Source organism: Capra hircus, chromosome 3, assembly GCF_001704415.2.
Source record: "Capra hircus breed San Clemente chromosome 3, ASM170441v1, whole genome shotgun sequence".
In the NCBI taxonomy this organism is placed as follows: Eukaryota; Metazoa; Chordata; class Mammalia; order Artiodactyla; family Bovidae; genus Capra; species Capra hircus.
Window position 1 is genome coordinate 96,776,496 of NC_030810.1, and position 71,734 is coordinate 96,848,229.

The 71,734-nt window shown below is 44.9% G+C and overlaps 2 protein-coding genes across 9 annotated transcripts in view; both read left to right on the forward strand.

Annotated features, from left to right (window-relative positions):
* HAO2 (hydroxyacid oxidase 2) lies at positions 15,991-52,099 on the forward strand. Of its 6 annotated transcripts, XM_013962497.2 has the most exons (10): positions 15,995-16,106; positions 28,007-28,089; positions 28,558-28,588; positions 29,401-29,539; positions 31,510-31,661; positions 33,513-33,796; positions 35,229-35,438; positions 40,004-40,162; positions 40,734-40,803; positions 44,563-45,917. In XM_013962497.2, the coding sequence occupies exons 4-10, from the start codon at positions 29,409-29,411 to the stop codon at positions 44,616-44,618; spliced, it is 1,062 nt and encodes a 353-aa protein (XP_013817951.1). In that variant the 5' UTR covers positions 15,995-16,106; positions 28,007-28,089; positions 28,558-28,588; positions 29,401-29,408; the 3' UTR covers positions 44,619-45,917. The 6 variants fall into 6 exon arrangements, 4 of the variants coding, with proteins under 4 accessions (XP_005677843.1, XP_013817951.1, XP_013817950.1 ...); XM_013962496.2 differs by lacking the exon at positions 28,558-28,588; XR_001295454.2 differs by lacking the exons at positions 28,007-28,089; positions 28,558-28,588 and adding an exon at positions 52,048-52,099 and having other exon boundaries at positions 15,996-16,106; positions 44,563-44,682.
* 3BHSD (3beta-hydroxysteroid dehydrogenase/isomerase) overlaps positions 62,564-71,734 on the forward strand; it is a 9,932-nt gene continuing 761 nt past the window's right edge. The window contains exons 1-4 of one of the 3 annotated variants that reach the window (XM_013962473.2): positions 62,564-62,675; positions 62,812-63,032; positions 67,694-67,858; positions 71,264-71,734. The exon at positions 71,264-71,734 is cut by the window's right edge and continues 761 nt beyond it. In XM_013962473.2, the coding sequence (XP_013817927.1) occupies positions 62,888-63,032; positions 67,694-67,858; positions 71,264-71,734 (781 nt within the window). In that variant the 5' untranslated portion in view covers positions 62,564-62,675; positions 62,812-62,887. Of the gene's footprint in view, positions 62,676-62,811; positions 63,033-65,050; positions 67,859-71,263 lie in introns of those variants that run through there. The other 2 variants (NM_001285716.1, XM_013962472.2) reach the window with 2 other exon arrangements.

Here is a 71,734-nt window from a genome sequence, read left to right on the forward strand (position 1 = left end):
AGTAACAGAAAATCACTCAAGTAGATCTAACCTAATGGACAGCTTGTTTTCTTCCCATAACAGGAAGTTAGAATGTCTCAGGACTGAGGAATGGCACAGCTCGAGGACATCGGCAATGTCCCAAGGTCTCTCTGTCTCTGTCCTCTGCCAGCCTCAGCATGTTGGCTCACAACCTGGGTTGACCCTCCTCAAGGTGACAGGCATGCTATTACTCACAGACACATGACCCTCCTCAAGGTGACAAGCATGCACAGAAACTGTACATGACACACACAGACATGGCAGCCTCCAGTGGCAACCCTGAAAAAATGAGGAAACCTTTATCGAAAGCTCCCAGAGCAAACACTCCCTCCCCATCCTTGACAGAAACAGGTCTATATGCCCGCTTCCAAACTAAGTACTGGCTTAGAGAATGGACTTCCCATGATTAGACTACTCAGGTTTTACCCTTGAGCTGGAAATTGGATGGAGTTTTTCTGGGGACACTGCTACATGAAAGAGGGTCTACACCTGGGAAAAAATCAGATTCTACTAGCAAGAAAGAAGTTGGGAGTGGGGGAGGTGTGAGGATCAATTTGATGTGTGCAGCCTACAGTGTCTGATAAAATAACACATGATAGTGATGCCTATTGAATTTCATCCCACCTTAGCTTGACTTGTTTCATCAGTTCTGGGAACAGAGTGGTGAGGGGATAGGACTCAGGTCAGATAGACTCTGATGATGAAACGGAAGGGAACGTGAGGAAGTTGGGAGCATGAGGCAGTGCCCTGCTGCCTACAGCGCAGTATGACGTCTAACAAGGGGTGAACAAGAAGCCAGTCCAGAAGACCCACCACATAGCAAGCATCATATTAGGTTCCCACACTCATCATCCTATTTAATTCTCATCAAAGTCCTTCATAAAATACAAACTATAGCTCTCCTATTACAGATAAATTAATCAAGGCTCAGAGAACTTGGGTAACTTGTCATGGGTTCCTTGGCTTGTGACTAGCAGAGAGAGTATTCTGTTGGCTGCTGGTTATGGTTGTAACATTCCCACAAGGCTCAAGTCTCCAAGGGATTTATAAGGACAGAGCCCCAGGTGAGCAAATACCTTGTTATGATCTGAGGCTTTGGAACCCACATCTCTGTGAAGTTTCCTGGTGAGGTAGACCATGTGTGAGCCCCAAAGGCTTGTTCGTGCTTCTAGCCTAAGGCTTAGGAGAAAAGCAGCCCAGGTGAGCCCCTTTGTCCAGAGCAAGCGCTTCTCAAATGTTTCTACTGAGGTATGTCCAATGGCAGAGAAAGGGGACACAGGTTAGGGCTATAATCGCAAGAGATCTGTGCTGATACAGAGCAGGCTTCTGCAAGTCAGCAAGGCTGGGGAAGATCCTGGAAAGCTCGCCTCCACCTCACCGCTAACTGGCCTATGACTTCATGGGGCAAAGAGCGAGAGCAGCCTCCTCAGCCAGACTCAACTTCAGAAAAGGAGAAAATGCAGAACAGAAGCAATATTAGAAAGAAGAGATTTTCGTGAACAAGCTAAAAGAGTAAGCCACGGCACAAGAGATCACCTTGGAAAACTGGGCCTACTGGAGCAAGATCTAGTGGGGCGTGAGCTTCTGGAAGTGGTTCAGTCTTCACCAGTGACTAGAAGAAAGGAGAAGTTGTCAGTATGAGAATGAATGGAGACCAGAGGGAGACCAGGGGAGACTCGACAGCCAGCGGCCTGCAGGGCTGAGCCTCCAGAGACTGAGTTCTGGGGCTCCCGCTAGGCCTTCCTCCACGTTGTCTTCCCTCTCCTCCTCAAAGTCTATCTGACCTGGAGTCTGTCCAGGTTGCTCAGCTCTGGCCAGGAGGGCCCTCAGTCTGCATGTGACCATTCAAATAGGCCCACCCACACCCCAGCCTCACTACCTAGCCCTGGTAGAGGTGGGTGGATTCCAGAAAAGCAAAGAATTGCTCAAAACTCTGAGTGGAAATGTCTACCCGTTGGTTTTAGTTGCAGTAAGATGGGCTCCTTGTGACTGACTGCCTGCCTCCAGGAGCCTTCCCAAGTTACAGGTGGAAAATAAGCCAGAGTGAGGGACTGTCTGAGCCTAGAGCAAAACAACTTGAAATGCACAAAATACAGAAAACTTTTGAAGTGGGGAAGAGAGAACATGCCACTCTACCTAATTGGGTTCCCCATCCCTGGGTCGGGAAGATCCCCTGGAGAAGGAAATGGCAATCCACTCCAGTATTCTTGCCTGGAAAATCCCACGGATGGAGGAGCCTGGTTGGCTACTGTCCATGGGGTCGCAAAGAGTCAGACACGACTGAGCGACTTCACTATCTATCCATCTATCTATCTATCTATCTATCTATCTATCTATCTATCTATGGGGAGATAGGACAAGCAGCAGATGTGGCTGAGAATTCTGCCCACCATCCAGGCCACCTTTCTCCTCTATGCTGCCACTTTTGATCCTCCTGGGATGGCTGCTTCACTGGCATGGATGAAGCCAGAGGGGAATGTGGTCGTCTTAGCCAGCAGTGAAAGGGACCCTCTCCATATCAGCAACCTCTCTGGAGGAATGGGTTGACAAGCTGGATGCCACAAGTAAACAGATACTAAGAAAGACAAATATCATATGATATCATTTATACATGGAATCTAAAATAATGGTATGAATGAACTTATTTACAACACAGAAATAGCATCACTGATGTAGAAAACAAACTTACCCACCCAGGGCAGGGGTGGTGGGGAGAGTGTGAGGCAGGGATAAATGGAGAGATTGGAGATGACATATACACATTACTATATATATTATAAGGGCTTCCCCGGTGGCTCAGCGGTAAAGAATCCACCTGCAATGTAGGAGACCCAGGAGGCGCAGGTTCAGTCCCTAGATCAGGAAGCTGGAAGAGGGCATGGCTACTCACTCTGGTATTCTTGCCTGGGGAATCCCACGGACAGAGGAAACTGGCGGGCTTCAGTCCATAGGGCTGCAGAGTTGGACACGACTGAAGCTACTGAGCATGCACACACGTATATAACTATAAAATAGATAACTGACTGGATCTACTATGTAGTGCAGGGAACTCTATCCAATACCCTGTAATGACCTGTATGCACAAAGAATCTAAAAAGAATGGATAGATGTATATGTATAACTGACTCACATTGCTGTATGGCAGAAACTAATACAACATTTTATTGGGTTGGCCAAAAAATTCATAAGAACTTATGGAAAAACGTGAACAAACTTTTTGGCCAACCCAATAAATCAACTATACTTCAATAAAAAATTAAAAACTAACAAACAGATACGATAAAGCCAGATACTTTCCTCTCGCTAAGCTCTGCATGAGGAGATTGTCTGCATGATTTGAAACAAGCTAGAAATCTTTTTCTCCAAACAAGATGTACTTGATATTGAGGATGTTTTGGACCAGAATTCTGGGTGGAAGGTAAGACACTGGGGAGAGGAAGGCTGAGGAGTAGCAAACGGGCCCAGCAAGACCCCTCCTCATGAGAAATGACACAGCCGGAGAACCAGAACTGGACAGCACTTTGCAGGGTTATGGGGTCAGGAGGAAGGTCAAATGGAGAAAGAGTTAGAGCCCAAAAGTCCAGGGAGCATGGTGGAGGCTTGTTTGGGGGGTTGGGGGGGAGAGATGAATGGGTGCTATTGACCTGCTATAAAAATTTTAGTAAAATGACCCACTTCAGAAAAGGCTAAGTATAGTTGGATTCTTGTGGAAATATGGATCTGATATGAGGTACTTAGAGGAGAATCAAGAGGGTCAGGAAGAGAAAACAGTAAGAACACAAGGGTAAGAAGCAAGGATTCCTATGGAGAAGTCAGGCTTACTCAGTCCTGGAATTGAGGTGTGAGTATATTTTACTTAAATCTCCGAAGGGCCTGTGTGTGCTAAGTTGCTTCAGTCGTGTCTGACTTTTTGTGACTCTATGGACTGAAACCTGCCAGGCTCCTCTGTCCATGGAATTTTCCAGGCAAGAATACTGGAGTGGGTTGCCGTGCCCTTCTCCAGGAGATCTTCCAGACCCAGGGATCGAACCCTCATCTCTTACATCTCCTGCATTGGCAAGTGGGTTCTTTACCACTAGCGCCTCCCCAAAGGGCATGGAGGCCCAAGGGACACGTGGGCTATCTGCGTATAATAATGCCGAACTGGCAGGACTGCTGGGAGCGCCAAACCAGCTCTCTCTCACTCATTCACTCACTCATTCATCAGTGACCCTCAGCACTTCCTGGGTGCTCACTACGTGTCGCACTCTGTTCAAAGCCCTTGACATCCCTTCCTCCCTGCATCCTGATGAGACAGATGGCTGTTGTCGTTTTCCCCAGTGGACAGACACCTCCGAGAGGTGGAAGGACTCACCGGTGTCACATACCTAGCGGGCTCTGAATCCAGACCAGTCCTCATTCGCTTTTAACCACTAGGCCTCTGTGCGTCTGACACAGGTCAGTCATTAGAGATGCAAACAAGAAAAATACAGACATGGGGTTTGCCCTAAGGCTCTCATAGGCTGATAAGAGCAAAATGTAGGAAGCTTCTGGACACAGTATCCCTTTACCAACATCAGGGATTATCTCTCTTTAAAACAGATGTGCTATCCACATAGTTGCCAGAGATGATACTCAAAATATTTGATAGATATTATGATGCAAGCCCCAGCCAATCAGAACTGAAGCCAAATCTTTGGTCTAGCCTCACCAGGATGACACCAATGACAGCCCACCACTGTCACAGTCTGAGACAGCTAGTCTGAAATGAAACGCTTCCTCCTCAGGCTGGAAGGGGCGTCCCTGGAGAAGAACAAGGAATGCATATTTCCAGATACAGCTTATGTCTGGTGGTGGCATAAGGGGTAAGGGGATGGTTAGGTTGAGGGGAAGCAAGGAGATTTTTAAGGGAATAGGAAAACTGTTAGGAACCCGGAAGCAAAACCAGCTTGCCAAAAGGAAATTCACAAAAACCTATTATTGGCTGAAAGCAAATTAACCAAAAATTCAGCTTTATAAAATCATCCAGAGAAGACATAGGTTTCCTTTGAGAGGGCTGTCATTCATTTTCAATTCTGTTCAGCAAAATCTAAGAGCTAGATAGATCTCAGCACAGACAGAGCCTTATCCTAGGCTCCTGGACCAGGGCAGAATACACAGCACTGTTTTCCAGGGGTTGGAAAAATCACAGGTTCACTCTTGGCCGCCTTGAGCTCCAGCCCCCCTGGCTTCTGAGCTGGTACTCTTGAGACTTTGGATGAACGGCAGTGATGACATATTTAATGAAAGGTAAATATTTATGGTCAGTCTCCAGCAGATGTTCTCTGTGGGTGGGTGGGTCAGTGGGTGAGTGAGTGGGTCAGCGAGGGCATCAGCACAGGAGCTGGGATCTTATCCATGGTTATGCCTTGGATCTCACCCGATACACTGCTGTGTGCCTAAACTTGACCCTTTTGTTCTGACACCAGAGCAGGTAGGAAACCACGCGCTCAAGATACCATCAGCAACCTTCCAACTCCAGGAGGACTGCTGTATGTTTGGAGCTGGAGCAACTCCCTTGTGCTGTTTTGAAAATTCCCAGGTCTTCCCTGATGACTCAGTGGGTAAAGAATCCATCTGCAATTCAGGAGACACAGGAGATGTGGGTTCGATCCCTGGGTCAGGAAGATCTCCTGGAGAAGGAAACGGCAATCTACTCCAGTATTCTTGCCTGGAAAATCCCAAGGACAGAGGAGTCTGGCAGGCTACAGTCCATAGGGGTCACAAAACTTGAACATGACTTAGCGACTAAACCATAACCATCACCATCAGGGAGGCCCAGCACAGCCAGGCAGTCTCCTGGGACATTGCTGGCATCTAGTGGAAAGACAGAGGAGCAGATGGCACACAGATATAGCACTCACAGACAAAGGAGGGTCCCAAGGAGACCCCACACTCTACTGCAGGTTTACATTCAACAGCCCGTGCTCTAACAAGAGTGGTACTAGCAAAAAGAGGAGCAAGAAATGGAAAGATGCCGCTCCAATTCACCCACAAGAATCATTCTCAGCACCATCGGCCGCAACACTCTCTTTGTACTATGTATACTTAGCTTTTGTCCCCTTTGTGTCATGCTGTGCTAAGATGCTTCAGTCATGTCCGACTCTTTGCCACCCTATGGACTGTAGCCCACCAGGCTCCTACATCCATGGGATTCTCCAAACAAGAATTATGGAGTGGGTTGCCATGCCCTCTTCCAGGGTATCTTCCCAACCCAGGGATCAAGCCTGCGTCTCTTACATCTCTTGCATTGGCATGCAGGTTCTTTACCACTAGCACCATCTGGGAAGCCTTTTGTCCCCTCTACCACTCTAAAATTAAATTCACTGACAATAAAATCAGTTATGCACATTATTATGAAAATTAATGTAATTTCATAACTATTAATATAGTACAAAGGTGAACATATAGTAGCATATGGTTTTTAAAAAATGTGTTTCAATATGTAGATATTCACACATGAACAAATCAGGACAGGTAATTGGGTCACATGTTTGCACTTACACAAAATGATTAAGTGTGAGTTTAAGAAAAGTATAACTGTCAGAAGCCATTCTATACACGAAGTGCAGGAAACTAAAAGGGGAGAAATATGGGTAGGGGCTATAATAAATCCTTTTATTTGAATAAATAATAACAGACCACCCGAGTTATTAGTACATGATAGGAGAAAAGAGGAAATGACTTTACTGAAAGAGGAAAGATGTGTTTTACATTTGGGTCAATGAGGAATAAAAACAAGAAAAACAGTTGAAATTTGGGTTGCAAAACACCCCTCAGGCAGTGTTGCTGTCGCTGTGTGAGCTTTATCAGCAGGACATGGTGCCTAGTTCAACAACGGTTGGTTGGCAAGTAAGTAAATCTGCCATTTGATTGAGAAAACTGCCATCTGGTTGATGTATAACTCAAGTAGTCTGCTTAATATTGAGATTCTCATTACCAGTAGGTGCTTTATGTACATTACTTAATTCTTATAACTGTGCAAGGAATTCATTTGGGCTTCCCTGGCGGTTCAGACAGTAAAGAATCTACCTGCAATCGAGACCCAGGTTCAGTCCCTGGGTCAGGAAGGTCCACTGGAGGAGGGAATGGCACTCCAGCATCCCTGCCTGGAGAAGCCCATGGACAGAGAAGCCTGGTGGGCTATAGTCCATGGGGTCACACACAGTTGGACACAACTGGGCTACTAACACACGCACAAAGCATTCATTTATGATCTTCACCTAACAGGGGTGAAACCCCAGATTTGGGGAATTAAATAAGTAACACAGTCAAACTTTTGGTAGAATGTGGCAGAGCCAGCATTTGAATGCAGCTGCGTCTGATTTGAATCTCATACCCACCCTAGCAGGTAGGTGGATAGAAATAGGAATTGTTTCCACTTTGCTTTTCAGGGACCTGAAGCTGAGAGCAGTGACGTGACTTGCTAAATGTCCTGCTGCTGGAGTGCAATGTCCTTGTCCTGGCTGCAAATCTGTGTCTTCTCTAACTTTTCCATCATATCCTGGGATATTTATCCTATCTTGTTTAGGAATCTCAGAAATCAGCTGCAATCTTAAGCAAATTAAACTCTACTGGCAGGATATAAGCATGGTAATTCATCAGCTGTTTCATAATGGAGACCAGAAATGTAAATGTCACTTTGGCATTTAGTTAAGATCTGTGCTCAGTATGGGAACAATTAGCTAACAGACTGCAAATAAATTCTCTGATTACTTAGGCCTGGGATAGTGACTTGTTACAAAGCCACTCTTGGAGATGAGGGTGATCTGGCTTGAACATCTGTCACCAAATTGATAGCTGGGTTTGATCCTGCATGGTGGGCTGAGCTATAGTGCCATCCCCCTTCACCAGTCCTCAAGCATCCTTCCTAAGTTTGCACGCCGGGTCTAAGGTCCCAAGGAATGGAAAATCTTTTTCCTATCAAGGATACTCAAGAATGAGGCATTTCATGGGGACACACCACTCTCTGAAATCTATAAGAACCAATGTTAAGGTTCTTTGACCTGTTTCTCTAAGTAGCGACTATGAGATAATACAATGAAACCTCGGTGGTAACCAAATTCTCCTACTGTGAGAATGGTGGGAGTACTCTGACGGTTGGGAGTGTGAGATGGCACAATCATTTCAAAGCTCTGGAGCACTTTTCTTACAAAGTTAAAAATGTACTCACTCTGTTACTCAGCAACTTTACTCCTGGGCATCTATCCAAGAGAAAAGAAAACACATTCACAAAAAGAACTGTAAAAGAAATGTCACAGAAATTATGAAATGCTTCCCCAAGCTTCATAATAAACTTTCATAATAACCCCCAAACTGGGAGCAACTTGAATGCCTACCAACAGGTGAATGGAGAAACATATTTGTGTTATATTAATATAATAGAGCAATGATGTTGCTGTTGTTCAGTCACTAAGTCACGTCCGACTCTTCGCAACCCCATGGACTGCAGCACACCAGGCCTCCCTGTCCCTCACTATATCCCAGAGTTTGCCCAAGTTCATGTCCACTGATCCAGTGATGCTACCCAACCATCTCACCCTCTTCCACAGAGCAATACTGAACAGTTAAAAAAAAGAAATAAACTACTTATACCAGTAACAACAGAAATGTATCTCTACAGCATTTGTTGAGTAAAAGGACCTATCCATACATAAATAACCATCTAATTAACTCCAATAATGTAAATTCTAGGACAGGCAGAACTAAGTTATAGTGATAGGAATCAGAACAGTGATCTCTGCTGTGGGTGGGAAGCCACTGACCGGAAAGAAGCAAGGATATTTTCTGTGGTGATGAAAATGTTCAGTATCTTGACACTGGCAGTGGTTATACCAGTTATGCCAAAATTCATCAGACTGTACACTTAAAATGAGTTTGTTTTATTGTATAAAAATTACATTCTAATTTTAAAAATGAAACCTAAGATTGTTTCAGCTACTGGGGGAACATAACTGTTCTGTTTCTATTTCTGCCTTCTCTTCCACTTTGTTTTCCATGCCTTAGGCCTTAAACCATCAAGAATCTTACAGTCAATCCTTAGTGAAAATAACTGGGAGTGGGGGCTGGGACAGTGGGGTCAATTGTAGTCTAGTAGTTAAATGATAGTCAACCCACGGTTCTAGAAATTAGATTCAGCAGCTTATAGATCTTTTTGTTTGTTTGTTTGTTTGACTCAGCTGGGTCTTGGTTATGATATGCAGGATCTAGTTCCCTGACCAGGGATCCAACCTGGGTTTCCTGCATTGGGAGTGCAGAGTCTTAACCATTGCCGCACCATCTGGGAAGTCCCCAGATTTTTTTTTTATTAGAGTATAGTTGATTTATAATCTTGTGTTAGTTTCAGGTGTTAGTTTCAACAGAGTGATTTATATATATATCTGAATATATATATTTCAATATATATATTGGAATATGACTTCCATATATACATACCTAGGGCTTCCCTGGTAGCTCAGTGGTAGAGAATTTGCCTGCAGTGCAGGAGACGTGGGTTTGATCCCTGAGTTGGGAAGATCCCCTGGGGGAGAGCATGGCAACTCACTCCAGCACTCTTGCCTGAAGAATTCCATGGACAGAGGAGCCTGGTGGGCTACAGTCCATAGGGTTGCACAGAGTCTGACCCGACTGAAGTGACTAAGAGGCAGCAACAGCAGCACACACACACACATATATAATATCCTTTTGTATTATGTATGATATCCTTTTTCAGATTCTTTTCCCTTATAGGTTATTACAAAATATTGAGTATACTGCTATACAGTAGGTCTTTATTGGTTATCTATTTTATGTACATTAGTCGCTCAGTCATGTCCGACTCTTCGTGACTGTATGGACTGTAGCCCACCAGGTTCCTCTCTCTATGGGATTCTCCAGGCAAGAATACTGGAGTAGGTTGCCATGCCCTCCCCCAGGGGATCTTCCTGACCCAGGGACTGAACCTGGGTCTCCCACATTGCAGGCAAATTCATTATCATCTAAGCCACCATTTTATATACAGCAGTGTGTATGTGTTAATCCCAAGCTCCTAATTTATCCCTCCCCCAACTTTCCCCTTTGGTAATCAATCGCAAGTTTGTTTCTCATGTCTGGGAGTCTTCTTCTCTTTTGTAAATAAGTTTGTTTGTATCATTTTTTTAGACTCCACACTTACCTGATATCATATGACATTTGTCTTTTTCTTATTTACTTCACTTAGTATGATAATCTCTAGTTGCCTCCATGTTGCTGCAAATGGTCTTTTTTATGGCTGAGTAATATTCCCCTGTATGTACGTACCCCATCTTCTTTATCAATTCACAGATCAAATATTACTGAAGCACATTAAATGCTTGCTGTCACCTCCCTGCAAAATATAAGAATAGCTAGGCAGCCTGTTCATGCAACTTGAATATGCCTGTCCTGAATACGCCTTGTTTAAGGAATGAGCCCTGAGCACACGCAGGAAACTTTCAGGGAAGGAGACCATGCAAAATCAGTGTATGAAGAGGGAAGGAGAAGGCAGATTCTAGCATCTGCTTTCAGAGACTCTAAGGCCTCCTCTTATCCGTAGTGACAGCACAGGCTAGTTAGCCCACTGAGGCCTGGTGCAGCTCATTCAACAACCACAGGACTGGGTTCCAATGGGAGTCAGTGGTGGTGTTTGTGGGCAAGGGGCTGGGGTTGATCAGAATCTAAGGACTTTAATAAAGCTACCACCTCACGAAGCTGATTGTCCCTACATGACCCAGCGTGTTTATGTGGAGTTTGGCCCTAGATCTGCTGAGGGCATTGCATGTTCAGGAATGTGAACATCAGTCAACAGTCCACAAAACCAAAGTTATCCTGACCTTTGCATTAAACGGGCTGTGCTCTTCCAGTAAGACAGATGATCAAAAGGAGAGAGGAGAGAGAGGCTGGGTAGAAATGTAAAGGAAGATGCTGACAGCATCTATGCTTGCTTCTTCATCTATTCTCTAATTCTACAACAAATACTCATCACATGTCAGGCTCTAGTGGGCTGAGTTTCAAGAATGAATACAACAGGGTTCCTGGCCTCAGGGAACTCCAAATCCTGCAAAGCCATGATGGACCAATTGGAATACCATGTGACATGTTTCACATACACTCACTCACTCACACACATGCACACACAGTGCCAGCTCTGCCTGACAGCACTGGGGAGGGCTTCATGGTTGGGAAGACACATCAACTGGACCATAAGGACAAGGAGGAGTGATAAGAATATTCCAGGAACCATTCATGTGAATGTGCAATTATCTGAAAAACATTTTTTAAGTTTAATTTTAAAAACTAAAAAAAAAAAAAAGAAATATTTGAGGAAGAAGGAATGGCAAGTACAGGCAGAGACATGGAAACATCATGTTTCAGTTGCAAGCAGGGACAAGAGTCAGCCAGCGAGCCTCATAGGCCCTCGCTGAGTCTTCCAGAGTCCCTGATCTCTAGGAGTCCTTCATTAACTGGCCCACTGGCTCTGGGTTCAGCAGGTCTGGGGCCTCAGCTGAACACCCTAGCTCTGTCCCCATAGGAGCAGGACTTGTAGGCTCAACTTCAGACCCACAGACTGGGATTGAGAGCAGGAAATAGAGTCAAATTTATGTGAAAGCGCCAGATGAACATCTGTTAGTTTAGGCCCCCACTTTGTTGGTCACCCCAGCCAGAAGCAACCTCTTCCTCCTCTGGTCTCCCATAGGCTTCTCTGAAATATGAATTAATAGCATAATAGTTAACAGTGAGGGGATTCCCTAGTGGCTCAGACAGTAAAAAATCTGCCTGCAATGTGGGCAACCAGGCTTCAATCCCTGGGTCAGGAAGATCCCCCCGAAGGAGGGCATGGCAACCCACTCCAGTATTCTTGCCTGGAGAATTCCATGGACAGAGGAGCTTGGCGGGCTACAATCCATGGGGTCGCAAAGAGTCGGACAAGACTAAGCGACTAACACTTTGTCACTTTGTCTAACAGTATAGACTCTGGAGCCAGACTTTCTGGCTTTGAATCCCAGCTCTGTGCTTGCCAGCTGTGTGATCTGGAACAAGTTACTTTTCTGCTGTGTGCTTCAGTTTCCTTATCTGTAAAATGGGGATAAAGTTGATCCCTATGAATTAATACATGCAAAGCCGTTAGAACACTGCCTGGCACATTGTAAATGTCCTTTAAGTGTTATTGATTATTGTTAAGGATAACACAACCATTTATTGAGCACAATGTGAGGACTTTTACACACCTCATCATGGGGCAGCTGTGAGACACCCTGATGTCTGAGCAAGACCAAGTCACAAATGAGGTGTCTTTAGGGAGGAAACCACTGCTTCCTCTCCTGTACCAACTGTCCCTCCCTGTCACCTAACTCATAAATAAACTGTGTTTGATCCTGGATCAGCATAAGCCTTCTGAAGGATACAAATCATCTCCAAGATGCCAGTGGCTCTCATGTCAATGGGCTGTTGATGGCGGCTCCCTCATTGTCTCCCATGGGGATAGCCATGCCTGTGACCCCAGACACCCAGCAGAATCTGAGATCCTGAACTCTTGTCTGCACCCAGCACCCAAATTTCTCCATGATCTTGGGAAGCTTTATAATCCCAGCTCTTGCTGCCTAGCTCACCTCCACATTCAGAAGCCATCTCTACTTCCTATCAGACCTGTTCTATGTAGCAAACTTAGCAAATGGAGAAAGAATTTTCCTTCCTCCTTCAGACCCTGTAAAACAAGGACAGACAATGCAGCCCTGTGACAAAAGTCACTGGCATATAACCATATCCCCCCCAAAAAGCCCTTTTTCAGGCTGTGTCCCCATCCTTTCCTGTGACTCACTGCACAGTTGCCCCCACCCAGGGGAACAACCACACTGCTGGCCTCTTAGCCTCTGAGAGGTTCAGTAGCTGCAGAAAGATCAAACTGCCCCTCGTTTGACCCCATCCACAACTGGTTGGCTTCAGGCTTCAATAATTCAAGGTTAATATTAACTTGCCTGCAGCTCCTCAGGGTCAGGCATGTGGTGGGCTTGAGCCCAGACCTCAAAGTTCCAGGTTCATCTGATTTCTGTACTCAGCTTAAGCAAGACAGATGGCTGTGTGGCACAGCTGGGACCACGAGGGCCCAGATGCCCCTCATCATAGGGGATTGTGGGGTGCCTTTATGCTCGCAGAACTATGTTTGTTCTCTGAGAGCTGGGCCATGACTGCTCAAGAATAACCTATCATTTCTCTTCACCCAAATTAAGCAGGCACATTCCCAGGTGGTGCTAGTGGTAAAGAACCCGCCTGCCAGTGAAGGAGACATAAAAGACATGGGTTCAGTCCCTGGGTCAGGCAGATCCCCTGGAGAAGGAAATGGCAACCCACTCCAGTATTCTTGCCTGGAGAATCCCATGGACAGATGAACCTCGGGGGCTACAGCCCATAGGGTTGCACAGAGTCGGACACGACTGAAGTGACTTAGCACATACACACACATTGTTTAATAGGTACCCCGTGCGTGCGTGCATGCTAGGTCGCTTTCTAGTCATGTCCAACTCTTAGTGACCCTATGGACTGTAGCCCGCCAGACTCTTCTGTCCATAGGATTCTCCAGACAAGAATACTGGAGTGGGCTGCCATGACCTCCGCCAGGGGATCTTCCCCATCCAGGGATCAAATTCACTTCTCCTCTCTCTCCGGCATTGGCAAACAGGTTCTTTATCACAAGCGCCAGCTGGGGAGCCCCAGGGCCACCTGAAAAACAGCATCTCTTTACAGCCTTTTCCTGAAACATGCTCCAAACCCACCGGTGCTGTCCTGTCCAACCCAGTGTCAAATCCAACGTTGAACCCATCATGAACACAGTCTCTGGAATTCGAGAGATGCTACAGACCACCTCAAACAGCTCTGCTTGTGTCCCTCTGTGCCCCTGTGGGGATTAATTCACTTAGGCTACAGCAGTGAAGGCTGATACTAAAGAAGAGAAAATGTTCCTTAGCTCAGTGACCAGATTTGAAAGATCCCCAGGACTTCACATTAGATTCAAACTTGAGAACCTATGAAGTTGATTCAAACTATGAATCTAGCTATAAGAGCTATAGAACCTCCACTGTTCTACCGACTACCCGAACGTTGTAAGTATTAACTCATTTACTTTTCATCAAAGTGTGGGAGACGTTGGGAGAAAACTGCGGCGCTCAAGTCAGAAGGGGCAACAGACTGGCACTCAGGCGCTCTCAAGGCTCCAGGGCCTGTGTTCCTGACCATAACATAATGTCTCCTGGATAGCTAGGAGGCCCGGTGGTGTGAGAGCTGACTGTGGGCATGGCCTGGAGGCTGACTATGGAGGGGTGAAAATCACTGCGGCAAAGCGATTTTCAGATCCTGTCGGCTGCTCACTGAAAGTATTTCTGAGGTAAGCCTGCCATCTAGTGGTAATATAGCAGGTAGCAATTACCCTCAAGTGAATGTAGAATGAGCCTTAAACGGGGAAGGTAAATACATCAGCAGCAAGCTTGTTTTTCAGTTCAGCTGCAGATTCTGAAAGATAGGGAAATCCCGCTGCCATGGTCCTTGAAATAGCCTAGAATTTTCCCCTGCCATTGAATGGTGGCTACAGGCTAGATGCAAATCCCAACTCTTCTCATTACTGATGGAAAGCTTCAGCCAGTTAACTTCATTTTCTCTTCTGAAAAATGGGAAAATAATGTTGACCCGTATGGTTGCTGTGAAGATCAAGTGAAATAATGTGTGTAACATGTGAGGCCTATTGTCAGCACTTCATAACTGGTGGTTGGTGCAGAATGAGGGGCTGGCTCAGGAGCACAGCGGGAAGGGCCTGGACAAATTGGACATTAATTAGTGACATTAGTGAGCCCCACAGGACTGCTCTTGGGGGATTCTTCTTTTTTTAACATGTACTGCTGTGAAATACATTGGCCACCTGATTCGAAGAGCCAACTCACTGGAAAAGACCCTGATGCTGGGAAAGATGGAGGGTAGGAGGAGAAGGAGGCGACAGAGAATAAGCCGGTTGGATGGCATCACCGACTCAATGGACGTGGGTTTGAGGAAGCTCTGGGAGACGGTGAAGGACAGGGAAGCCTAGGGTGCTGCAGTCCATGGGGTTGCAAGGAGTCTGAGCGACTGAACAGCAACACTTGCGTTGGCTTCCTCAGCCTTCCACCTGATTACTGAGTCACTCTCCCACTCAGAAGTGTCGGTGGTTCTCCCTACTTCCCTTATGCATCTCTGGTCAGGCCTGGACGGCTCGACAGCACAGCCCTCAGTCCATCCTGGCTGGGAGACAGCTGCCTGTGTTCCAGTTCCCAGGCGTGACTGTTCCTTATCCATCCCCTCAGCACTTCCCCAGACAGGCCTTTCCTTTACAACATGGGGGGTTTTGTAATTCTCCCCCGAAATCACCGATTCTCTTCCTTTAACCATCTTTGAAGCATTGGGAAAATAAATTGTTGTTGTTCAGTCACTAATTTGTGTCCTACTCTTTGCAACCCCATGACTGCAGCACGCCAAGCTTCCCTGCCCTTCAGCATCTCCAGGAATTTGCTCAAACTCATGTCCATGGCATCCATGATGCCATCGAACCATCTCATCCTCTGTCATCCCCTTCTCCTCCTGCCTTCAATCTTTCCCAGTCAACTGTCTTCCAGTGAGTTAGCTCTTCACATCAGGTGGCCTAAGTATTGGAGCTTCAGCTTCAGCCCCAGTCCTTCCAATGAATATGCAGGGTTGATTTCCCTTAGGATTGACTGGTTTGATCTCCTTGCTGCCCAAGGGGAGAAATATATGGCTTGAGCAAATTAGCAACTATTTTATTTTGAGGTTGAATTTGGTAACGAATGTCACTTGAATGTGATGTAACTTGGCAAAGTTCATTTCACGGTTAACATGCTTTGGCCCACTTGCTCACTGGCTTCCAAGCTAGATGTTGTTCCCATTAAAGATTAACCTGTAACTTTGAACCTCTTCTGTCTTCAGGGGGCTGTGGGTGGAGACCTGCTATTCCCACCACAGCCAGCTGTGAGCCAAGATCGGGGTGGCTGCCGCCGGACACCACTATCCCAGGTATTGGAAGAGGCTAATACCAGGTGTGTTGCTGGTTGTCTCCCGTGTGCTTGGAACTGGGGTGGGAGAGCAGGTGGCAGGTGGGACGAGAAGAGAGGCTAGAGACTTAAGGAGGCACTGGAGGTGCTCAAATGTGAGTCTTCAAAGGAAGAGTCTTGGCAGAAAGATGCCATGTGGATGCAGGGAGTAGGACACTGAGGGGCCTAGCAAAGGAAGGCTTTGCTGCAAAGTCACTCCATCGGTTCCCATGAGTTATCTATTATATACAAAAGAGTAAAAAAGTGAAAGTGTTAGTCATTCAGTCGTGTCCAGCTCTTTGCGACCCCATGGACTTTAGCCCACCAGGCTCCTCTGTCCATGGAATTCTCCAGGCTAGAATACTGGAGGAGGTAGCCATTCCCTTCTGCAGGGGATCTTCCTGACCCTGGGATCCAACCATTGTCTCCTGCATTGCAGGCAGATTCTTTACCACCTGAGCCAACAGGGAAGTCCCATTTTATACATAGTAGTGTATATAAACTAGGTAACTCATGAGAACCTACTTTACCCAATGCTGTATAATGACATAAATGGGAAGAAAATCAAAAAAGAAGGGATATACGTACATAAATAGCTGATTCACTATGCTGTACAACAGAAACTGACACAACATTGTGATACAATTATACTCAAAAGAAAAAAAACCACTATAGATGAGAGGCTATGTCTAGGGAAGTTAAGTTTTAGAACCACCTGAGGGAGTAATTTTTTTTTTTTTTTTTTGGCCATACCAAGCAACTTGCAGGATCTCAGTTCTCAGGCCTGAGATTGAACCCTGGCCCTAGCAATGAAAGCCTGAAATCCTAACTGCTAGGCCACCAAGGAACAGCCCTGAGGGAGTATTTATGGATGTCTTTAGGAGGGGAGATAGCTTAACAGATGTCCACTTGAAAGGGTTCTGGAAAATCTAAAAGTCACAGTTTCTGCCCACGGGGATCTACTTTGTCACTTGACCACTGCTTCGTGGCCACAGACAGAGGATAAGTGATGCAGCGACTGCTTCTAAAAAGCAAAAAAGTTAATGTTTGTCAGACAGTCGGGCTTGTGTAGTTTCTTTGGGGAGTAAGTTTGCTTGGAACTGGGTAACAATTCCCTCCAGTGTATAGCCTCTTGAAATTATGATTGGGTCAAGCTGAGTCTGGCTTCCCCAGTGGCTCAGCAGTAAAAAAATCTGCTTGCAACGCAGGGGACGCAGGTTCGATCCCTGGGTCAGGAAGATCCCCTGGAGAAGAGCATGGCAACCCACTCTAGTATTCTTGCTTGGAGAATCCCATGAACAGAGGAGCCTGGCGGGCTATAATTCATAAGTTTCCAAAGACTGAGCATGCATGCACGCAAGTTGAATCGATGGATCAGTCTGGGAAGAACTGCCCTCAACAGTGATCAAGTCAGGGTGGTACTGGTAGAAAGATACCTAGATCAGTGGATTGTAGTAGAGAGTCTGGAAACAGGATCAAGGGAGAAATTGCTTTTTGTGATATCCTACCTCCTAACAGGAGGCAAAACTCTGAAGTCTTTACTATTGAAGTAATAGTAATAATTTACTATGATAATTTACTATTAACATTCAGTTCAGTTCAGTCACTCAGTTGTGTCCGACTCTTTGTGACCCCATGAATTGCAACACGCCAGGCCTCCTTGTCCATCACCAACTCCAGGAGTTCACTCAAATTCATGTCCATCGAGTCAGTGATGCCATCCAGCCATTTCATCCTCTGTCGTCCCCTTCTCCTCCTGCCCCCAATCCCTCCCAGCATCAGAGTCTTTTCCAATGAGTCAACTCTTCTCATGAGGTGGCCAAAGTACTGGAGTTTCAGCTTCAACATCATTCCCTCCAAAGAAATCCCAGGACTGATCTCCTTCAGAATGGACTGGTTGGATCTCCTTGCAGTCCAAGGGACTCTCAAGAGTCTTCTCCAACACCACAGCTCAAAAGCATCAATTCTTCAGCACTCTGCCTTCTTCACAGTCCAACTCTCACATCCATGCATGACCACTGGAAAAACCATAGCCTTGACTAGACGGACCTTTGTTGGCAAAGTAATGTCTCTGCTTTTGAATATGATATCTAGGTTGGTCATAACTTCCAAGAAGTAAGCGTCTTTTAATTTCATGGCTGCAATCACCATCTGCAGTGATTTTGGAGCCCAAAAAAATAAAGTCTGACACTGTTTCTACTGTTTCCCCATCTATTTCCCATGAAGTGATGGGACCAGATGCCATGATCTTCATTTTCTGAATGTTGAGCTTTAAGCCAACTTTTTCACTCTCCTCTTTCACTTTGAAGAGGCTTTTTAGTTCCTCTTCACTTTCTGCCATAAGGGTGGTGTCATCTGCATATCTGAAGTTATTGATATTTCTCCCAGCAGTCTTGATTCCAGCTTGTGCTTCTTCCAGCCCAGCGATTCTCATGATGTACTCTGCATAGAAGTTAAATGAGCAGGGTGACAATATACAGGCTTGACGTACTCCTTTTCCTATTTGGAACCAGTCTGTTGTTCTATGTCCTGTTCCAACTGTTGCTTCTTGACCTGCATATAGATTTCTCAAGAGGCAGGTCAGGTGGTCTGGTATTCCCATCTCTTTCAGAATTTTCCACAGTTGAGTGTGATCCACACAGTCAAAGGTTTTGGCATAGTCAATAAAGCAGAAATAGAAGTTTTTCTGGGACTCTCTTGGTTTTCCATGATCCAGCGGATGTTGGCAATTTGATCTCTGGCTCCTCTGCCTTTTCTAAAACCAGCTTGAACATCTGGAAGTTCATGGTTCACATATTGCTGAAGCCTGGCTTGGAGAATTTTGAGCGTTACTTTACTAGCATGTGAGATGAGTGCAGTTGTGCGGTAGTTTGAGCATTCTTTGGCATTGCCTTTCTTTGGGATTGGAATGAAAACTGACGTTTTCCAGTCCTGTGGCCATTGCTGAGCTTTCCAAATTTGCTGGCATATTGAGTGCAGCACTTTCACAGCATCATCTTCCAGGATTTGAAAAGGCTCGACTGGAATTCCATCACCTCCACTAGCTTTGTTCATAGTGATGCTTTCTAAGGCCCACTTGACTTCACATTCCAGGATGTCTGGCTCTAGGTGAGTGATCACACCATCGTGATTATCTTGGTCGTGAAGATCTTTTTTGTGTAGTTCTTCTGTGTCTTCTTTCCACCGCTTCTTAATATCTTCTGCTTCTGTTAGGTCCATGCCATTTCTGTCCTTTATTGAGCCCATCTTTGCATGAAATGTTCCCTTGGTGTCTCTAATTTTCTTGAAGAGATCTCTAGTCTTTCCCATTCTGTTGTTTTCCTCTATTTCTTTGCATTGATCGCTGAGGAAGGCTTTCTTATCTCTCCCTACTATTCTTTGGAACTCTGCATTACTATTACTTAAATGATAGCTTACTATTATCATTATTCTATTCTGCATTTGACAAGATCCTTTGATTCTCACAAGAGCTCTGTGGGATAGACAGCCATAACCTTACTTTATAGATAGATGAAAATTGGAGCTTGTCTAGACTAGATGGAGTGGAACATCACTTATCGGCTACCATTTGAGAAGCAATGGGAATATTCCCACATTCCTGGGTAACCCTTCCTAGAAAAGGATTTCTGTTATAGGCAACATCGTATCGACTAAAAGAGAATTAGCTGTTGAAATACATCTTCTCTTTTGACTGTAAGCTTCTTGGGAATGGAGACTAACATCATGTCGTTCTTTTTTTAACCTGTAGTGTTAAAAACCTGTAGTGTTTGGCATGATGCCTAGATATAATAGGTTGGGTTTGGCTTTGCTGTGGTAAGGAATAAACCCTGAATTCTTTGTGGTTTAACATTCAAACGTCTATTTCTTACTCACAAAAAATCAGCTCATCTCCAGGGCTCCTTCTTTTCAGGTGATGATTCAGGGATCGAAGCTACCTTTATCCTATAGCAATACCTCCCGATGGACATGGCCCCTGGAGTGTTGCAACAGGAGAAAAAAAAAAAAAAAAAGATGGAGAGTCACATAGAAGTTCTTAAATTCTTGACCCAAAATGAACACATGTCACTTCCGCTCCTAGCCCATTGACCAGAAGTAGTCATATAAAGCCTGCCTACCTATAAGCAGCTGGGAACCACCGAGGAGCCCGTGCGGAACAGTGACTGCCTCTGCTCGTCCTAGCTGACAGTGTGCGCTAGACAAGCCTTGTGGGATTAACCAATGAGTAAATCCAACACGGTTTGAATTATACCATCACAAGGACCTGGAGTCTGTCATACAGGGTAAAGTAAGTCAGAAAGAGAAAAACAAATATTGTATGTTAATGCATATACATGGAATCTAGAAAAATGGTACAGATGAACCAACTTCCAAGGCAGGAATAGAGAGGCAGACTTAGAAAATGGACATGCAGACACAGGAGGGGAAAGGGAGGGTGGGACAAATCGGGAAATTGGGACTGACAAATATAAACTACCATTTGTAAAATAGCTAGCTAGTGGGAAGCTGCTGCATTGCGCAGGAAGCTCAGCTCGGTGCTCTGTGATGACCTAGATGGGTGGGATGGTAAGGGGGTAGAAGGAAGAGGTCCAAGAGGGAGGGGATATATGTATGCATACAGCCGATTCACTTTCTTGTACAGCAGAAACTAACACAACATTGTAAGGCAATTATATTCCAATAAAGAAGGAAAGAAAGAAATTATACCATCACAGAATTACTCGAAGGTGAAATCCACTTTCAACCTCCAGAGCCTCAGAGGAGAATGTCATCAACAAGAGAAAGAATGCCAATGGTTCTACCATTTAAGGATAGTCTAGTCTATACAAGAGCTTCCCTGGTGGCTCAGACAGTAAAAAATCTGCCTGCAATGCAGGGGCCTGGGTTCAATCCCTGGGTCAGGAAGATCCCCTGGTGAAGAGCACGGCAACCCACTCCAGTATTCTTGCCTGAAGAATCCCATGGACAGAGGAGCCTGGTCCTCTGAAGGATGGACCATAGTCCATGAAGTCACAAAGAGTCAGACATGGCTGAGCAACTAACACTTCCACTTTCACTTTAGTCTATACAAGGCACTGCTCTAGGAACGTTATGTGGACTGTAGTCCTCATGAGGCCCGGTGGGACAGGCATTAATAATCTTCTTTTACAAATAACCTGTTCATGGCACCTGGTGAACAAGCAGCAGAGCTGAGTTTGAGCCCATGTTTCCCAAGACATAACACTCATGAGGTCCTGTCCTCCCGGCTCCATGCACCCCCTCAACTACTTACTAATGTCTCATGGCGTATCGTGAGCAGCTTCTCTGTCTTCTCACTCCTCTCCTGCCACCTCTCAGGAGCTGCCACTCCTGTGTAGAGCTACGCCTACGAGACCTCAAGTCAGGAGTGAAAATAGTAGAGTTCAGAGCTTGTTCTGAACCTTTGTGTCGTTTCTGACATCTGTTTAGTGCCCTCCACCCTTTCTGAGCAAATGAAGGTGCAGGGCCATGATCTCCACACAGGACACCTTTCCCAGTGGCCTAGATTTTGTGGGAACTGATCAAGCTCACTTTGTGCAGCTCTTTTATTTTCTGCCACGCCACAAGGCGTGTGGGATCTTAATTCCCTGACCAGGGATTGAACCCACAACCCGTGTGTTGGAAGCTCAGAGTCTTAACCACTGGATCAATAGGCAAGTCCCTGTGCAACTCTTCTGACCCAATAGAGCAGAGACCTGAGCTGATCTTGTGCGTCTGTGCTAATTCGCTTCAGTCGTGTCCAGCTCTTTTGCCACCCCATGGACTATAGCCTGTCAGGCTCCTCTATCCATGGGATTCTCCAGGCAAGAATACTGGAGTGGGTTTGCCATTCCCTCCACCAGGGAATCTTCCTGATTGAATCCACGTCTCTTATGTCTCCTGCATTGGCAGACGGCTTCTTTGCAACCAGCGCCATCCGGGAAGCCTAGCAAACCACTAACACCATGTACTGGCCAACTAAACAATATTCAGAGCAAACCAGAGGAACTCCTAGTCAGGCCCTGCCATCCTCATCATGTGAATAGAGACAACTTATTGGAATTTTCTGAGTTTTAATTTTTTCATCTATAAAATGGTACTCTCACCATTTTCGATGCCAGCTCTCACCCTACAAACCACACTTGGCTGCAGATATTTGCTTCTTTTCATGATGCTTAAGAGCCAAGCCACAGGAGTCAGAGTATACGACTAGATATGTGATGCTGGGCAAAATATTTTAATCTCTCTGAACCTCCGGTTTCTCATCTGCAAAATGAGGATAATAATATTTGTGTTTGGAGATTACACATTAATGCACCTAAAATAAGTTACACAGCACATGACACGTTATGAAGCATTCCATAAATTGTTGCGCATTTATTGTCACTATTCTTGTTATTAAGGAGCCACCACGCTGTCTCCAAAGGTCTTTGTGTAATCAAATGATTCCACTGCTCAAGAGAAGAAAATTCCCAGTCTCTGCAAACACCCTGTGAACCCTTGGATCAAGGTCTCCCAGTATGTCCTAAATGATAGCCAACACCCCATAGAAAGCACACTATTCACAACGAGGCTTGTGCTCCAAAGCTCTACTAGGTCATTTGTTTGGAACTCAGCGCATATTTTCCCATAGAAAGAAAGCTATTAAGATAGTGGCTGGATTCCTAGGTTACTGAAAATACCCACGTGATTTCCAGAGTAGCAGAAAATTAGCATATTTGCAATGCAAATGAGTATAGAGTCCTGTAGGGCTAGCAATAGCCTAAAACTGAAAAAAAGAAGTTGGGTACTAAATAGTTTCTTTTGTTTTTATAAATGCTGATGAAGAGGACAAGCAGGCTTAATTAGACAAAGAAAGAACTCGGTGGTGACAGAGGGTAGAAATCTTGTGCCCCTGAGGGTATACTCAAAGGCTTTGGAGGTTTTCTTTAACCAAGTCTAACATGACTTCAGAACTTTTTCACTTTGTTCATAATCCAAAGAACTCCACAACACCAGTCTCATCCACCACGAGGGGGTTATGTTTGGTTTGCAAACGGAAAAGGGAAGGAGACGGGAGAAACTAGGGAAAGGAAAAAAGTGAGAAAGATTTCCTGAAAGAAAAATCAACCAATAGTTTGGAGTAATCAGGGAAACAAGAGGATACGTGTGTAGAATGATGGATTAGCTGGTGGGCCGTCTGGGAACCCAGGTGGGGTGAGAACCCGCCTGTAAAAGGGAAACGGTGCCCTGACTGGTGAAAGTGTTCCCGCTGAAGCCTCTGGTTGCACCACAGGGTCAGAAGAGATTGTAAAAACCAGCCTCAAGGCTGGTGAGGAAGAGCAAAGGATGTCTGTGAGCTTCCAGCTGATTGGTGTCAGCAACCAGCCCAGATAAGGGCTGTTCTGCAGGAAACAAGGCTGTTCCCTGTTCTGCGCTTTATCACCGTGAAGAAGTGCTGAACAAGAATGCTAACGTGATCCATCTAAACAGAGGTCTTTGCATTTTTATGGGCAAAGGAAGCACAGAATGAGGACCTCATGAACATGAGCCCAACCTTTAATTTCTAGTGGCTTCAATCTGATATTGCTGTTGTTCAGTCACCCAGTCATGTCCAACTCTTTGCAACCCCATGAACTGTAGTCTGCCAGGCTCCTTGGTCCATGAGATTGTCCAGGCAAGAATACTGGAGTGGGTTGCCGTTTCCTACTCCAGGGAATCTTCCCAAACCAGGGATGGGACCTGCGTCTCTTACGTCACCTGTATTGGCAGGATTCTTTACCACTAGCACCACCTGGGTAGCCCCAGTGCCATCTGGGAAGCCCCCCAAATCTGGTAGAGATTATACCTAAATATATAAAACCCATAGTTTCTCCAATGAAGAACTGAGGTCCAAAGAGGGGAAGTAACTTGCCTCTGCTCATAGAGCTAAGTGTCAGTAACCTCCTCTGAAGCAGCCTGCTTCTCCATCCCCCACAAGTGTGGGTCCACTGACTACACAAGCAAGAGTCTATTCTGTTCCTCCAGCTTCAGCCCCTTTTTGCTGATATTAGCTAACCAAGCAGGGTCAGAAGGAGTTGGAGTGATAAAATCCAGTGTAGATAAGTTCAGTCTCTAGAAACCTCAGGTCTATGCTAGAAACTAATGCCCATGTAAGAAGAAGCAAATTCCAGGTAATTTTGCCAGGCTCTTCAGGGAAATTCTGAGTCACCTACTACGTCAGAAAGAGCACTGGGCATGGAGACAGGAGACCCAGGCTCATTTTTTAATTCTGCTGCGCTGTGAACTTGTGGACGTCCCTCCATCTCTCTAAAGTCCCTCTCAGCTCCATCAAGCACAGCCGCTTTGTCTTCTCATTCTCACCAGGCAGGATTTGCAATCATTACCATCAGCAGAGGTGGGACACTGGGTCACTAATGACCTAGCTAGGTCACCACAGCTCCAGAATGAGCATTAATATAAATGTACCTCCCCTCACAACCTCACAATCTCCTTAAACAGAGATCGTAGAGTAAAACAAAGACAGTCTCCATAGTTAATGGCAGAATAGGTTCTGAAGAGCCCACATGTACGACTTTTCATAGGAGGATGTGCCCACAGGTCAAAAGTGGAGTTTTAATGACTGGGAAGAAAAACGAGCTAATGAGAAAGGATGGCGGGGTGGTGGCTGGAGAGGACAGATTATTATTGCACAAACAGAATAAAACAAAACCACGGCCCTCTTGTCCTGGAAGGGGTCCTGAGTCCTTGGTTCAGTGTGGGAAGCCTCAGGGAAAAGGCCAGAGCTGACCCTGGGCTGACAGAACCCTGGGTACATTCTTGGAGCATTAGACTCCCAGCACCCGTCAGACCCACACTGGGCCCTTTGCCTCCAGGCCCCCATATAAATGCCATCCTTGGTTCCTCAAGGCACTCCAATGTTAGGGACACTTCCATGCCATCTTTACTCTGCTATCTGACCTTATGTTCCTGAGAGCCCCAGTCCTGTTTTTGTTTTTGTTTTTACAGTTTATTGGAGTTTAGTTGCTTTACAGTGTTGTGATAATTTCTGCTGTACAGCAAAGTGAATCTGCTATTCGCATACATATACCCTCTCCTTTTTGGATTTCCTTTCCATTTAGGTTACCACAGAGCACTGAATAGGGTTCCCTGAGCTATACAGTAGGTTCTCTTCAGTTATCTATTTTATACATAGTATTAATAGAGTATATATGTTAATCCCAATCTCCCAATTCATCCCACCTCCACTTTCCCCCTTGGCGTCCATATGTTTGCTCTCTATGTCTGTGTCTCTATTTCTGTTTTGCAAATACTATCATCTATGCCATATTTCTAGATTCCACATACATGCGTTAATATATGGTATTTGTTTTTCTCTTTCTGACTTCATTCTGTATGATAATCTCAAGGTCCACCCACATCTCTGCAAATGACCCAGTTCCGTTCCTCTTTTTTTTATGACAAGTAATATTCCATTTACCACAACTTACTTATCCATTCATCTGATGTCCATCAACAGAGGAATCTGAGTCCCTGACCTTGACCTTTCCTCCTCACTTCAGGGTTCCCTGGGGGCTTACCTGCCTCAGTTTTGGGTGTTGTTGACTCCCATCTCCTGGTTCTGACACTGCCTGTGGCTCCAGCAACACCAGGACCCCTCCTTCCCCTGCCCACACCTTCCACTCCCAGGGCCTCCTCCTGCTACAGCTTCTCCGGTTCCAAGGCCACTGTTGCTATGGCAATGGTTCCAGGCTTTGCAGCCACTGTCCTTAAGACAGTCACTCACAAAGAGATTAAAGCACTCTCAGCCAACCTTGAACAGAGTAATGTCTCAAACAAGGCTCCCAACATGTAGCCTTGATGTTATCTCTACCACTCCATTGGGAAACTGGGGAGCCTAAGTGCCTAGGGGACAAGGCCACATGGTCTTAAAGGACAACAAGCATTTGATCCTGGAGGCAGGTCATCTGAGATAGCCCTGAGATTCTCCCTTGAATCTCAGCCACCTGTACCACGATGTCCCCCCACCCCGAGATTTCTTACGGAGTGCATACAAGTCGAAGTATTCCTGAAGAGACAGCAACATATGAGGCATATGAGACTCCAGAGGAAGACAGGTTGTTATCTAGCCTAATCTGGTAGGGACTTGGCAATTTTGAAGAAAGCAAAATCTGCCTTGAAATGCCAACCAGCCCCAGTCTATGACCTTCCCCTTTCCCTCACTCGGGAAGATTTGAACTTCAGATCATTAGCAACAGGTACCACTGAGCATCCTTACTCTTAGGTTTTAGTTTCCTTATTACTGGTATGTAAGTTGCACCTCATCTTTTTTTTACCCTAGACAAAAAAAGCTAAACAGATGAAATGAGCTAAAATGAGCTAAGCTGCTGATCAGCGAGCAAAAGACTTTCATCCTTTTCTCCATTTTCTCTTCCTCTTGCATAACTGGGGTAGAGACGAAAATGCTGAAACAACACAGTTGTCCTTCTCTTCAATTATAGACCTTATGTTGGATCTCTACTAAAAATTACGGGCTCAGGACTCTACCAACCTTTACATATGCTATGAAAAGAAAATAAAGAAGCATCATCATTGTACTCTCACCCTACAAAACTCTTCTAAATTCAGTATAACAAGTAATTTAGGTAAACCAACTACTTTGCTCCGTACCATGAAATTGAAAATGGAAACTGTCTACCTTTAGAAACTACCAGAAGATATGATTCTGAGCCTTCCTCTGTAATAATTTACTGTCTAAACCTTCACAAGGTATTTTGTTTCCCAGGCTCCATTCTCTTCAGAGGAAACTAATACCTTCTCCATCCACTTCACTAGGAAGCAAAAAGGAAATAGTAGGTGAGAAAGGAAACAGTAGATAGACGTTCGATTAAATTGTGTTTGCTATATGTAAAGATGCTGCGTTATTTATTTCCAAGCAGCTTTATTCACATTATTCCAGGCAAGTGATTCTGAGTGAGGCTGTACCATTTCCTTTAGATTAGAAGCAAATCCTGTTACATTTTAATGCTAAAAATCTGCAGAACATTTCTGTGAGCGGGTAATGTGTAGGATATGCGGATTTGTTGAGACACTGGGAGCTGAAACTTGATGATGAATTCTCAGCCCACAAAGCAGAGAGATGATACACAGGGGAACGGTAAATTCAAGGAATGAACACTTATGAACAGCAACTCAGCATCACATAGTGTCCCACTGCTTGGGGAGGCAAAGTGTGTTGGGGGTCTCAGGTTCAGTGATTCACGAGGAAGATCTACAGGACACAGTAGACAGTTGAGGCTATGATTCATTACACTGAAAGAATGCAAAGCAAAATCAGCGAGGGACAAAGGGCAAAATCTAGAGGAAAACAGGCATAAGCTCCCATGAGTCCTCTCCCGGTAGAATCACACACGATGTAGTTAATTCCTCCCAAAATGAGCTGTGACGGCACTTTGTGAGATGTTGACTACCTGAGAAGCTTGTTTTAGAAAGTTGATGCCCAAAGTTTTTTGCTGGGAGCTGGTCATAGGGACACTGTCTGCCTAACCCGTACCAAAATTCTGGACTTTCAGAGGGAAAGCAGATGTTCAGCATAGAGCACATTGTTTGCACAAATAGTTTAGACAGAGAGACATTCTTATCAGGAAATGGTGGGAACCCGCTTGAAATCCAAGTTCCCAGACTTCAGCCAAGGTCCAAACTTTATGCAAGCTTTTCGAGGCCTAGCATTCTCGGGTCTGCTTAATTAACCCTTTTATGCACAGAGAGGTTTAAATAATTGATTGCAATACAGTTGGATAAATACAATGATGAATTCATTCACTGAAAGTCACTGAGCCTTCAAGGGTCAGATAGGAATGAGATCAATTAGACATTGTTGCTGCACTTTGCCAAACTCAACTCAGCACCCAATTGCTCTCTGCCCATGACAGGTTGTGCCATCCACAAAAAGCTCTGTGATTGTGCTCCAAAGTCCACCTCCAGGCCTCCCTGCAGAACTCACGGCACATCCCAGGTGTGCTTCCTGTCTGTTGTATAACTTCTTTCTGCTTAGCCTTTCAGGCTGGTGTTTAGGCTACTTTCCTCTTTGACTTAACTGGATTCTGGCACAGCCCCACCACCACCGAGATTCCCAACACCCCACATTTCATCTGGCCTCTCTGGTCCCATCATTCATTAAGGGAGTTGCCTCATTAGCGTTGCAAGCCCTAGTCCTGGGTCTTATCGTCATCCCTCAGATGATAACTAGGTAGGCACTTAGTTTCTACCCACAGCCTTTGGGTAACTTTCACCCCATGGCCAACTGCTGGGGAGATGTGCCGAGCTATGTACTACAGATCTCATCACCCTTCGTAGTGGAACCTTCTTATGCAGAAGCTCTACATGCTGAGACTGATCGTAACCATTGCCTTCAGCATCTCTGTAGATACTTGCTCCTACTAGAGAGATTTGCCCCCTAATCCTGCCCTCTTTCCTCTTTCAGGAATGGTCATAGCAGAAGTACCAAGCTCCAGGTATTTACGAGGTTCAAATAAGGGGATAGGAATGAATGGAGAGAGCAGGTATCATTTTCTTTGGCTCAAAATTGGCACCATGTTCAATGACCCAGCCAAAGAGTTGAAAAGAGTCAGCTTCCTACCAGATAATGAACTAACTACTCCATGTATTCACATACTCAGAGGTTCCTAGGAACTCCCAGATATTGATTTCTGTTCAGACCCAGTTTTCTTGCCCTGATGGATCTCCTTCCTGACAGGCAGAGATAGAAAATAACCTTCCAGAATGTTCAGAAACTGTTTATAGTGACTCAGCTGACAAGAAAAAGCCACCAAGAAATTAAGCTGGTGTGTCAGGAGCCAGGTCCTAGAAACGTGCAAATGCCACACTATGGGCACTTGAAAGCCAACAGCCATGACCAGACTTGCATTTTAGAAAGGTCCCAGGCAGCTGGAGGGAGACAAGATGGAGACTAAGAGATAAGATAAGAAATTTTCACAATAATCTTATTAAGAGGTGGTGGGCCTCAATAAGATCTGAGGCAGCAGGCCTAGAAACAGGGGACAGACCTGAGGGACAGTTAGGAGACCCAACAACCTGGAGTGGGAGCCGGGGTTGGGAGAGCAGAGGAGGGCAGCATGACTCCCTGCTCTCAGGCTGGGAATCAGCATCTCTGGCAGCCCCTCCTTGGAGATGAATATTACACAGGGGTTCATGTTGAATCCAAACAGCTTTGTGCTATAGTCCACCCCTACCCCTTCACCCGCCTCAACTATCTGAAGAACTCTCATTGAGTTTTGTTTGGTTGGTTTTGGTTTTTCCTTTAAAGGTCCAGAAATGCCCTTGGTGTGTTTGACAGACTTTCAGGCGCATGCACGGGAACACCTATCTAAGTCAACCTGGGATTTTATCGAAGGAGGAGCTGATGACTGCTGCACGCGGGATGACAACATGGCAGCGTTTAAAAAGTCTGGTCTTCCGTATCCTTTCTATTGCTAAGCTAAGGTGCCCAGGTTGAAAGCTCCTTGGAAGGTAGCAGTCCTGGTTTCTGCCTCCAAAGAAGAGAGTATTCAAAACATCATAATGGGCTTTTGGTGGTGGTGGGGATTTGGGGGGTTTTCTCCACAGATGAGTGGGTAAATGGGGATAAGATGGGTGGAGAGACCTTTAATCTCAGTGCCTCTGCACAACTAGCACAAGTGAGTCACCCTCTGCTGAACATGGTGACTCCGCCGCTTGAAAAGATAGCACAACACTCTCAGGGTCTCCAGCATCCTGGGCAGGGAGAAGCCAGCTGGGTAAGCCTAAATCTCCTGAATGCCTGAACTTCTGGCTTGGAGGTATAACAGGAGAGAGGGAGGAAATATGGAGACCCAAGGAGTCTTGGGGAGAACAGGAGATTGATTCAAGAGAGAAGAGCTGAGCTGGCACAACAGTGGTAAAGTAGGGGTCAGTAAACAGGTCAGGTCTGGTCAGGCCCACTGCCAATTTCTGGATGGTCAGGTCAGGCCCACTGTTTGTGGATGGTCCACAAGCTAAGGCTGGGCTTTTTTTCACTTTTAAATCATTGACAAAAATCAAAAAAGGAATTGCAATATGTCAAAATTCTATGAAATTTCAATTTCAATGTCCATAAATAAAATTTTATTGGAACACAGCCATGCTCAATCATCTACATCTTATCAGTGGTTGCTGTGATGTTACAACAGCAGAGCCAAGTAATTGTGACAAAGACCTCATGGCACTAAGCCTAAAACATATACCATCTAACCCTTTACAGAAAATGTTTGCTGACCTCTGTGATACTGAGGCCAGAAAAAACTGGAAAATGGGATGCAAGGTGAACACTGTCTTCTGTGTTTTCATGCTTATTTAACACTATATGAAGCACTTTAATTGCTTCCTCTCATGTGTCTTCACAAGACTATTAGGAAAGTCGAATTATTACTCCTATTTAAAAGATAAAGTAACTGGAGCTCTCTGACCCAAGTTTGCATGGTCAGCATTTCCAGAAAAATTTTTCTGAGTTTATGTACAGGAATAATAGTATTTTGTGGAAAACAAGCACTTTTGGACCCTGAAGCTAACTAAGTCTCTGTTGGGGCTTACAAATGTGTTTCATATAATTAATACTTGTTAATTTTCCTGCCTTCTTCTAAAGTAGTGTTTAAGTCAGATCTTCAGTGAATTAGCCTCTAACCGGGGGGAAAAAAAAAAAAACTGTGATCATTCTCTGGGATTTGTCCTCTTGCAATGACCTTTTCTTGCCTTAAAGAGACTTGTGTCTGGGCTTCCCTAGTGTCTCAGATAGTAAAGAATCTGCCTGTAATGCAGGAGACCTGGGTTTGTTTCCTGGGTCATGATGATCCCTGGAGGAGGAAATGGCAACCCCCTCCAGTATTCTTGCCTGGGAAATCTTGGCAAGATTTCCAGAGGAGCTTGGCATGCTGCCACAGGGTCACACAGAGTCGGACATTTGAGCAACACACACACACACACACACACACACACAAACACACACAGACTTGTGTTTAACCTAAGAGAGAAAAGCCTAGAATTATGCCCTGCTCATTTATATCCATTCTAGTTCTTGTTGTGATGCATCAATCAAAGCCTCCACATGCTCAGAGTCTGGTCATGGAGGCATGGCTCCAAGACACAGACCTGTGATTGAGCAGGCAGGGAACAGAAAAACTATATGTGCAGTGGGAGTTCAGGGAAGGCCAGATTAATGTGGAATGGGGGGTTGGGAGAGGCTTTCCAGAATAAAGGAGCCTCCTGGTTGTCTATACTGCCTCACCAGCCAACTGACCCCACGAGTGATTTCTTGGGACCCAGTGGGGTCCTAGACCTGTGCCAGGAACCTGGAGGTCCCAGCAGCACCTTCATGCTGGAGAATGATCCCACCAACAGAACATCTCTTTGTTGTCCAGCACAGAATCCGCCTCCGTCCTCGGTACCTGAAAGATGTATCTAAGGTGGACATGCGGACCACCATCCAAGGAGCAGAGATCAGCGCTCCCATTTGTATCGCACCCACAGGTTTCCACCGCCTCGCCTGGCCTGATGGAGAAATGAGCACAGCCAGAGGTGTGAGCTGCCCCCACCCTGAGGCTCCCCTCCCAAGGCCCTTTAGGCGTGCAGACGTGTCCTTCAGGGCAGGGGCAACCAGCTTCTCTATGGAAGGGGCTTAGGGACATGAACCTGGTTGGAATCAAGGGTAGGAAAAGGAATGGTTAAAGCTACATTTGCCTGACATTTCACCTAAGATTGAGGAAATACCAGCTTTCCATTATAAAGAATGGTTAGGGTGGGAGGGAGCTACAGATGAATAGCAGAGTATGAAAACCCCACCAAGCCATGCCAAGAAAGGGGCACTGGCCCTGTGGGGTAAGGACTTCTTAGTTGGCCAGAAGTGGGAGGCCTTTCTTTGAACCCTCGTGGGCCAGGGCTGGGGCTAAATGCCAAGTCTCTGAATTCAGGTTGAGGAGAAAGTCATGACATTACTCCTAACACAAGGTCCTGGCAGGTGCTCTTGTCCAAATGTTCCATTTCTCTTATCTTCTGGGAAAGGTTGAGGGCAGGAAAAGAAGGGAATGACAGAGGATGAGATGGTTGGATGGTATCACTGACTCAGCGGACATGAGTTTGAGCAAACTCAAGGTGATAATGAAGAATAGGGAAACCTGGTGTGCTGAAGTCCATGGGTTGCAAAGAACTGGACACAACTTAATGACCGAAAAACCACAGTTGATTTGATCATCTTATTTGACAAAAAGGTTTCCGCTGGGATTTGTCTTCTTCCTAGTCCCATCTCAGTCTCTTCCCTCATTTTCCACCACCAAAAAACAAGAAGAGAGGAGATGGGAAGGGCAGGGGGCAAAAATATTCCTGGGATTCATTTGCCATCTTCAACTGAAACCAAATCTTTTTTTCTCAAGTTGCCCAAGGCTTCCCTGGGGTCCTTTCCTTTGACCCTGTGATATAGGAAGTGATGAATCCAAGAATTCCAGAGCTAAAGTGACATCCATCTGGTTAGGAACAAATTTGGCTGAGTTGAAATATGAATACCCTGTATGAATATGACTGCTTTACTAAATCTTCATGGTTGAGGGTGTTGGGTTGTTTGGGGCAGGAGAAAGCGATATCTCCTGTTGATGTTAGGAACTGAAAATATTAACTGTGATTAGGTCAAATTCTTTACCCGTGAGTTGTAGAAGGGTAGTGACATTAACCTCTTAGGGAATCCCCTGAAAATGATTAAAGTGGGAAATGAGAAAGATGCAATTGGCACATCATTGTCACCATCATCATCATCGTCACCATCATCAACAACATTATTACTAGCATTTGTACAGTACCTCACTTCATAGCTTTAAAAAAAAAAATACTTCCATAGCTGGTATCCTATTTAATCTTGCAACAACCCTATAAGAGTGATATTATCATTTTCCCCCTTTACAGATAAAGAAAAAGAGACTCAAGGCTGCACAGCTAAGCAGTGGTAGAACTAGTTTTCTTCTAACTCCAGAGAGCATGCTTTTTCTACTGCAAAGCTCAGTCTTCTCCTTGGAATTATGTTCTCAACCGTCGCCTTCTTTAGCTCCTTTCTGCTTCATTAATGGGTTCATAAGATGTCCGTTTCCTATCTGAAAGCTGCAGCATGTTCAAATGGTTTGGGGAAATGGTTCTGGGGACTCAATGTCATCTCTAGCCTGAAATATTTTAATGGAATACAGAGTTTATAAGACCAGTTATACAGTGGAGGACCCAGGCAGTCTGATCAAATACCTCTGATGCCTGCCTGATAGGGAAGAAGAATGAAGTCAAGCTTTATCTTCACTCACAGGCAAACTGGCCAGAGGGAACACAGACTTATAAGGCATTTCACCCCAGTTCAGAATGTCACTGTCCTCCAACCTGAGCTCATTTGCTTTACAGCTGCACAAGGAGCCAGTATCTGCTACATCACCAGCACGTATGCCAGCTGTAGCCTTGAAGATATCGTTGCAGCTGCCCCCAGGGGCCTGCGGTGGTTCCAACTGTATGTGCACCTAAACCGGCAGATAAACAAACAGATAATCCAAAAGGTGGAATCCCTGGGTTTCAAAGCTCTGGTCATCACTGTGGACGTACCCAAAGTTGGCAACAGACGACATGACTTTAAAAACCAAGTGGACTTGATGAAGAATTTATTGTTGAAAGATCTCGGATCACCTGAGATGGTAGGAAAGATACCAGAGCCAGGAGGGCAGGTGTAACAGGAGGCAGATTTCCATCCCTCTTTCCTCTCTTCTTTCTTTCCTCAAGAAGTCATTGTTCTATACCTGTTCTGTACCAGGCACTAGGGATGCCACAGTTCAAAAAGAAGATGGAGTTCCTGCTGCTCAGAACTTCCAGACAAGCAGAATATAAGACAAATTGTTCTCACCTCTGGAGCTGGCCAGTCTGTCCCCAGAAGTGTTCTGGGCAGGGCTGGGTGTTAGGAAACAAGAAAGCTAGGGAGAGCAGTTTTTTGTTTTTGTTTTTTTTCATGAGACAGGAGAGTAAAAGTTCCTTCCAACATTTTCTACTTTATGGCACACTTAGAAAAAGATCACACATAGATAAATGGACCATCTGAAGAAGATGCTCCTATTCAAGGTGAATGCCTATGGAGCAGGACTGCCTTGAAAACTGGGCAGCACCTGGAACTCATCCATGGGGCACCAGAGAGCCACAGAGTAGTTTTTTGAACAAGGTGACTACAAAGGCACTTCCTCCATTAAAATCCTTTAGTCCAATGGGATGAAGTGTCCCAGAGAGAGAAAGCTGTGGTAAAGTTGGAATCCCTTGACTGCATTAGAAATAATGATCCCAGCCTTTTCAGCCAATGAGCAGCTGTGATATCCAGCCAAGTGACTCAATAGTTCTACCCTTTAGCCACAAACTGGCCTTGAGGGTTTCTGGAATCTTAGCTCAGACTCCAGGGACACCTTGGGGCCTATAGATATTTGCTTCACGTGGTAAGCCAAGATAAATATTGGGCAATATTTGACTTGGGCTTCCCAAATGACTCAGTGGTAAAGAATCTGCCTGCCAATGCAGGAGACACAGGAGATGTGAGTTTGATACTTGGATGGGGAAGAGCCACTGGAAAAGGGAATGAAAATCCACTCCAGTATTCTTGCCTGGGAAATTCCATGGAGAGAGGAGCCTGGCAGGCTATGGTTCAGAGGGTCACAAAGAGTCGGCATGACTGAGCAGGCACACAATATCTGACTTAAGATTATTGAAGTTTTGCTTAGTTATTGTTACCTTGTACATATCTCAGTCACAACAATCACATGGGCCTATAAATGTTTTTGCTTATCTATCTCACTTAATGAACTCTGAGATTTTGGGGGGTTTTTGGAAAGTAAGGACTGTGTCTCATTTGTTTTTGTGTTCCCAGGTCTTAGCAAAATTATTGAGCCGTGACACAAGTAATGGTTAACAAATAAGCAATGGGAGTAGAAATTCTTTAACAAAAGTTGTGTTTGGAAAGGACCTAGAAGTAGTGTTGGCTTGTATGGTTCCTCTTTTCAAGCTTACAAATGGCAGTTTTTCAAATGTGCCTCATCTTTGGAATGAGAGTCTCAAAGGAATTCAAGGCTACGGTTCTCTTTTTCCCCACAGGGAAATGTAACGCCTTATTTCCAAATGTCTCCAATTGACCCATCCATCTGCTGGGAAGATCTCTCCTGGTTTCAAAGCATGACTCGATTGCCCATCATCCTTAAGGGGATCTTGACAAAAGAGGACGCAGAGTTAGCTGTGAAGCACAACGTCCAGGGCATCATTGTTTCCAACCATGGAGGGAGGCAGCTTGATGAGGTTCCTGCTTCTGTAAGTAGAATGACTTCAGAGTGGGTGTGTTTGTAAGTGCTGTGTGTGTGCCCATGCGTTTGTACGTGTGTGTCCACAGCAAGGCACTCTGATATTTGGTGCTCGTTCCCCTCCCCCTAACCGACTATGTTGGTTATATGTCTCTGTATGTGTGTATGTATATATATATATATGGAGGACTTCTAATCATTAATAATAGTCTAGTGTGTGCCAGGCTATTTTTACAAACTCAACATATGTCATCTCTAAAGCACACAACAGTCCTGCATTATTATCCCTACTTAACAGATGAGGATAGTGCAAGATGTAGAGATGTTAAGTAACTTGTGAGTTCACACAGTTAATAAGTGGTTAAGGTGAAATTTGATAGAAGAGTTGTTCCCAAGGCATAAAGGTCACCTGCCTTCTGGAAGAAGCATTCAGCTGGAAGCTTGCCTGTCTGCATGGATTGGAACCTAATATTTTCTCATATGACACATCCCGGGAAGAAATGGTGCCTCACTTAAGCTAATAAATAACTTTCACAGTAAAACTTTAAAATGCCTTATGAATCCTTTGCTAAAAATCCAAGACAGTCTAAATTTTCCCCTAACTTATGAATTTGTCCATTAGAGATGGACTCTGGGGAAAGAAAATGAAAAGGAGGGAGGCAGGGAAATAATTTTTAAAGGAAGTTCACTGATGTTCGTGGAGATTGATAGCTTGTATTTTTCAAGGGATTCTTCTGTGCTGCTTGACTCATTCTGAGAAATGCAAGTGAGTTTTTTTCCTCTTAAGGTTTTGTGTTTTGTTGTTTTTTTTTTTTTTTGTCTTTTAAGTAGGACATATTCACTGCAAGTAAATTGTAAAATATACCTAAACAAAAAGAATTAAGATAAAAATCATTAATGACAATAATTTGGTAATCAACTTAATGTAAATATAACATTTTAGGTTTGAAAACTATATACGATATTGTGCAATTTTCTTCTCTTCATTTATCAATATATCAAGAGCATCATTTTACTTCAATAAGTTCACTTTTCTTTTTAATGGTATATAGTATGAATGGACAGTTTATATGACCAGCTTCCTATTGTTTAACATCTGGATTGCTTCCAAGGGTTCACTCTTTTAAACAATACATCAGTGACCATCCTGAAATCTTTAGCACATTCTCAATTTCTCCTTTAAAAAGAATCACAGGAAATAGAAAAAGCTACACCAGCCAGTTTATACATTTCAAGGCTTATGAAACTTGGAGGTTTCAAATGCCAATCACTGGCCTCCTCCTCTCTACCAGGTTCTACCTCATAGAAAATAAGCATGGATTGAACTACAGGGAATGGTCAAGCCTCCTACTTCCCATCCCAACTCTTGACCTAAGACTTTAGGAGAATGTAGGTCTTCAGACGGAGAAGGCAATGGCACCCCACTCCAGTACTCTTGCCTGGAAAATCCCATGGATGGAGGAGCCTGGTGGGCTGCAGTCCATGGGGTCGCTAAGGGTCAGACATGACTGAGCGACTTCACTTTCACTTTTCACTTTCATACATTGGAGAAGGAAATGGCAAGCCACTCCAGTGTTCTTGCCTGGAGAATCCCAGGGACGAAGGAGCCTGGTGGGCTGCCATCTATGGGGTCACATAGAGTCAGACACGACTGAAGTGACTTAGCAGTAGCAGGTCTTCAGAACGTGCGCTGAGCTCTCTCACCCAAGTCCTTCAAGGATACCCATAAAGCCATTTCTCACGCATCCAGTAATTGACAGAATAGAGGGTGCAGAGCATAGCATGTCCTGACCTGACCCAACTGTGCTGACAATAAGAGCAGAAAGCAAAGAGCCCCTCACCAACCAGCAGCAAACAGGGTAGAATACTGACTTTTGAAATAACTCTAATAAAACATTATATAATCGGCTGTCTCTCATTAATCATTTTAGCTAGTCTTGCTCCCTCACGGAGTTCTTAGAGAGGAGTGGGGATAAGTAGCCCACTAATTTTCCCATTGCACTTCCTCAATAAAGAATGAGAAGTGATGAAGGAAGGTACCAGAACAAAAAGTTTCTTCTGCCCCATCACACTGATCAACACACTGTTCTCCCAAGCCATCTGACCTAATAGCCAAACCCAAGATCATCCAGGGACAGTACCAAGACTAGTGGGAGGCTAGTGAGAGACCCACCCTTGGCTCAAAATTCAAGAAGATGCCAAAAAAACTGAATTAGGAATAATAGTTTCATGCACTGTTTGAAAAATGAAAATTAATGCAGAAAAACCCACAGTGAATAGCAACAGTTTTAATAAAGAAAGGATCTGATCCTGCACTTGCATAACGTTGCCTCACTCATTTCACTGTAACCCTGGCCCTGGTTCCAATAAAGTTTTATTTATAAAAACAAGCCCCCAGCTTGCAGGTCAAAGTTTGCCATTTGATTTTTGTAAACGTTGTATTCAAATATTATTTATATTTTTGACACCCTTTAAATTTTGTGCCTGGGGTAAGTTGCTCACTCTTCTCTACCCAGTCCCTCCTTGTGAGGGGTGTGACTGTCTCAGTGATAGTGCATCTCTGTAATGTCCCATATCTAACACTCCTGTGCTTCCTTCCAGAACCAGGGGAAAGCTAGTTTTGGCCCCAGAAGGCTCTAATGAATGCCCTATTGTGGCTTATCAAACGTTAACTCTCAAGCCATACTGCATGAACCCTAGGCTGAAATTCACCCCCTATCGTGCTTCTTAAACTGCTGTCAATATGGCTCACTAGAATGGCTTTCCTGGCAGCCCAGACAGTAAGGAATCCCCCTGCAATGCAGGAGACCTGGGTTGAATCCCTGGGTTGGGAAAATCCCCTGGAGGAGGGCATGGCTACCCATTCCAGGATACTTGCTTGGAGAATCCCCATGGACAGAGGAGGCTGGCAGGGTGCAGTTTATGGGGTTGCAAAGAGTTGGACATGACTGAGCAACTAAGTGCACAGGGCCGAAGAGTTTGCACAAGTACATTTCTTTCTTTCTCACAGCATGCCAGTACAGGAGACAGGTTCGATCCCTGGATCAGGAAGATCCCACAGGCCACAGACCAACTAAGCCCAAGTGCCACAGCTATTGAGCCTTTTGTAGAAATGTTTCTCATAATACCATGGTGGGACTGTAAAAATACCCTGATTTAAATGCACATTCTCTCCAGTCTTTACATGTAGGTTAACAAAATGTTCAATTCTCCCCTACCCACTTGGAAAGTACAAAGCTCTTTCCTTCCTGATTTCATACTCTGCTCAGTCTCACCAAAGGATCTCATTCAGGCAGAATTCAATCGACTCCTTCCGTTGCAGTTTCTACTCCTCCTTTTCAGTCATTCCTCAAAGAGACAGAACAGGAGCCCTGAGGCAGTTCCAGAAACGTTTCCTGCAGGACCCTCCCTCCAGACTCTGCCCTCACCCCTCCTTACAGACTTGGAAGTGCTCAGGAACATGGCTCTGTCTGGGGCACCTTAAGTCCACAGGGCTGTTGACCACACAGCTGGGAATGAGAGAGAAAAGGTGGGAGAAAAGATCCAGCGGAGAGAGGCAGCGAGAGTGATCAGGTGTTTTTGTTTTGTCTTTCTAAGGCTTCAACCCCGCTCTTACAATGTCACCGCTGTCTTTCTCTCCCACGTCTCAGATAACTCGTAAGGGAGTCAGGAAGAAGTTGCTCAGATGTGTTGTGCCAGAAATAAGTTACAGCCCAGGTATATGGAACAGGCTGTGGTTCAGACACTAGGGTCACGGTTGATCACATTTGTTTGGCCAAAAAGACTTAGGGCCTTAGCAATGGAGAACATTTCTAATTGTGCCGCCTTAGAAGCAGAGAAGGTGGAAGAGAATCAAAAGTCAAAATGTCCTTTAAAAAGAAGAACATTAAAATGTTGTGTGCAGCCTGGATGGGAGGGGAGTTTGGGGGTGAATGGATACATGTATATGTATGCCTGAATCCTTTTGCTGTCTCCTTGAAACTATCACATTGCTAATTGGCTATACCCCAATATAAAATGTTTGTAAAAAAATAAAATGAAATAGAAAGAACAGGCGGCACTAGTGCTGAAGAATCTCCCTGCCAATGCAGGAGAAACAAGAAACCTGGGTTCAGTCCCTGGCTTGGGAAGATCCCCTGGAGGAGGGCATGGCAACCTGCTCCAGAATTCTTGCCTGGAGAATCCCCTGGACAGAGGAGCCTGGAGGGCTACAGTCACGGGACAGAAAAGAGTCAGACACAAGTGAGTGACTCAGCACACAAAATCGAACACTACAAATGGAAAATGCCCCTGTGGGGATGTTAAGAGATACCAAGAATTTCTTCCAAGTTGTAAACACCTGAACTCTGTCGGAGCAGGAAATGGCAGGAGAGTGTAGCCTGGAAAGAGTCCCTGGGCCTTGGGAACGTAGCTACCCTGCTTTGACAGCACCTGCAGCCTCAAGTGTAGAACCACGAGGCATTGCCCCCAGCTTAGACCTCCTGGAGCCGGCCAAACCTGGGGGGCAGTGCCGATCCGTGACGCCCTGAGAGTCCAGAGGGAAGTCTCTGAGCCACACTTGTCTCTTGCTTTCAGATCGATGCCTTGACAGAAGTGGTGGCCGCTGTGAAAGGGAAGGTTGAAGTGTACCTGGATGGTGGGATCCGGACTGGCAACGATGTGCTGAAGGCTCTAGCCCTCGGGGCTAAGTGTGTTTTTGTGGGGAGACCCATCCTGTGGGGTCTCGCCTGCAAGGTGAGAGTGCTAAAATGAAAACCAACCAGAAGGCACCCCACCTCTCATTTGTTTCCATGTGCTTCTATGGTTTCACCCCCAAGTTTAACCAGTTTTTGGAGGTGCCACAGATCCTGAAGGACAGTGACACCTCACCTGCCCCTCCACACTTCCTCCATAGCATGTTGTAAATTTTCAAGAGCTCTCAGCCCCACCTTTTTCCTCTTATTCCCAACATAGTTCAAATTTCACAGATTGCCCCCATCCTCCCCACCACAGCTCTGAGCTCACTTAGAAATATTTTTTAATGTTTATTTACTTTGCTGTGCCAGATCTTAGCTGCATCACACAGGATCTTCAGTTTTGTTGTGGCATATGGGTTCTTTAGTGGAGGCACACGAACTCTTAGTCAAGGTGTATGGGATCTAGTTTCCTGACCAAGGATGAAACCCAGGCCCCTGCATTGACAGCATGGAATCTTCACCCCTGGACCACCAGGGAAGTCCCCGCACTTAGTGTTGAAACTCAGCCTGTGGTCTGGATGTTCCTTCACGCCGCTTTGTGTCTCCTCTTTTCTCTGTCTTGTGAGCAGGGTGAACATGGTGTTAAGGAAGTTTTGGACATTTTAAAAAATGAATTCCACACTTCCATGACGCTGACAGGTAAGTTTTTACCATGCTTTTCCTAACTCAGAGCTGAAAGCAGGCTGTCTAAAGAAGAGAAGCTCAGGCCCTTCCTTCTCACTTGCCTCCCCCAAACCCAGAGAGAGCACAGAGGAAATGCCCGAGACAAAAGTGGAATGAAGGTGTTAGTCGCTCAGTCGTGTCTGACTCTTCGTGACCGCCTGGACTGTAAACCCGCCAGGTTCCTCTGTCCGTGGGATTTCCCAGGCAAGAGCATTGGAGCGGGCACCATTTCCTTCTCCAAGGGATCTTCCTGACCCAGGGATTGAGCCTGGGTCTCCTGCATTGCAGGCGGATTCTCTACCATCTGAGCCAGTCAAGCACAAACTCAGAATGTGATACAAAAGCAAATGCAATTTCAGATGGTGGTAAAGAGGGTCCCATTTCACTTTGGCCTGCTCAGATCCCATCAGACTTGTCAGATGTAGTTCTAGGGGTGATCTTTTAACTAAGATTCATGGATTGTGAAGAGTAGAGAAATTAAGTCACCGGGAAAGCATGGAGGAACTGGGGAGGTAGAAGCAAGCAGGATGATAGAACAGAGAGAAGGAGAAACATCATCCTGCGTAACCACAGGCAGCAAGACAAACCTGAATATCTCAAAGTTACCCACAGGCAGGTATCAGGCAAAAATGAGGTAACTGTAAAGCAGTGCTCAGAAAAACTTGTATGTGTTCAGCAAATCCATGTGATCACTGGAATCCAGGGATCCTGTGAAATAGTGATTCTCGGCTAATGATGGGAACTTCCTTCTTCCGAATCATTTGGTTTGGGGGTGGGGGTGGCTTATCTTTTTTTCTCATTGGCACAGTGATGCAGGGTTGGTGTTGGAGGTGTTGAGTACTCAGGGATCAAGGATGTTAAATGTCCTAAAATGCTTGGAGCTGTCTCCTAGAAAATTGGCCTGCCCAAAGTCAGTCACCGGTAGCTCTGTCTCTGCTTGCCTTTGTCTGCTGTAGATGGTAACAGATTGTAACGTGAGAGGCAGACAAGATAAACCCAAATAAGACCTCCATTCAGGCCTCAACTCTAAAATTTGGTAATAACAGAAACTTCCTCCAGAAGTAACAAAATAATGAATCAAGAGCTCTGAAGTGGAGTCAAGACCATTTTTGTGGCATTGACTTATTTCCACAGATGATGCTACCAAGTGTCTGCCATCTGCCAGGCACAAGGCAAGGTGTCCAGGTCTTTCCTAGTCTGGTTTTCATCAGCTATTTAGACAAGTATCTTGTACTCAGCATCCAAGCTACGAAGTGTTCACTGGGGCTGTGAACTTAGCCTTTTGGGCTTAAGTAGTTTAAGCTAGAAAACATAGACCAGCATTAATGCCAGTCCCTTTCAACTGAGTAGATTAATAGGGGGAAAAAAAAACCTTGGGGAGTGGATTAAGGCATCAAGGACCAGGACTGTCCATTTGGGGCCAATGCCTATGAAGATAAGTCAATAAATAACCCAAGGTTACTAAGTCTCTCCCATGAGGGCAAGGAGGGCACAAGTGTGAATAGATATCGTGTTGATGTCTTTTGCCCTTGGGAGGGAGAGAGATGGAAAGATCTATGAGTTCTGCAGGTTCCAAGAGATTGAGGTGACTTCTCTTGCTCCCCCAAATATTTTCTCCTGTCTTTGTGACATTATGTCTGAACTTTTAAAACAGAAGCCTGGTGGGGGGATTCATAATAACAAAGCTTTTTTATTCCACCAAAAGTTTATACTTAACAACCATTGGAATGGAAATAGAGGCTGGAAAATCTTTTTCTGAAACAAAGGGTAGAGAACACTCTTTTTAAATGGGGTCAGGAAAAAAAGAAAGAGAAAACAGGATGACGAATACTTTTGTGCCTAACTTTTTATATTCCTTTCCTTCTAATTGTTCTCCAATGAGAATGTGTTGTTTAAATGCAGAGAAAAATGACTAATCAACAACCAAATGTGGGATGGCAGGTGGGTTTGGGGAAGAAGGGAAAGAAGAGAAAACCCAGGCTGAAGGGCACCCCTCAGCATTCTCTGTGGGCATCAGTCCTGCAGGAAAGACTCCCCAAGCTGATCCCTGGGGAGAAGGGGGTCTCAGGTGAGGAGGGCTGTGTTTTCGGTGGAACTCACTCAAGTAGAAAATCATAATGTGAAACCCCACAGAGTTTCACATTCAGATCAATTCAGTTCAGTCGCTCAGTCAAGTCTGACTCTTTACAACCCCATGAACCGCAGCACGCCAGGCCTCCCTGTCCATCACCAACTCCCACAGTCCACCCAGACCCATGTCCATTGAGTCAGTGATGCCATCCAACCAACTCATCCTCTGTCGGCCCCTTCTCCTCCTGCCCTCAATCTTTCCCAGCATCAGGGTCTTTTCCAATGAGTCAGCTCTTTGCATCAGGTGGCCAAAGTATTGGAGTTTTAGCTTCAACCTCAGTCCTTCCAATGAACACCCAGGACTGATCTCCTTTAGGATGGACTGGTTGGATCTCCTTGCAATCCAAGATTAGCCTTCCCTGCACAATGCATGTAAGATGCTTGACACAAAACCAGCACCCAGGAGGTGATCAATCAGTATGACTTCTCTATCCTAAACCTCCTGGAGATGTGTGACATTTTTCCTCTGTAACCTTGTGACATCGCAGCCCTGAGAAGAGTACCCTATTTGCACTATTGTGAAATGAAAATAAGCTTAGAAATCATCTTTTCCTAATTGTGAGACCATATGCCAAAACTGTATATAGGAATGTTACAATCCCAGTTTGTCTTGGAAGACGAAACTGTGCACATACAAATCATGTGTGCACAGACCTCACTTAAGTCTCATCTCTTGTAAGGGACAGGGGCTGAAACAGAAGATTCAACAGAGGCTGAATCTTCTTGAGTTTTATTGCTCGAAATTACCCACTTTGTTTTAATTTGGCCAAAGTGTTTTAGTGTGAATATCCACCTAATTTACAGTAATGAAAAAACAGGAATACATTGTAATCATGAATTCGTTGTTAAACCTTTAGTGAACCTCTACCAAGAACAAGGCAGTGTCCCTGGTACCATGTGGACCAAGACTCCATCTGATGAGCTTATACTGATAAGCAGAACAAGAACACAAACAGCACCAGGGCTTAAATGGGAACAGATGCTTCAAAGTGTCTCAGGATGGTATCACATACTTTGATGCAACTACTGAACACTTTCGCATAGTTTAAATATTTATTTCTACTACAATGTATCAGCAGTTTCTATTCTGGCATCTCTGTGCTCCTTGAGGAAGTCTACCCTCTCCAAAGCTGCACTATTCTGTCTGCCCCGTGGAAACCCAGAGCTGTCAAAACCATTGTCACTTCTGATGAGAGCACCTCTGGCTCCAAATTCCTGCTTCTGCTGACTTAGTTCATTTTATGAGTTATTTATGCATCCCTCGCCTGTCATTCCTGTCACCTATCATCAACACCAGGGGCTTCCCCGGTGGTTCAGTAGTCAGGTGTATTCACTGCACACAAACTGACTTTTCAAAAGGCTGAAATACTGCTTTTAAGTTTTTTACCATGCCATTTTGCCATGGATGTTTTAAAAGAGGACGCAACCACAGGTTTACAAAACAATTCCCAGTGTAATCAGAATTACGTGATATGAATTCTGTATATGTAACATTTTATCAGGGTGAGGACAAGGGTCAAGGCTTGTTTCTATCCCCATGGTGGGGTGGTGACTGGGGTTTCAGAGAAATGAGCTTTTAAACTACATTTTTTTTTCAATTTTTAGGTTGCCGATCGGTTGCTGAGATCAATCAGGACCTGATCCAGTTCTCCAGGTTGTAAAGAAAGAGAGCCGATGGCCTGACTGCAGAGTTTGCCCATAGGAGGAAGACAAAATCACAGTAGGGTGTGTGATGCCCTCTTGCCTCAGTCCCATCCTGGCTAGCAGCTTATCTCTTGCCTGAGTCCCATCCTGGCCAGCAGCTTATTCCTGCACCCTAAATCACTCCACCCCAAATCCCTCATCTTCCTCAAATACGCCAATGCTCTTCTTTGCCTCACTGCCTTGTATATGTTGCTCTCTTGCCCGAAATCCTCCTCTGAAAGCAGAGATCTTAAAAGAGCAGATCAGCAATGGCTGAAATAGCTAGTGATGAAAACTATTTGAATATACTATGTTTTTATGAAATAACTATGGAAATCTGTACCCAGAAACAGAAGAGCTATACCTATAAAATATTCCTCAACAAAAATCATACTCCTATCTGTAGACAACAGAGAAATTATATAGGTAAAAACATAAGCTTTGGAGTCCTACAGACATAGGATTTCCAGGACTGTTACTTAGACTTGAGAATGTTTTTTGATCTCTGTTCTTCCATGTCTTTGTGTATAAAATGAGGTTTATAATACCTAGCCTATTAGGTTGGGAGAAAGATTAAGAGAGATAACATACATAACATTCAGAGCACAATGCTTAGCCGCTAAGTTTAAGAAAGAGTAGCTTTTGGACTTCCCTAGTGGTCCAGTGGTTAAGACTTCACCTTCTAATGTAGGGGGTGTGGGTTCAAGCTATGGTGGGGGAATTAAGTTACCACATGCTGCAGGATGTGGCCAAAAATTAAAATACAGAAATAAAACTTGAAAACTTCCTCTTAAAAAATAAAGAGCTAGTAGCTTTTATGATTATTATTTGGCAAATTCCTATTTATCTTTTAGTATCTTGTTCGAATATCACCTATTCTTACCTGGCTACTTGCTAAAGGTTTCCTATTGTGCTTTGCACATTACACTATTACAATCCTTATTATAATGTGTTGTGTTTATTGGTCTCTCTCCATAAATAGACTTTACATGTCCCTGAGCAAGAAACTATATGCTTGGTACTGGGTTTGGCATATAGCAGCATCTCAAGAAACATTTATAAGATGGATAGATGGGTAGATGGACTGGAAAGGGTGAAAAGGGAGATGGGAAAATGAATAAATGCCCTATCAGAGTAAAAACTCCCCAGACCAGCAGTCAGCAAGAACAGACTTCTAGAGCAGGGGCACTTGGCTGAATAAGATCTGACACTTGAAGACATTAAGGAAGTTAAGGATAAATTCCCGATATCCTAAATAAATATTGATAATTTCATAACTGGTGTTCATGTTCTGTCTTGGTCCTTGTTATAGTCTGTTTTCTATACAACAGTCATTGACGTTTTTAAGTACAAGCAAATCCTACTAGTTTAGTGCTTAACTCAGTTGCTCAGTCATGTCCTGCTGTTTGCAATCCCATGGACTGTAGCATGCCAGCCTTTCTTGTCCATCACCAACTCCCAGAGCTTGCTCAAACTCATGTCCATTGAGTTGGTGATGCCATCCAACCATCTCCTTCTCTGTTGTCCCTTTCTCATGTCTTCAACCTTTCCCAGCATCAGGGTCCTTTCTAATGAGTGGGTTCTTCGTATCAGGTGGCCAAAGTATTGGAGCTTCAGCTTCAGCATCAGTCCCTCCAATGATTATTCAGGACTGATTTCCTTTAGGATGGACTGGTTTGATTTCCTTGCAGTCCAAGGGACACTCAAGAGTCTTCTCCAACAGCACAGTTTGAAAGCATCCATTCTTCGGCATTCAGCTTTCTTTATGGTCCATCTCTCACACCCATACAGGATTACTGGAAAAACCATAGCTTTGACTAGACAAACCTTTGTTGGCAAAGTAATGTCTCTGCTTTTTAATACGCTGTCTAGGTTTGTCATAGCTTTTCTTTCAAGGAGCAAGCGTCTTTTAATTTCATGGCTGCAGTCACCATCTGCAGTGATTTTGGAGCCCAAGAAAATAAAGTGTGTCACTGTTTCCATTGTTTCCCCATCTATTTGTCATGAAATGATGGGACTGGATGCCATGATCTCTGATAGGCAAATCCTATACCTTACCTGTTTAAGCCTTTTCTATTGTTTCCTATTCCATTCAGTATCAGTTCTACACTGAGCATCAGCTGTCCAGGAGATTGCACGATCTGGTTCTTCCTGATTCTTCCCTCAGCCTTCATTCTCCCCTCCCCTCATCATGCCTTAGCCAAAATGCATCCTTTCTATTCCTTTTTTTAAAATTCATTTTCATTTCTAATTGGAGGATAATCACTTTACAATTGTTGGTTTCTGCTGTATGATAAAGTGGATCAGCTATAAATATACTCATATCCCCTCCCTCTTGAACCTCCCTCCCACCCACTCCCACCCCATCCCACCCATCTAGGTCATCACTGAGCACAAGGCTGAGCTCCTTGTGCTATATAGCAGCTTCCCACTAGCTGTCTATTTTACACATGGTAATGTATGTATTTCAATGCTGCTCTCTCAGTTCTTCCCACCTTCTTCCCACTCTGTGCCCACAAGTCCGTTCCCTACATCTGCATCCCTGTTTCTTAAACAAGTAAAACTCTTGCCTCTGGACTTTCATCCTTATTATTCCCTCTACATAAAATGTCCTTCCCCATCCTCTTCCCATGAATGGCTCTTTCCCTATAGTTAGATCTCAGCTTAGCTCAGATGGTAAAGAATCTGCCTTCAATGCAGGAGACCTGAGTTCAATCCTTGGGTTGGGAAGATTTCCCTGCAGAAGGGAATGGCAACCCACTCCAGTATTTTTGCCTGGAGAATCCCATGGACAGGGGGAGTCAGGCAGGTTACAGTCCATGGGGTTGTAAAGAGTCGAACAAGACTGAGCGACTAACTACACTTAAATGCCACCACCCCAATCAGATGAGAGTTCCCTGACCATCCCATCTAGAATAGTCTCTCCTTTACTCATCAGATCACCCTGTGTTTTCACCTCCCAGCACTTAATACATTGGCAATTAACTTATCCTTTATTTATTGCTCATCTGAACTATCACAGCACCCTTTATCAGCTGTAGTCACCTTTCATTCCCAGAGCATGAACCAGGCCCAGCTCCATGGAAGGCTTTCAGTAAATATGTGTTAAATGAATTAATCCAAAAAGACAAAGCTGGATCAAACTGCGTTGCCACATATGGAGAAATACAGTGGTCCCAGAGGGAACACAGTTAGTTCCCAACAGAAAGAAGCTGGATCAATCACTATCTAAGCCAACAGACACAGAAAGTCTCCTATCAGTACTAGGCCAACACTTTTCTGCACGAACTCCTGCTGTGACAAATGTCCTCTGTGTAGGAGATTTCTGGAGATTACAAGTGAAATGACATAAAACATACAAGACATACAAAAGACAGACAGGACACCACTCTGGCCAGAGGAACAACTGGGCAAACTAAATGCCGTTTATTATTATAAAGCCCTCCTTAGGCAGAATTCCAGATTGTAAGAATAAGCCTTTTCAGTACAGTGCAGGTGCATACATGTTATCGTAGAGCAAAGGGGAGTGAAATCTCTGTCTACTGAAGAGTCTGCCCAAAGCCCTCATCTCCTTCTTATCTCAAGAAGGGAATGCTCCCTCGTTTGCAAGGGACCATTAACCTCAAGGCTGTGTCCAGACTCTTTGGCAGAACGCCTCGTATGCAAGGACGCTCACCCTGAGCAGAGAGACCCGTTTGCAGGCACATCTCTGCTACCCTATTAACCCTTCACTCTGTTGCCCAGCTTATTGCATATAACCAAGATCAAGGGAACATTAGATAGCATGGGAAAGACGGAAAGAGAAAGCAGTCCTGTGGTAGCCTCCCTGATCATAACTCTTAACACTCTAACCATCTGCCTACCCAAAGGTATGGAGTATATGCCACCTACATATTTGTAAAGAGAAATTAAACTATGGTGGCATTAGACAATCTTGTTTGCCTATACTGGGGTATATTCAGAACCCAGAATATAGGAGATGTGAACACCCAGACTCTCAAATCATCGATTCCTTTGATTCTTCTCTGAATAAAAGATCTTTAAAGGGCAGATCAGCAATGACGGAAATAGCTCTATTTTTTGTACATCTGCTATATCTTTATGAAGTAACTGTGGAAATTTGGACTCTGGACAGAGAGCTATCCACATAAAATATTCCCCAACAAGAATCATACTCCCTATCTATCAGACAGGGCAGAACAGATGAACCAGAAGAAAGAAGGAAAGGAAAGTTACTGCAGCTAGAATACTTAAAGAGCAGTAGCCTCTTTATAGAATTGTGGTCTTTGAAAAGAGGCCCAGGAGAGTGAGTTAGATGGCACTGTTAATGGGTTTTAAAAGGAAAAAGGTAATTGACTGTGACCCTTGTGCTAGACCCTATCTTTTTATTCAATTAAAAGTTAAAATTGGCTCCTTCATTGTCAGGCTCATGGTCAGTTTGAAGCCAAGGAGGGGGTCTTAATTTGGCAGCAAGAATAGGTGCTTGTGCCCAAAGCTTATGGACATACCAAGGAAGTGCCGCCTGGCTGACACTGCAATTGCAGTTGCACAGCTGTGGGACAGGAGGCCTAAATGACCATGGGTTTGAAGAAGGCCCCCAACACACAGATTGGAGAAAAAACATGTGGAAGGTTCACAGGATCTAAAAGGGTTGTGATGCAGGGGTGGTCACAGTATAGACTAATTCACACACTGCTGCGGGAATCTTCCAGAATGTTTTTTACTTTAGTTCACAGAGCCAAGACCAAAGACATGAGAGAACAGAAAGCATAAAACATCTGTGCTTGTGACCTAGGATGCTACAGGGCCTAATGGCCCATGAAGTATACCTGTTCTGTGTCGCACACTGACCTCCAGGAGAGGTAGTAAGGAGTTTTCAGACAAGAGCTTCGGGGACTCTGGACACGAATTAAAATTGACTGTATCAGTCCTTGGAGAGCTTCCCGGGTGGCTCAGTTGTAAAGAATCCACCTGCCAATGCAGGAGATGAGGGTTAGATCCCTGGGTTGGGAATATCCCCAGGAGGGGGAAATGGCAACCCACTCCAGTATTCTCGCCGGGATAATCCCATGGACAGAGGAGCCTGGGGTTGCAAAGTATCACACATGACTGGGAACTGAGCATGCACACAGGCATCAGTTCTTGACCAGTGCACGAGAAAGGAGAGGCCTTTATTGCACTCATGTTTCAGTTTTACTGGATAGATGTAGGCTTTCTCCACAGAGTGCTCAAACAACTAAACAGATTAAAGTCTAAAAAGTAATCTCTTACACAGGGGTCCCCAAGAACATGGACTCTGACAGTCGATAGGCTTTGGGCAGACTCCTGAGAGAATTGGATAGCCCAGCCACATCATGTCTAGATGGACTTTGCTCTTCTCTGCCCTGTTCCTCAGCCCCCATATCCCCGTTGCCCATTACAACTCAGCATCGCATCCCCTGGGGCTTAGTGCACTTTGTAGAAATTCACTCTCTAGAATTCCACTTCTGGATCACAGAACTATGCCTCAGATACCACTTGTTGAAGTCTCTTCCAATTTGTGTTAAGTCTGTGACTCTGGTCTCATGATTCTCTTATGTCAGAAACCAGATGAGAGTATCTCAGTACCACATTGTCCTTTGTGGTCCAAAAGAATAAATAGGCAGCCTTGACAGTAAGGTTTGAAACCAGAGAAATCACTGGTAGGAGAACATCCACGCCGCTAGCCACCTCACCACAATCTCATAAATCAGATTTTTTATTTTCATACTAAGATTACCTTGATGGCTGATGAACATGCAGTAAAATTGGCCAAGTTTCTCTGTAATACCTGTACTTATTACAGGGTACACTGCCTACTGCACCTTCTAAGTAGGCATGATGGCCAGGAATTCTCTTCAGTCCTGAAATCACCAGCTGGAATCTTGACCGAGTCGTCCAGACTGGTTTGGGGTAAAAGAGAAATAAATCATAATAGCATATGGCATGAAGGTAACTTGGTGTGCAGATAATGGAGTTAGCTTACTTTAGGAGAGAATCTGATATAAGTTCTCCCTGGGCACATCTACTTGGGTGATAACTGTACTCTTTTTTTTTTTTTTTTTTTTTTTGTTCCTGGACACATGTGTGTGTTATTTTTTTAGTTGCTTTTCCTTCTGGACTCAGAGGGATGGATCTAAGATTCAAAGGGAAATGGGCAAAGATTTTATAGAGTGTCCAATGAATCAAAAGTGTGGAAAACAGAACATCCTCAGTTACATGGAGGGATACCTATGAAACATCAGAAGGGACTTCTTGGCCTCTAAAGATGTCCTATGTGCCTGCATATTCACTCTCTTCAGTTGTGTTCAACTTTTTGTGACCCTACAGACGTAGCCCAGCAGACTCCTCTGTCCATGGGATTCTCCAGGCAAGAATATTGCAGTGGGTTGCCATGCCCTCCTTCAGGGGACCTTCCCAACCCAGGGACTGAATCTGCAGCTTTTATGTCTCCTGCATTGCAGGTGGGTTCTTTCCCACTAGCGCCACTAGAATACATTTGTAAAGAAGGCAGAGAAATCCTCCCCACTAGAAAGTTTCAACAATTGAATAGAACACTGAGTATGTAAAAGAAATGTGCTCTGATAAAGAGGATCAGCTTTTGAGTCACTCCAGGGTCAGGCTATCTGGATTCAGATTCTGACTCCACTATCTTCAAGACACTTAGCAAGACCCAAAACATCTTTTGCTTCTTCTGCTAAATAATACCAATCTCCTTGGATTCTCACTGTGAAAATTAAACACTATAGGGGACTTCTGATTCCCAATATAAGATATAGGGAGCCTGGAAGTTGCCAGTCCATCCCAAAAACAAGCAAAATGTTGAACAAACTGAAAAATTGACAGCTCCTCTAGTTCCTCCAGAAAAGTGAGGTCATGGGGCACACCACTGCCCCTCAGATTGGAAGAACTAGCAGATACAGAGAACTATAATTTGTCTGAGCAGAAATCCATGAGCAGAAGCCTCCATGAAAACCAGCCCTGACGTTAGAAAACCTTAACTGTAACTGATGAATAGCTGGAGGCTCAGTGTGGACAAATCTGAGAATTAAAAATTCCAGGAGGAAACAGTCAGGGGAGACTCTGCCCCATACTTTAGTTTTACCAACAGGAGCTCTACTAGGTTCTCACAGTGAATATCAGAAAAATCCCACAGAGCTTCCACTGGGAGGGGAAAGTAACCATTTTGAAGTACTCCAGTGAATTCTGTTCTTTTTTAAAAAAATATATTTATTATTTATTTATTTGGCTGCAGTGGGTTGTAGTTGTAGCATGTAGGATCTAGTTCCCTGACCAGGGATCAAACCCGGACCCCTTTCATTGGGAGCCTGGAGTTTTAGCCACTAGACCACCAGGGAAGTTCCAATAGTATGTTCTGTTCTTACCTAGGCCTGCCCTCAAGAGGGACTTCCCGGATGGTGCAGTGGTAAAGAGCCTGCCAATGCAGGAGCCCAGGAGATGCGAGTTGGATCCCTAGGTCAGGAAGATACCCTGGAGGAGGAAATGGCAAGACACTCCAGTATTTTTGCTGATTTAATCCCATGGACAGAGGAGCCTGGCAGACTATAGTCCATGGGGGTCACAAAGAGTTGGACATGACTGAGTGACTGAACATGAGCATGCCCTCAAGAGAAACCACTTTACCAGACCCTCATGTACTAGGATTTTATCACAACCTAGAAAGTTATGACCAATCTAGACAGCATATTCAAAAGCAGAGACATTACTTTGCCAACAAAGGTCCATCTAGTCAAGGCTATGGTTTTTCCAGTAGTCATGTATGGATGTGAGATTTGGACTGTGAAGAAAGCTGAGCACCGAAGAATTGATGGTTTTGAACTGTGATGTTGGAGAAGACTCTTGAGAGTCCCTTGGACTGTAAGGAGATCCAACCAGTCCATTCTAAAGGAGATCAGCCCTGGGAATTCTTTGGAAGGAATGATGCTAAAGCTGAAGCTCCAGTACTTTGGCCACCTCATGAAAAGAACTGACTCATTGGAAAAGACTCTGATGCTGGGAGGGATTGGGGGCAGGAGGAGAAGGGGATGACAGAGGATGAGATGGCTGGATGGCATCACCGACTCAATGGACATGAGTCTGAGTGAACTCTGGGAGTTGGTGATGGACAGGGAGGCCTGACGTGTTGCAATTCATGGGGTCGCAAAGAGTCGGACACGACTGAGCAACTGAACTGAACTGAACCAACTTGTTATTGTTCAGTCTCGGTCATGTCTGATTCTTTGAGATCCCATGGACTGCAGCACACCAGACTTCCCTGTCCATCACCATCTCTCAGAGCTTGCTCAAACTCATGTCCATTGAATTGGTGGTGCCATCCAACCATCTCATTCTCTGTCATCCCCTTCTTCTCCTGCCTTCAACCTTTCCCAGCATCAGGGTCTTTTCTAATGAATCAGCTCTTCTCATCAGGTGGCCAAATCATTGGAGCTTCAGCTTCAGCATCAGTCCTTCCAATGAATATTCAGGGATGATTTCCTTTAGGATTAACTGGTTTGATCTCCTTGCAGTCCAAGGGACTCTCAAGAGTCTTCTCCAACAACACAGCTCAAAAGCATCAATTCTTTGGCGCTCAGTCTTCTTTATGGTCCAACTCTCACACCCATACAGGATTACTGGAAAAACCATAGCTTTGACTATGGTCCACTAAAGGTGGACCTTTAGTGGCAAAGTAATGTCTCTGCTTTTTAATATGCTATCTAGGTTTGCCATAGCTTTTCTTCCAAGGAGCAAGTGTCTTAATTTCATAGCTGTAGTCACCATCTGCAGTGATTTTGGACCCCAAGAAAATAAAGTGCGTCACTGTTTCCATTGTTTTCTCATATATTTGCCATGAAGTGATGGGACCAGATGCCATGATCTTAGTTTTTCGAAACCAACTTGGGAGATGGGAAATACCCAACTCCAGCCCCCTCTAGTCACCTGGTCCCACTTAAGGGGGCAAGGCGAGACCAAGAAGCACTGGTAAAATTCACAGTCCATGGTTACAGGCTCATCAAAAGACCAAGACTAACCACAGGACAAGAAAACACTTTCCCTAACACAGACCTTACCACCACATCACTACAGGCCTATTGACTGGAGTTCCTCTTACCCAGTACATCATGTCTGGCTTTATACTTCAATAACAATGAACAATTCCATTTCCATTTGTCACTAATGCCAAATAGAATTTCTATTCAAAGGTTTCTGTAAACAGTAGTAACTACATATATGCATGGACATCAAGAACTTGCAGGGCTTCCCATTGGTGGTCCAATGGATAAGAATCTTCTTTGCAGTGCAAGGGATGCCAGTTTAATGGCGGGTTCAGGAAGGTTCCACATGCCTCGGAGCAACTAAGCCCATATGCCCCAACTACCAAGCCTGTGCTGTAAAGCCCAAGAGCCGAAACTACTGAGCCCCCGTCTTACAACTACAGACGCCCACGTGCCCTAGAGCCTGTGTTCCACAAGAGAAGCCACTGCAATGAGAAGCCCGCGCAGGAAGGAAGACCCAGCACAGCCAAAAATAAATAAACTAATAATAAAAAAGAAGCCTACTACTCTCTTAAACAGGTTCTGTTTCGAGACAGACCGCTTTTCTCTCTAAAGGGCCAGACGGTAAAATTTTAGGCACTGCAGACCACACAGTCTGTGGCATCTACTTAATTTTTGATACTCGTAGCTTTCATGCTATGACATCAGACTTAAGTAGAGCAGACAAACTGTTCTCATACTGCTTCTCCTTTTGCCTATCCTTGTTATCATATACTTGGGGTATATTTACACTGGGTTCTGTGTTGAGCCATTGGTACTGAATTTAGAAGCATTAATGCATTCTTTCAATAATGTGGTACATTTCATGGGACTGTTTAGAGGAAAGTTTTCACTAATCAAATATGTTTAATGACAGTTAACAGTCCTGTCAAGTGAGTAGAAAGAGTGGCTCAGCTAGACTAGATAAGGCTACAGGTTTGACTGACGTTTAACCTTTGAAATCAATGGGCCCGCAGGGAGTGGGTGAGCCTTTCCCCTGCATTCTTGACCTGCTTACACCCCTTACGCTGCCTGTCATCTGCTGGCTCCAGGAGGCAAAACACATACCTTGTGACATTATTACAAACTGTCCATCTCCTGCCTCTTACAAAATCAACTAACACAGCATAGACCATGGGGTATGAATCTGAACTAGCACATTCTACTTAAAGCTAATAATCGTGGATTTCCAGGGAGTATCACATACCAGCCAGTGGCTATACTCAGACAGGCCATAACATGTGTACCTGGCATGTGGTTTAGAAGGACTGCAGTGTTTCCTTCTATTTCTAATGAGCCTGACACCTTTTCTCTGTCTCCATATCACTACTTGAGAGTGAGTTACCATCCTTTGTCTTACACTTCCAACTCCTTTCCCAGTGGATTTCTCTGAGTCTTCTTAGCTCTCACTCATCTGTTCTACACACAGGAGCCAAAGTGATCTTTTAAAAACGTAATTCTCCTCATGCCACTGCATGACTCAAATTCTTTGACTTCACATTGCTCTTAGGAGAAAGCCAAAATCATTATCACGACTTCAAGACTATGCGTGTCAAGGCCCAGCTCACCTTGACAACCTCATCTAATCCCACCCTCTCCCAGATTCTTGTGTTTCAGACACACACTTGTATTGTTCAGTTCCTTGAACTAACTCTCCATATATACTAACTCTCCATTTCTTTTTCTGTTTACCCACGGATGGACATTTAGATTATTTGCATGTCTTGTTTATTGTATAGAACACTGCAATGAACATGGGAGATGCATAAATCTTTTCAAGTTAGTGTTTTCATTCTCTTTGGATTAACACTCATAAGTGGAACTGATGGATCATATGATAGTTCTATTTTTATTTTTTCAAGGAGCCTCCATACTATTTTCTGTAGTGGGTGCAATTTACATGCCCACAAATAATACAATGGAGGTGTTCCCTCTTCTCCATATCCTTACCAACACTTGTTATTTCTTATGATATGATAGATATTAACCCAGCTATATAAATGCTTCCTTTAAGCATCAATGGTCTAAATACACCAAATAAGATTTAAAAAACAGAGACTGTTAGAGTGGGTCAAAAAACAAGACCCAGTGTGTTCTTGTAGTCACTTTGTTGACTTCTTTCCATCTATTCCTCAATATACTCCAATTAGAATCTCGAAATCCATGGAAATCGCTCTTACCAAGTTACTTATGAACTCCATGTTGTCGAAACCAATGGTCAATTGTTTTCTTCATCGCACTTGATGCTTCAGCAACATCCAAAACAGTTGGCCATTTTTCCTTCTTTAAATACTTCCCTCATGTGATCTTCCTAACGTCATACTCTCCTGATTTTCCTCCTGCCTTACACCACTCCTGCTCAATCACCTTAGCTGGCTCTTCCTCCTCTGCTCAACCTCTATACATTGTTAAGTTTTTCCTGGGTTTCGGTTCTGAGGCTTTTCCTTTTATCCACAAGCATTCTTTCCGTATAGCATCTCACCTAATCCTGTGGCTTAAAAAATTATCATCGGCTTTCTCTTTCCAAATTTGCCTCTCTAGAACTGTGGCACAAGGAACTTAATTGTCCTAAGTGGCCCAGGACTTTCACAACTTATCCAAGTAAAGGAATTCCCCCTTCCCAGCATGAGAGACTGTATCATGAATAGATCCCATGGAAACAGTGGCTTCTTTCCGAAGAGAGGAAAACACTTCCTATGAGCCCCATGGTCTCTAGGTGCTGGGCAGTTGACTTTCCCAGACAACTCTTTTTCAAAATTAATTATTTTTAATTAGTACTTTTTATTTTAAAAATATTTATTTATTTGTCTACACCATATCTTAGTTGCGGCATATGGGATCTTCTGTCTTCCTTGTGGCATGCAGGATCTTTAGTAGCAGCATGTGGGATCTAGTTTCCTGATCAGGGACCAAACCCAGGTCCCCTGTATTGGGAGCACAGAGTCTTAGCCACTGGACCATCAGGGAAGTCCCCTCATATAACTTATAAATAGCTGGCACTCCAAATCCAGACTGCTTAGCACCAACAGTATGCATGTTCCTCTATTGATTAGCCTACTTTCTTATACTAACAGGATATAAAAAAAAAAAAAGAATAAAGGAAGCTTGTGTCCCTACACTAGAATACGGACCCATACTGTAGGCCTAGCAGTTTCCTGAACATTTATGCATCAGTCAGTGTAGGATAGAAGGATGGGGGAATCATGCCCTCTGTTCCTTTGCTGACCTTTGGCCTTTGTGAGTGTCCCTGATGCAGCATATTATTCAGCCCATGCTGTGTCATATTGAGGAGTTCTTCCCAACCTCCAGTGCCAACGGGTGGTAACCCAGATGGGCCCGGCCTTACTTAACATGCTCTGACCTTCCCCGAACAGGTACAAATCTCAGTCTTGAAGGGGACAGAGGACAATCCAGTTGTCCCATTGGCATTTGTTTAAAGGCTATCATTTTCTCCCACTGAAGTTACTCAACATCTTTTCAACTGACCATCTGAACTAGACCATTAACTCACACCACATGCAAAAATCCCCTCAAAATCAATCATAGACATAAACGTAAAGGCTAAAACCATACACTTCCTTAGAAGAGAAAATAGATTAAAAATCTTCCTGACATCTTGACATTGTTAGACAAAAACACAAGTGGTAAAAGAAAGAAAATTGAAAAATGAGACTAAATTAAAAATATTTATTCTTCAAAAGACATTATCAATATCATTTTTCTAGATTCCATACATATGCATTAATATACTATATTTGCTTTTCTCTTTCTGACTTACTTCGCTCTGAATTACAGGCTCTAGGTTCACCCACCTCACTAGTACTGACTCAAATGCATTCTTTTTCATGGCTGAGTAATATTCCATTGTATGTATGCACCACATCTGCCTTATCCATTCATCAGTCAGTGGACATCTAGGTTGCTTCTGTGTCCTGGCTATTGTAAACACTGCTGCTGTAAACACTGGGGCACATGTGTCTTTTTGGATCATGGTTTTCTCAGAGTATATGCCCAGTAGTGGAGTTGCTGGGTCATACGGTAGATTTATTCCTAGTTTTTTAAGGAATCGCCATACATTTCTCCATAATGGCTGTATCAGTTTACATCCCCACTGACAGTGCAGAAGGGTTCCCTTTTCCCCATATTCTCTCCAGCATTTGCAGGGAAGGAAAGGAGACATAGGTATAGAGAATGAACTGTGGACACAGTGGGGAGGGAGAGAGAGAGAAGAGTGGAGAAAGCAGCATCAACATATACACACTATCGGGTGTAAGATGGACAACTGGCGAGAAGTTTCTGCACAGCACAGGGAGCCCAGGCTGACACTCTGTGACGACCTGGAGGGATGGGATGGGGGGAGCGGGGAGGCGAGGGAGGGGAGGGGTGTATGTGTCATTAGGCATGATTTGCACTGTTGTATGGCAGAAACCAACACAACATTGTAAAAAAATGTTTTAAGTATTAAAACAAAAGACATTATCAATAAAATGGTAAGACAAGTTATAGACTTGGAAAAATATTTTCAAATCGTGTATCTATGAAAGAACTTGATACAGAATATAAAACACTTTACAAATCAAAACAAAAAGATAAATAACCCAATTTTAAAATGGTCAAAGAACCACATAGATTTTTCACTGAAAAGCTATAGGAATGTTTAATAAGCATATGAAAACATGCTTAGCATCACTCATTACTAGTGAAATACAAATCAAAACCAAGATGAGATACCACTTCTTACCCACAAGAATGGCTATGGTTTTAAAAATAGATAACATTGGACTTCGTTGGTGGCGCAGTGGATAAAAGCCCATCTGCCGATGCAGGGAACCTGGGTTCAGTCCCTGGTCTAGGAAGATTCCACATGCTGCAAAGCAACTAAATGCGTGTCTGCAACTACCGAGCCCATGCTCCAGAATCCATGAGCCCCAACTTCAGAGCCCACGTGCTGCAACTACTGAAGCCTGTGCGCCTAGAGCTCATGCTCTCCAACAAGAGAAGTCACCGCAACGAGATGCCCATGCACCAGAAGGAGTAACCCCTACTTGCCACCACCAGAGAAAGCCTGTGCAAAGCAATGAAGACCCAGCGCAACCAAAAGTAAATAATTTTTTTTTTTAAATAGAGAATGTCAGTTGAAGAATATGAAGAAACAATAATGTGGGAAAACTGAAATATTCACTCAGTACTGGTAGAGAGCACAACCACTTTGGAAAACAGTTAGGCAATTTCTTAAGTTAAAGATAAATTTACCATATGACCCAACAGCTTCACTCCTAGCTATCCACCCAAAAGAAATGAAAACATACATCCACACGAACACTTGTATGTGAATTTTCCTAACAGCTTTATCCACAATAGTACAAAAAGTGGAAACATCCCAACCATCAGCTGGTAAAAGAATAAACAGACAACGGGAGATCACTACAATGAAATAGTATTCGACACCTAAAAGGAATGAAATACTGATGTATTCCACGGACCATATAGTCCATGGCGTCACAAAGAGTTGGACATGACTGAGCGGCTTTGACGTAGCTGGCGAGCGTGAATGAGGAGTTGCTGCTAATGGGTGCAGGAGATATTTTAGTGGGGATGGAAATGTCCCAGGGCTTCCCAGGTAACACTACTGGTAAAGAACCCATCTGCCAATGCAGGGGATGTAAGAAACTCAAGTTCCATCCCTGGGTCAGGAAGGTCCCCTGGAAGAGGACAGGACAACCCGCTCCAGTATTCTCGCCTGGGAAATCCCATGGACAGAGGAGCTTGGCAGGTTATAGATCATAGGGTTGCAAAAAGTTGGGCACGATTGAAGGAACTTAGCACAAACACACATGCACATACACAAACGCAGAAATGTTCCAAAATAGGACTATGGTGATGGTTATACAAGTTCATAATTTTACTTAAAATAGTTGAATTGTATACTTAAAATAAGTTAACTTTATGACATGTAAATTTGTTTTACAGCAAAGATGTTTGAAAATTTTAAAAAAAGTAATGTTCTGGCCCCCATCTGCCTTCCCTTTTATTTCTCTGTCTACATGGTTCATCAGTTCCACTCATCGACTCTAAACTCTTGTTCTACTACTTCTTTGGCTGAAGGCAGTCTTCAGAGACACTAGATAAAGTCTACCAGCCTCCAACATTTCCAAGAGCTGGGGGAATTAGCTCTTCAACCCCAGCCTTGGAGGGGATAGGAGGTATAAATGCCCACTTACAGCATCCCTACAGCAGGCAAAGCTGTACAATGCATTCTGATGATCCCAGATAGGCGCCATGGGTCTCAGTGAGACCCAGGACCTTTAGTCAGTGCTGAGAGAACAAGATGCTGTAGCTCAGTGCCTTTCCCAAGCAAGGGCGTTTGAGGAATTGGGAGTCAAGTCCCAAGTGACACAACACAGGAAGAGGGTGAGACCTGAAGGAAGGTGTCAAACCCACTCTTATAAAGCATCACTCTCAGCAACTGTTGGCAATTTAAAGAATTCTTTTCAAGTGCATGTGGCATTTCACTAAGACAGACCATTTGTACTGAGCCACCAAACAACTTTCAATAAACATCTGAAAATCAAAATCATACGGACTAATATTCTCTGACCACTATAGTATAAAATTAGAAATTGATGACATTATCTAGAAAACCTCTGGTTTTTGACATTTAACAACATGCTTATGAATAACTCATGCATTAAGGAAGAAATCACAGGTAAGTCAAAAAATATTTTTATCTGAATGGTATCAAAACTGTTAAGGGACTTCCCTGGTGGTCCAGTGGGTAAGACCCTGTGCTTCCACAGTAGTCTGCAGGTTCAGCCTCTGGTCGGGGAACTAAGAGCCCACATGCCTTCAAAATGCCCCCACCCCACCCCCACAAAAAAAACACTGCTGGTTGCAGGTAATATGGTGCTTAGACAGAAATTTGTAGCTTTAAATGCAAACGCCCATTGTCAAAAAGAAGAAATCAAGTATCTAATCTTTGACCACAAGAAACTTGAAAAGTATAAATTAAACACAAAGTACATAAAAGCAAGCAAATATTTAAAACAAGAGACATTAATGAGAGAAAATGGATAGACAATAGAGGAATACAATAGTAAAATTTCCTGTCTGCAGTGTATAAAACTTGATTTTAGATGAATTCTATATTTAAATATACATCCAGAATGATGAAGACTTTAGAAGAAAAGTTAGGAGAGTATCTATCCACTAAATATCAGAGTGTAGCTGTTTCCCGGGTAGGTTGGAAGGGTGGGAATTGACTGAAAATGGGCAGGAAAGAATTTTCTGCAGGGAAAAAAATTCTAGATCTTGTTTTGAGTGGTTTCTTACATAGCTGTACATAATTGCAATGGTTCATTGAACTAACGTTTAAGATATGGACATTTTAATGCACATAAATTATACCTCAATCTTTTGACAGTATCTTGAGATGCTGATGGCAGTGGTATTTGGACATCCCTGGGGTATAGGCTTCTGAACCATATAAGCATCCTCTGTTCAAGAATCTACTGAGAGTGTTTTTGCAAACAAAATGTGGATTGAGTGCAAACATTCATAATAAAAGCTACTATGGCCCACAGCTTCAGACCCCTACTGTTGGAGGCATGCCCATCAAACTGAGAAGACATCTTGGGAAGGAAAAATGAAGCAGGTAGCTCCATGTAATCATTGGATCAGTTTATCAGAGTGTAACTCACAGAGTAGGGTTTGGTGGATAATGACCCAGAAGCATTCACACATGTATTCAGCATTGCTGAGGGGCCATGGGGACAATTTTACAACTAACCTAGGGTATGAGGTTAGGTGCTAGGAACACCTGCATACATACATTCCTAAATTAGTATTTATGAAAGGGTAACTAGTTTCATGGGTGCCAAGAATACAAATAGTTTCATTGTCATTTGGGACTAACAGAGCGTAGAGGCTGTTTGGCCCTAACAGTTATTAAGCAATATCTATTGCACTTCCCAGGTGACTCAGTGGTAAAGAATCCTCCTGCCAGTGAAGGAGACTCGGGAAACTCAGGTTCTATCCCTGGGTCAGGAAGATCCCCTGGAGAAGAAAATGGCAACCCAGTCCAGCATTCTTGCTTGGAGAATCTCATCGACTGAGGAGCCTGTTGGGCTATAGTCCATGGGTTCACAAAGAGTCGCACACTATTTAGTGGCCAAATAACAACAACAACTAATACCTTTTAAAGAAACCCTTGATGACAGAGAAGTGATTCACTGTACAGTCCTGAGTAGGCTTAGTGAAAGGACAGGAGAAACTGCAAGGGACCAAGGTGGAGACAGTTATGCTAACAGCCATACACCTACTCAAGTTGTACAGGTCATAGAACTAGACAGTTATCACCAGATAGCTTCCCTTCAATGGTGCTCTTCCTCCAGAAACCCAGACCTCTGCAGGGGGAAAGAAACTGAGGATCCAGATATATTGGGTGGGAAAGAAAATTGCCTTCCACAGAATTTAGTGATTGGAGCTTCCATCACTGCAAATTTCTAAACTCTAAACTCTGCAAAACAGCAACACTTCAAAAAACACTCTGACAGAGGAGATAATGGGCTACAGTGGATCCACCTCACCCCCATGCCCTCCAGCTGTATTTGCTGTACGAGGAAACAGTTCCCATTGCTGGAGATTTCGCCCCGCCCAATTTAAGTTCACAGATTGTGGATCCCAGGCAGCAGACACTGACTGCCAGGAGTCCTGTTGAGGGTAGAATCAAGAATCTTTATCGCGCTGTGGCCTCGAAGCTTGCTCTCTCTTCCTATGCCTTGGAGGAGTGAGAGCTACAAGGTAAAGGTCACTATTGCTTGGAGGGGAAGTGAGGAGATGTGAGCAATGAGTACACTGTAAGAGTTCAAGGCTGAGTGGGCTGAGTCAGAGGCAGCAGCGTATAAAGCTCTCTCCAGTCCCGTCTTTTGGAGATCTGGAGATCAGAACCCGGGAGCTTTCATCTGGCTTACCACAATCTGACCGGTTAGAGCTTTTTCACTTTCGTTCTGCTATTCTTGGGAGGGCGGCACAAGGGGTTTTTGCAAAAATGGAATAGAAGGAACACAGTGTGTCTTTACGAGCATGGAATCACTTGAACTCTCTTTGTGGCTCTCTCCAGCATCGTCCTCTCGCCCAATCTGCCCCCCAGTGCTTTCTGGTTCCTGGTGAGCGTTTCTCAGGGCTCAGATTTGGCCATGGCAGGGTGGAGCTGCCTCGTGACCGGAGGAGGAGGATTTCTGGGCCAGAGGATCATCTGCCTGTTGGTGGAGGAGAAGGATCTGCAAGAAATCCGGGTGCTAGACAAAGTCTTCAGACCAGAAGTTCGGGAGGAATTTTCTAGTAAGTAAGCTCGAGTCATGGATGTGTAGCTCCCTTTGAAGACCTATGTGGGTGTGCGGGAGGGGGTTCTTGTCTAGCAGCTTAAGGAAAATTGTAGCCAAATCAAGGCTAATCCTGTTATCAGAAAGAAAGATCACAGATGGGGTAATACCATGGTGTAATCACAAACAGTGTCGGAAGATGGGGTAGGGTAATACATGGTGCAGTCCCAGATGGGTCAGGGGCCCCAACACTTCGAGTCTGTTCTTCTCATCTAGAAACTCACGTTTCCGTTTTCTCCCTGTCCACGAGTCTTCAGTGTTTCAGCTTGGTACTTGTTGTGGACTGTCTGCAAAGAGTGAGCCAGGGCTGTTAGCCTGGAGATGCCACCAGTGAGTTCCAGAGCTTCTTGATTGCCCTTATCTTTCTGTGGCTTCACTGAGCATCTCTGTTGCAGGTGAAATAGAAGGAAGAGAGGGTGAAGTGTGTGAGGGTGTGTGTCTGTGAGTGTGTGTGTGTGAATGAGAGAGAGGGAATTAGAGGAGGAGCCAGAAAGAGGGGGGAGGAGAGGACCCACAGGCAAGCAGCAAGGGAGCCAGCAATAGGAGCAGAGGCAGCGTGAATGGAGAAACGCCTCCAGGGGATCCCTGTGCTTCGCTTTGTAGTATTTGCCTCTCTCCTCATCATCACAGGACTTCCCTGGTGGCTCAGACGGTCAGCATCTGTCTACCATGTGAGAGACCTGGGTTCGATCCCTGGGTTGGGAAGATTCCCTGGAGAAGGAAATGGCAACCCACTCCAGTACTTCTTGCCTTGAAAATCCCCTGGACGGAGGAGCTTGGTGCAGGCTACTATCCATGGGGTCGCAAAGAGTCGGGCACAACTGAGCGACTTCACTTTCACATCACAAGGACGTGACTACAGAATCTGCTAAAGCAGCTTATGGCTCTCTTTCCTGATTGCTGCCCATAGTGCCAAGGCAAATGCTTGATTTATAGTGTATTTTCCAACCTGATTTGCTCCCGGATCCTCAAAATAACCTTGTGAGGAAGGTAGAAGAGGGTAACACCCACCCGGACAATGAGGAATTGAGGTCAACAAAGGTAAAGCGACTTGTCGAGGTCTCTGGGATTGATGGGGAGCAGAGCTCAGACGAGCCCCAGCCAGTGGCCCGAGGGCCAGCTCTTGACAAAGTGAGTCTTCAGTCTCTCGCATTTCCTGCTTGTGTGCCCCCAAACCAACTCCCTGTCTCCCCTCCTCAGCCCTGGTGGATTGGCCATCTACACACAGGCCCTGGCTGCCCAGGACCCCCTCCCCACTAAAAGTCCCCCTCCCCAGCTCACTCTCCTGGACCCTGCCCATCACTCTCTTCTCCTTTCCCCTCCCCGACCTCTGCAAACATCCTGTTTCCTCTACCCTCTGCTTCAACAGTGTCTTTGATTAAAAAAAAAAAAAAACTCACAAATGATTAACACCAATCTTTGGCAATCCCAGTCCCTACATCCCAGCAATATATGCAGGCTGATGACTTATGCCCAGAGAGAGAGATGCTCAACCTAGCAGAACAGCTCCCAAGGTGAATAAGTCAGGTGCTGTTGTGGGTGGGCAGGGGCCTCCGTCAAGATAACGATAGAGAATACTCACAGGGTTCCTTTTGTGCCAGGCGCTGTGCCCCGCATTTTATGTGTGTCAACTCATTCGCTCCTCATCACAATCCTCTCTCTGGGATGGGTAACAGTGTTTGGTGTCTGCAGTTTATTTTCTTCTTCTTTTTTTTTTTTTTATGAGAATACAGGCATAGAAGAATCCAGTCGATTCGGGGCTGCTATAACAAAATGCTGCAGGCTGGGAATCTTATACTTTGAAATGTATGGGTCACAGTTCTGAAGACTGTGTGTGGGTGTGTGCTTAGTCGCTTAGTCATGTCCAACTCTTTGTGACCCCATGGACTGTAGCCCACCAGGCTTCTCTGTCCCGTGGGATTTTCCAGGCAAGAATACTGGAGTGGGTTGCCATTTCCTCCTCCAGGGGACCTTTCCAACCTGGGGATTGAACCTGCACTCCCTGTGTCTCCTGCACTGTAGATGAATTATTTATCCACTGAGCCATCTGAAGTCTGGAAGTCCAGAATCAAGGCAAGGTCAAGTTCTTGTCAGAGGTCTCTTCCTGGTTCATGGCTGCACCATCTTGCTGTGCCCTCTCCCAGTGGAAGGCATGAGGGATCTCTCTGGGGTCTTTTCTATAAGAACATTAACCCTCTCCATGCTCTACCTTCATGATCTAATAAGCTCCCAAATGCCCCAACTCCTAACACCATCACACTAGGATTTCAACAGAAACATGCAGACATAGCAGGGGTTGACTGACTTGTTCAGGGTCCCACCTCAGGAGACACCGGTTCCATCCGTGGGTCAGGGAGGCCCCCTGGAGGAGGTCATGGCAACCCAATCCAGTATTCTTGCCCGGAGAATCCCGTGGACATAGGAGCCTGGAGGCAACAGTCCATAGGGTTGCAAAGAGTCATGCACGGTCTGGCTGCAGTATCTGTGCTCTCAACTGCTAGTCTGTCTAGTAGCTTCTCTCTGGACCTCCCTCCAACCCCTCTCACAACAGGTAGCTTACATCACACATTCAGTCTATGCAAAACACTGGGAGGGAGCTAGGGGTTCCAGCCGAGGCATCTACAGCGCCCTCTGCTTGTCACTCTGCGTCCCTGCAGACTAACGGGTGAGCGGTCTTTCCTCACTTGGCCTTTGAGCCAGTCTGCTGAAGTCTGCCTTGAAAGAGAGGAAGAGGAAGGGACAGGCAGGGCAGAGGTGGAGACACAATCAGAAAATTCTGCCCTCCAGCTAACTCCTCTACCTTTCTCCCACTCTGTGGCCTTTTGGGAGTGGAAGGGGCTGGGGTGGAGCTAATCTCAAAGAGGCTTAAAGGAGTGCAGATGGTTTTATCAAGTTGTAACCTAAGAAGGAAATTCAGTCTATGAGGTCTCCACCTTCACGATCTAATAACCTCCCAAAGGCCCCTAACTCCTAACACATCACATTAGGATTTCAACAATGGATATGAGGGGACACAAACATATGGACCAGATGTAGCAGAAGTTAATTAACTTGTTCAAGGTCCCACACCTGGAAAATGGCAAAACTGGATTTGAACCCAGGCTGTCTGGCTGGCTCCCCTCGTGGCTCAGTGGTAAAGAATCTACTGCAATGCAGGAGATTTTTCACTCTGGATTTCTCTCTCACTGTTCTCTGGCCTCCGCTGCCCATTTCATTTAAATTGACTGATCCTGAACTGCTCTGCAGTCCTGCAAGTGGGTGATGGGACAGCAAGCAAGGCTTGAAGGCAGGTGGGCAGGCTGGAGCCTTCATTGGAAGTATGACTTAAGACTATTCCTCTGAGCCTGGATGTCCTTGCCTGTAAAGTGGAAATCGGAATCCCTGTCTCATGAGATGGCTGGAAAAGAAAATTAGAAAGCTGAAAGTCATGTGTGAAATAAATAGCACAAAATGAGTGCAGGGTACTTATCCAAGCTCTTTGTGCGGCATTTATTTCATGGTCTAATCTAAGGTGGGGCTTGCCTGGTAGTTCAGACAGTAAAGAACCTGACTGCAATGCAGGAGACCGGGGTTCGACCCTCGGGTTGGGAAGATTCCTTGGAGAAAGGAAAGGCTACCCACTGGAGTATTCTTGCCTGGAGAATCCCATGGACAGAGGAGCCTGGCAGGCTACAGTCTGTGGGGTTGCACAGCGTAGGACACAGCTGAGCAACAACACTAATCTGAGGTGATGATGCTGTGCTGCCTCCAGTGGGCTTCAGAGGAGCCAGAGACCCTGATAACATCTCTGTGACCCTTGGCTAAGATAGCCAGAATGTTAGTCCCTTGGTGGCTGGCTCATTTTCAGCACTGATATCTGCTTTTGATGATATCTAATAAGAGCTCTTGCAGTTCAGTTAACCATTGGGGCCCATTGTAAATTCCTGTTAAAAAGCACCACCATCCTCTTAATCACTCAAGTGGAAAAAACTCGGGCCGCCTTTGACTCTTCCTCTCAGCCCATCTCCAGTAAGACCCAGGACCTGGAAGGTAAGGTCTGAAAGTCAAACCTTGTGGACTTCTTCTCTTCTTAGCTCCCTCTGCCGGATCCCTGGTTCCAGTCCTCCTCATAGGAACTGTGGTGCCATAGCCTGATTAATTCCTCAATCACCGTGCTTTCTCTTAGCCACCCCCCACCTTGATCCACTTTAGAATACTTCAGCCAGGGTTTGCTTCCTACACCACAACTTTTGCTTACATTTCTCTTTTGATTCCAAATCCATACCCGATTCCCCATTGCATTTAATTTGAATTAAATGCAAATTCTTTCCTTAATGAATTTTATACTGGCCCCATGAGTCTCTTTCACAATTTCGTGTTCCAGCCACTCTTGAGTCCTCATAGCTCAAACTCTCTTTTTTATCTTTTTTGGAAGGAGATGTTTGCTCCTTCTCAAGAAATGCTGTACATTGATTGCTATGTCCTTGTTGACTTGCTTCTTCCATGGGCTGCTCACCTCTCCTCCCTATCTCTCCTTCCCCTCAGTCTACCTGTCCTTGAAGACTTACGTAAAATGCCACCTTTATCAGGAAACTTTCAGATTCAGAGAGCTTTCCAGTGACCTGCCTCCTGTTCACACAGAGCTCCAGAGCAAGATCAAGCTGACCCTGCTGGAAGGAGACATTCTGGATGAGCAGTGCCTGAAGAGGGCCTGCCAGGGCATCTCAGTGGTCATCCACACCGCTTCTGTCATCGACGTCAGGAATGCTGTCCCGCGAGAGACCATCATGAACATCAATGTGAAAGGTACAGGATCCTGGGAGGAGCTGGAGGGAGGTGGGCCAGTGAGGATCAGAGGCCAGGATAAGGGAGAGGGCACCTGGTGAACACCTGCCTGCAACTTGGGAGACCGGGGTTCAATCCCTGGGTCGGGAAGATCCCCTGGAGGAGGAAAGGGCAACCCACTCCACTATTCTTGCCTGGAGAATTCCGTGGACAGAGGAGTCTGGTGGGCTACAGTCTGTGGGGTCGCAAACAGTCAGATACGACTGAGTGATAAACACTTTAACACTTTCTTCCAATCAACAGAGATTCACAGCCACCATCCTCAGTTTTTTAGATGAGGAAACTGGGGCTGAGACAGGCTAAATAACTTGTCTAAGGCCCTTTGGAGAGGAGAGAAAGGGCTAGAATTTAAACGCACACCTCTGTAAGTCCAAAGGCCACAGTAACCTTTCTGCTGGTCCAATCAAGTGTTGACTCAATCCCAACCTCAAACTCTTGTTCTCTGACCACCTCCTGCCTCCACTGCATTGGAACCAGAATTTACAAGTGTTTAGTCATCCCATTAGCCCTTCTGTGTGGTTACAAGGTGGGAGTCACAGTACGGCCAAGAACTAACTAACAGCTTTGTGATATGAGGTGCCCCCAGGTCAGGAGTGATGGGCCACAGCTCTGGGCTGGTTTCCTTCAGGCAAGACTTCCTGCAAAGGAAGGATCATAGGGGGGAGTGAGAATGTTCAGAGAATTTCTGCTCACCCCCGAGAAGAGTTCCTCACAAGAAAACTACCAAAGCTGGCTCACAGTGGTCTGGCAGTACAGAATTAGCCAGCTCTGGTCTTCCTGTAATATCTTCTTAACAAGACTAGTTTCACATTATCCATAATACCATCTCTCAGTTCACTTGTTATGCAGTTGCTCAGTCGTGTCCGACTCTTTGCAACCCCTTGGACTGCAGCACGCCAGGTCTCCCTGTCCTTCACTATTTCCCAGAGTTTGCTCGAACTCATGTCCACTGAATCAATGATGCTATCCAACCATCTCATCCTCTGTCACCCCCTTCTCCTCCTGCCCTCTATCTTTCCAGCATAAGGGTCTTTTCCAGTGAGTTACCTCTTCACATCAGGTCACCAGAGTATTGGCGCTTCAGCTTCAGTTCACTACCAGGTCTTTTTTTTTTTTCTGTTCATTTTTTTGGCTGTGCCACATGGCATATGGAATCTTAGTTCCCTATCCAGGGATCAAACCCATTCCCTCCTGCTTTAGAAGTGGACCACCAGGGAAGTCCCACCAGGTCTGTTATTGAAGAGTAGCTCCTAGTCAGGTGTCCAAAGTATAGCATCTTAAGATCCTTATCACTTAAATGCTTTCTGGCTCTCTCTGAACTGTGACTTTCCATCTACTTTAAATCTAGACACTTCACTCAAGGGATTAGCTTAAATCCCTTATTGGCTTGCTGTGTAGTATCCTCCTCTGATCCCTGGAGGCCAGTCTCTCTAGGACCACAGCATCCCAACCCCCAGCGCATCTACCTTCCACACCCTGCCCACCAGAATTACTCTACACAGAGACTTTTTTCTAAAGCAACTCTTTGTTTTTGCATCTCTGGCCTAAAATCACAGTCTCAAAAAAAGACCCTTTCTAGTTTTGCCTTAGCCACGTCCCTGGTTACCCCCACTCTGCCAAGAGTGCAGTAAGGGTTCTTGAGTTCTCAGCTCCCCTACTCCATAATTTCCTACTCTCCACAGCTCCCTGGGAAGTGTTAGAGGCCTCCATTGACTAAAACTAGTATCACTGCATCACCCTCTGGTTTAGAAAACGCTTCACAGTCGCGGGCATTTCTTCTTGTGCAGTTTACCTGAGCGCATGCTCAGTGGCTCAGTCAGGTCCGACTCTTTGGCCCCATGGACCACAGCCCACCAGCCCCCTCTGTCCATGGGGTTCTCCAGGCAACAATACTGGAGCGGGTTGCCATTTCCTTCTCCAGGGGATCTTCCCGACCCAGGGATCAAATCTGTGTCTCCTTCACCTCCTGCATTGGCAGGAGATTCTTTACCATTAGCTCTGAATTATCTCTGCTTTTAGATTTAAATTTTTTTAACAAGGCTGTCTTTCCTGAAAATCAAATTGCACAAACACATTAAGAGGGTTTTTTTTTTAAATACCACTCCAAAATGATGCTTTTTTCCAGGAAATCACTTCTTTCCTGTAGGGAAGACTCTGGGTTACCTCTAGGAGCTAAAATTCTCCCCAGGTTAAGGAATTCTACAAGATCCTCCCATGACAGATGTTACCAGCAGAGGGCGCACTCCTTTCTGGTTCTTCACCAGGCTCAGCATATAAGGCCATTGCCAGGCTCCAGAAGCCTAGTATTGATAAAACGTTTACCACCCGTTTTTCATACTTCTGTAAAAGGAGTCATAGCCAGAATTAGGAGCTGTCTTTGCGAGAAGCAAAATCAGAAACACAGTCCAGATCTCCAGCTTCTCCCCAGAACCCACCATTCATTTGCTCAGTGACAAAAAGTCCTTGTGACAATTTTTTATTGGTCTTCAAAAAAAAAAAAAAGATAATACCTACAATTCAATGTATATTTAAGAGTATTACTTGCATCTTTCCTGGAGTATCCCCTGGACAGGGAGGCTGGTGGGCTACAGTCCATAGGATCACAAAGAGTTAGACACAACTGAAACAACTTAGCATGCACGCTCGCATTACTTACACACAACTCTGTGTGTGTGTGTGTGTGTGTGTGTGTGATGTGAGTCCTTCAACTGTCCTCCTATGGACCAGAGTTGTCCCTACTCTTAGAGTATGGCATCCTAATTTTTTAAGTTTACAACAGCTGTCTTCAGGACTTCCCAGGTGGCTCAGATGTAAAGAATCTGCCTGCAATGCAGGAAACCCAGGTTCAACCCCTGAGTCGGGAAGATCCCCTGGAAAAGGAAATGGCACCCACTCCAGTATTCTTGCCTGGAGAATTCCATGGACAGAGGAGCCCGGCAGGCTACAGTCCATGGGGTCTCAGAGTCAGACATGACTGAGCAACTAACACTTTCACTTGTTCGTTTCAGCCCACCTTTAATGAGGTGCTGGAGACGACAAATGATCACTTTAAAATCTCTTTACTCTGCAAAATATAAAGTGGCAACTCGTTCTTTTCCAACATTAAAAGTGCAAACATGTTCCATGTAAATCCCCAAAGTCCATGGAATCCAAATGCGTGCAGTCCAGAACCCAAGTCTCGTTCCCCTTTCATTGCTTCATTTTCACTCTTGTCCTATGGCTTTAGCACGGTTGGATCTTAGCGAGAGACAATGCGCTGCTCAGAGGTAACGGCCACTGCACTTCAGGACGAGGGGCAGACACGGCCCATGGCCGGGCTGGGCCTGGGCTGTGTCCTGACGCTGATGGTGTGCTTCCTTCGGGCAGGTACCCAGCTGCTGCTGGAGGCCTGTGTCCAGGCTAGCGTGCCAGTCTTTATCCACACCAGCACCATAGAGGTGGCTGGGCCCAACTCCTACAGGGAGATCATCCAAGACGGCCATGAAGAAGAGCATCATGAATCGGCATGGTTCTCTCCATACCCATACAGCAAGAAGCTTGCCGAGAAGGCTGTGCTGGAAGCTAACGGGTGGGCTCTGAAGAATGGCGGCACCTTGTACACTTGTGCCTTGAGGCCCATGTACATCTACGGGGAGGGGAGCCCGTTCCTTTCTGCCTACATGCATGGAGCCTTGAAGAACAACGGCATCCTGACCAATTACTGCAAGTTCTCCAGAGTCAACCCAGTCTATGTTGGCAATGTGGCCTGGGCCCACATTCTGGCCTTGAGGGCCCTACGGGACCCCAAAAAGGTCCCGAACATCCAAGGACAGTTCTACTACATCTCAGACGACACAC

Coding starts and splice junctions, on each gene's coding strand:
- HAO2 (XM_005677786.3), top strand. CDS start 29,409: ATGCCCTTGGTGTGTTTGACAGACTTTCAGGCGCATGCACGGGAACAC. Junction 33,797..35,228: donor ATCTCGGATCACCTGAGATG/GTAGGAAAGATA, acceptor TTTTCCCCACAG/GGAAATGTAACGCCTTATTT. Junction 40,163..40,733: donor TGTGGGGTCTCGCCTGCAAG/GTGAGAGTGCTA, acceptor TCTTGTGAGCAG/GGTGAACATGGTGTTAAGGA.